Source organism: Triticum aestivum, chromosome 5B, assembly GCF_018294505.1.
Source record: "Triticum aestivum cultivar Chinese Spring chromosome 5B, IWGSC CS RefSeq v2.1, whole genome shotgun sequence".
In the NCBI taxonomy this organism is placed as follows: Eukaryota; Viridiplantae; Streptophyta; class Magnoliopsida; order Poales; family Poaceae; genus Triticum; species Triticum aestivum.
This window is the reverse complement of record NC_057807.1, coordinates 392,796,810-392,868,898: the sequence shown is the minus strand read 5'-3', so window position 1 is coordinate 392,868,898 and position 72,089 is coordinate 392,796,810.

Here is a 72,089-nt window from a genome sequence, read left to right as displayed (position 1 = left end):
CCGCGGAGTGCACCGAGCGAGAGAAACAGGAGGCGCGGCTGGCGGAGGTACAACAAGAGCTCCAGGCTCTCGTGGAAAAACATGAGAGTTTGGAGCGCGACTAGAAGACACGAGAGTCCGAGCTTACATCGGCTCTTGAGATTGCCAAAGCCGCTAAGGCCGAAGCCTACAAGGCCCTCTAGGAAATCGAGGCGGTGAAGAAAATAGCAGCGGGTAAGGCATTTTTCATGCAGAGTAAGCATGTGAGTGTGAATTACCTGCCGGCGACATCTTGAATTTCTTCGTCGTCCGCATCTCAACCGTCCTGACCGCAGTCCGGCCAGGGCTCTCCTGATAACAAGAGATACTTTAGCGAACTCAAGATGTCGCTGAAAGGTGAGTGTTGAAAGATGTCCACAGCGGTGAACTCCATGATCGGCGCCCAATCGGATTCCATTGGAGGGGGCGCGGGAGGTTCGGAGTCTGGCGAGGAGTCCGGCACCTCGGAGTCACAAGCTTCATGAGGGACAAGGTCAGTGTTCGGCTCTATCACCGTAGAGGTTGCAGCCCCCGAGGCGGTGTCTAGGCACCCGTCCTCGATCTACGCAGCCGGCTCCGAATTGAAGATCGGAGCGGACTCGTGTGCGGCCTCCAGGGTACTGTCCGGCTGCAGAGCTAAATCATGCCCGTCGTGACAGTGCGGCGCGCTCGGCTGTGGCTCGAATCTATCGAAGATCAAGTCCCCGCGGATGTCAGCCGTGAAGTTCAAACTTCCAAATCTGACCTGACGGCCAGGGGCGTAGCTTTCGATCTGCTCCAGATGGGCAAGCGAATTGGCCCGCAGTGCAAAGCCGCCGAATACGAAGATCTGTCCGGGGAGAAAGGTCTCACCCTGGACTGCGTCATTGTTGATGATCGAAGAAGCCATCGAGCTTATGGGTGACGACACAGAGGAACTCTCAATGAAAGCACCAATGTCGGTGTCAAAACTGGCGGATCTCGGGTAGGGGGTCCCGAATGTGCGTCTAGGCGGATGGTAACAGGAGACAAGGGACACAATGTTTTACCCAGGTTCGGGCCCTCTTGATGGAGGTGAAACCCTACGTCCTACTTGATTAATATTGATGATGTGGGTATTACAAGAGTAGATCTACCACGAGATCAAGGAGGCTAAACCCTAGAAGCTAGCCTATGGTATGATTGTTGTTCGTCCTATAGACTAAAGCCATCCGGTTTATATAGAAACCGGAGAGGGCTAGGGTTACACAGAGTCGGTTACAATGGTAGGAGATCTACATATCCGTATCGCCAAGCTTGCCTTCCACGCCAAGGAAAGTCCCATCCGGACATGGGACGAAGTCTTCCATCTTGTATCTTCATAGTCTTGGAGTCCGGCCGACGATGATAGTTCGGCTGTCCGGACACCCCCTAGTCCTTTTGATGGGGGCACGGACTGTGAGGGTGCCTGGTGGCCACCTTCCTGACACCGTCCTCTCTAGAGGCCGGCTGACTGGAGCCGGCTGCTCGTGGTGCCGTCTGTAGGTGGTCGGCTATCCTCTGGGGGCCGGCCGTTGGGCTAGACGGCTCCCGGAGGGCGGAGCTTTAGCTCGGGGCACTGAGGGCTGAAGCCGGACCAAGGTTTTGATATGCTCAGGGACTCGGGTGAGGCTACCCGTGTCCCATTACTCCGACACAACGACTTAAACCGGCAATTACCCTCCAATGTTACGATTGCCGTATCAGCATTGATGCGGTCCGACGAATGTAGGATTTCTGAAACCCGGCGCACCCAATGAGTTGTTGACTCGTTATCTCCTTGAACACAAGCAGCCAGATCCACAATGGACATGGGTAGTTTGCACGTATCCTTGAAGTTCTCTATAAACCGTGCCTTCAATTGGACCCATGACCCGATGGAGTTAGTGGGCAGGATCTTTAACCAAGTGCGAGTTGTTCCTTCCAACATCATGGTGAAGTATTTTGCACATGCCGCTTCATCCACTTCCAGCATCTCCATTGCCATCTCGTAGCTCTCAACCCATGACTCGGGGGTAAATCGGTGGTGTAGTTAGGCACCTTACGCAGGCCCTTGAAATCCTTGGGTAACCGCACATTGTGCAGAGCCGGGGTGAGACACGGCACTCCCCAGGAGCTGAAAGCAAGTCCTCGTTCTACTGACGCCACTGGTTGAATCGGGGCGGGTTGATGATGTCCTGCGTACTACGCTGCTAATGCGGCCTCCCTTCATGCTCTGCTGTTATCCACCACGTCCTGAGCATTTGCACCACCACACACTGGATTAGGCCCTCGAGGGGCGTCATGGTTCCACGCACTGCTTAATACAGCCGGTTCGTCCATGTGCCTGCTGTAGCTCTTGCTCGGGCGAGGGGTTGAGTGAATCCTATCTTGGCTGTATGAATTAGCCTGCTACTGCAACATGGCAGTCTGAAGAAGATCCCTGGCCTGCCGCATCTCAACCACTGCTGGTGACTCACCCTCCATTGGAATAGCTGCCAATCGAGATGCCGCAGCAATCATGTTGTCCAAAGGGGTGGAGAAGTGACCCGGCGGGGGTGTCGTGTACTGCAGCGGGTTCTCTGTTCGTCAAGGTGGACCCATCACCCGTGGCTGATTCGGCGTTCCAGTCATAGGCACTGCAGTCCAGTTTACCGCTGCTGGATTGCTGGTCTCAGCTCCTGGCGTACTGAAGAGATTCATCGCATTGTAATCCGTCGGTAGGCGAGACTGATGCCTCCTCCGCAATACGTCATTCGACGCGTTCTAATCCAGTAAGACTCGGTAATTCTCAGCCTGAATCCTCTGTGACTGGGCAAGTAAAGTGGCGCGTTCCTCAGCCATCCTGGTCTCCTCAGCTGCCAAATCCTCCTTGGCCTGAGTTATCTGATCCCGCAGCTTTGTGACCTCTGCATTATGCCGATCTTGAGTCTCAGGGGTAACTGTCGTGGTTAACAATTTCGTCCAGGCGTCCAACAAACCAGAAAGAACTTGAGCCGGCCGGCGCGCAGGGCCTCTTGCCCCGGCCGCCGATCCGGAATTCATCGCTGCTGCAGTGGAATTTTGCAATGTCGGCTGTTTACCGGCCGTGAAGATTGCAACCCGGTTAGGCGGTTCAAAGGATTCCGGAATACTGCTGCCAATGGAATAACCCCCAAACAGGCCACCCTCAACTTGATACAACGACTCAGTCTCTCTGGTAGATGATCCGCTGTCAGAGTAGATAGCCGTCTCACCATCAGATACCTGTTCAGATTTGGTACCGTGGATGCATCCTACGAACGCCCGCTTCATGGCAGGCTGAACCCGGGCAGGGCTGGCACGCTGAGCCATCTTGACGAGGTCAGTGCAGATGTCCGGCTTAGGGCCCGGTTCGCCGATCTTGCTGATGAAGACATGAATTCCTTCGAAGGGGACCCAGTACGCGTACTCAATTGAGCCGGCCTCGGGGCCCCAGCCTGCGTCCTCGGTGTAGATCTTGCTACGATGACTCTTGGTCATCCGGCCAACAACATATCCTTTGAGTCCCTCGAAGTTGCCCTTCAAGAACTCGAAACCATCGTGCGATAACCCCACGGTGGGCGCCAATTGTCGTGGAAATATCATGTCAGATGTCCTAATGAAAGGACTTAGTCGTGGAGCCATCGCGACAAGATTAGCTTGAAGGGGTTAAACCGGAACAAAGGACACGGGGAGTTTATACTGGTTCGGCCCCTTGCGGTGAAGGTAAAAGCCTATGATCCAGTTGTTGTGGGATTGATTGATCTCGATGAGCAGGGAGCGAATCCGCTTTACCTATCTCTCGAGCTGTTGTTTCTTGTCCCTGAACCGCTGCCGGGTCGTCCCTATATATACATAGGTTGACACCCGACCGGTCTACAGAATCCCGAGGCCGGCTCATACAAGTCTCCGGCTCGGTTTCTTCCTTTCCCTAACTTGCAATACAAGTTATTACATGTATGGTGGTTTAGTACTATGGGCCCTAATCCGCCATTGGGCTCTGGGCCTCTAAGCCTCCATAGTTAAAGCGCCATGTACTTCGTCTTCATGGGTTCTTTATGCAGGACTCCTTGTGAGTGTAATCCGGCCCCTCCTGGGTGGTTTAACTCAGTAGTCATATCCCCAACAGTACTCTTTCATGTTCTTTGTGTTGGATTGAGTATTATGAATATGAAATTATTTGGTGTTATTGTAATACAAACTCTAGGGATGTTTGTGACACTTATAGGGATGGCTCAATAAATTGATCACAAAGATAATTTTGAGGTTGTTCGCTACCTACAACAATTTCATCTTATGTTCTTCGCTATGAGAAGAACTTTGGAGTGATTCTTTGTCGCGCATTGAGGGATTGTTATATGATTCAATTATGTTAGCACTGTTGAGAGATTGCACTAGTGAAAGAATTAACCCTAGGCCTTGCTTCCAAGCATTGCAATACCGTTTGTGCTCACTTTTGTTACTTTCTACCTTGCTCTTTCTATATTTCATATTACAAAAACCTATATCTACTATCCATACTGCACTTGTATCACCATCTCTTTGCTGAACAAGTGCACCTATACAATTTACCATTGTATTGGGTGTGTTGGGGATACAAGAGATTTTTTGGGTGAGTAAAGTTACTATGATGGTCAAATTGTTGATAATAGGACAACAGTGAAAATGACGTTGAGTATTGATGATATGTGATACGTCCCCAATGTATCTATGATTTATGAAGTATTCATGCCATGTTTTCAACAATTTTATATAGTTTTGGTGTACTTCTATATGATTTTCCATGAACTAACCTACTAACCTTGTGCCCGGTGCCAGTTGTTGTTTTCTGCATGTTTTTGGTTTTCCAGGAAATCTACCCCAAACGATGTCCAAAGGCAACAAAATTGTACGGTGATTTCTTCAAGATAAAAAGAGACCAATGGGGACCTCGAGAGAGAGCCATAAAATTACCAAGGGCCAAAAGCCTGGGTGGCACCCCTGCTAGGGCGCGCCACCTGAGCTTGTGGGACCCTCGGGCACCCCCTGACGTGAATCAAAGGTTGAAAACCCTATAAATATAAAAACCTCTAAAAGTGGACCTCGATAAGTTTTTCCGCCGCCGCAAGACTCTGTCTATCCCGAAGCAATCTCAATTGGAGCCTTGTTCCGGCACCCTGCCGGAGGGGAAGTGATCACCGGAGGCCATCTTCATCATCCCGGCGGTTTCCATGACGAGAATGGAGTAGTTCACCCTCGGGGCCGAGGGTATGTACCAGTAGCTATGTGTTTGATCTCTCTCTCTCTCTCGTGTTCTCGAGTTAGCATGATCTTGATGTACCATGAGATTTGTTAGTATAGTTGGATGTGGTGTTATTCCCTCTCTATCTTGTTGTGATGAATTGTGTCTTGCTCTTTGCAGTTTCGTTACGTTCGATTGAATATTGGATTTGAGATCACTTCATGTATGTCTCGCATGTGGATACCCATGGTGACAATGGGGTATTCTATTGAGTCACTTGATATACATTTTGGTAATCAACTTGCGGATTGCCAATGTGACATTGGGGTAATCTAGGTATAGGGGTTGATACACTTTTTTGTCCTAATTTCTCTGATGGGAACGTTGGAGTGATTCTTTGTCACACATTGAGGGATTGTTATATGATTCAATTTTTTTAGCACTGTGAGAGATTGCACTAGTGAAATTATGAACCCCAAGCCTTGTTCCCAAGCATTGCAATACCATTTGTTCTCACTTTTATTACTTGCTACCTTGTTGTTTTTATTATTTTGAATTACAAAAACCTATATTTACTATCCATACTACACTTGTAGAACCATCTCTTTGCTGAACTAGTGCGCCTATACAATTTACCATTGTATTGGGTGTGTTGGGGACACAAGAGATTTCTTGTATTTGAGTGCCAGTTTTTTTAGAGATACCATCTTCATCCTACATCTCCCACTGATTGATAAACCTTAGGTCATCCACTTGAGGGAAATTTGCTGCTGTCCTACATAACTCTATGCTTGAGGCACAAGAGAGTGTAAAAGAATAAAAGTTGCATAGTAGAGATCAAGCTAATTTGTGGAGCCGTTACCCGGGGAGGTGAGTGCTTGAAGATATATCTTTAGATCTTGCAATTAAATCTTTTAGTATTTTGTTTATTCACCAGTTTGATTTTATAAAATAAAACTCCAAAAAAATATGGAAAAAAACTTGTGTCAAGTTGATCATCTTTATAATGTCTTTCTTCAAATGATGGATCAGAAAACTGTGCCAAAGTGTTAGAAGAAGAATTCAATAAAATATTTGGCATAAAATCTTTGAATGACAAGCATGATTGCAATGATATTAGTATGAATTCTTGGAATATCCATGATGCTAATGATATGCAAAGCCATACGTTCGGGGATGCTATGTTTGATGAAGATGATCTTTTTACTCCCCCTACTTTTGATGAGAAAATCTATTATGATGATTGCATGCCTCCTATTTATGATGATTACAATGATGAAAGTGGGTTTGGAAGAGTGTCAACTCTATGTAATAATGATCCCACTATTTTGGAGGGTGTTGAATCTTATTGTAGTAATTATGAAAGTGGATTTGGAGAGGTCACAACTTTATTTAATGATGACTGCACTATTTTGGAAGCGATTTCAATTTATTATGACAACTAAGTTGATATCTATGATGATTATTGTGATGACACTTATGATACAAAGAATAATAATAACCATGAAACCGGTCATCGTGATTTTAATTTTCAATTGTATTATGCCAATCAAGTATCACATGATAGTTATTTTGTTGAGTTTATTCCCACTATTATGAATGAGAAGAAATTTGCTTGTGCGAAGAGTAATAAGAAAATTATGTTTGTGGATCATGAAAAGAATGCTTTATGTGATAGTTATATTGTTGAATTCATTCATGATTCCACTGAAAATTATATTGAGAGAGGAACATATGCTTGTATGTATCTCAATAATATGATGTTTCCTCTATCTATGTTGAAATTTTGAAGTCATGCTTGTTTTCCCTTCCTATGGTAGTTGATTCTTGCTCCCATAAATTGTTTTCTCATAAAATACCTTTGGATAGGAAAAGTGTAGGCTTAAATGTGCTTTCCACATGATTCATGATGCGCTCTTGCATGTTGCAATTACTATTCTTATGTGAGCATCATTAAAGTCATCATGCCTAGCTAAATAGGCATTAAAGAAAAGCGCTTGTTCGGGGAGAACCAATACTTATACCTATTGTTCCTGTGTGTTCACATGATTAAGTTATTGTAGTAATCATGTTTATAGATTTTGTTTCAATAATGTGCCAAGTAAAGCCTTTGGGATGATTTGGATGATAGTTGAATTGATTCTGTGCAAAAACACAAAGTTTTGATATAAAATTCGCTGGAAAGTGCTTTTGATCTAAAAAATTTAGAAATCGCCGGTGGAAGGCTTCAAGTCTAGGGGGCTCGAGGGGTTCCCCGGGGATGTCGAATTTGTCGGGTCCAAGGATTCTATCTTCCTTGGACTTCGGATAGTAGTCACCGTCCTCGGGGTCATTGTCGTCCCTGTTGAATATGGCGTCATTGATATTTCCAGCATCAGCATTATCGTCGACGTTCTTGTCAGATTTGGGGTTCCGGCAGACCCTATAGATTCGAACACTCGGGTGCGCGCGGAGATTTGGCCTTCTGCCTACCTACACTTCGCTGCCTTGCTAGGTCTAAGCTACGAAAGGGAACAACGCAAGAGACACAGGGTTTATACTAGTTCGGGCCACCATTGTGGTGTAATACCCTACTCTAGTTTGTGGTGTGGTGGATTGCCTCTTGGGCTGATGATGAACAGTACAAGGAAGAACAGCCTCGCGAGGGTCTGTTCTTGGCTGGTGTGATGAACTGCTAGGGGAGTTCAGTCGCTCTCTCTTTTGATGCCTCTACCCTGGGGGTGGCTAGTCCTATTTATAGGCAAAGGCCCTAGGCCTCTTCCCAAATATTGAGCGGGAAGGGCGCCAACAATTGGCCATTTTGAAGGGGAACATCTAGTACGCTTATCCTGACTAAAGTTGGTCCTCGCCTGTCGAAGGCTCTGGTGGTGACGCCAGCTTGGGCTCCACGATGACCTCCATCCTGCCGTTGCGACGGTCTTGGTCTCGTTGCACCGAAATGGATGCCTTTGCTTGATGCTCTTGCCTGCGCTTGGTCCCTTTGCACCAAAGAGGAAAGAAGGACACTGTGCGGGCTGGCACCCACCTGGTGCCCTTGGTCGTCATGGCCTGCGTCATGGGCACCTCGCGAGGTACCCCGCCTTGATCTCTCTGCCTCCTCGCGAGCCAGCCTGACGAGGCCGTGCCTGAGAAAGCCTCCTGTCGTCCGCCCTGTGAGGCTTGGCCCCTCGCGAGGGTCTTGAGCTCGTGTTGACAAAGATGGGCCATGCTGGGCCGCCCCTTGAGCCATGCCGCAGGCCGCAGGCAGGCAAGTCTGGGGACCCCCGTTCCCAGAACGCCGATAGTAGCCCCCGGGCACAAGGCGCGCCCGGACTTGGCTGAGCAGAGAGGCGAAGGGGCAAGCACGAAGCGTCGCGGGCCCTAAGAGCCTGCGGCCTCGGGCGCCGCGTGGCGGTTGGTTGGATGTGGGTGCCTCAGCAATCCGCGTGCATCAAAAGAGCGGTGTCTGCCTAGGCTTTGCTTCCCTTGCTTCCTCCGGTCATTGCCCAGATCCCCTTTCTTGTGTCCTTCCCTTCTGCCTCCGAGATCTTCAGATCTACTTTGACCGCGCACCTTAGCAAGCCATGGCGCCTCACCAGACTCCGGCCAAATCTTGGTATTCGCCCGCCTTGGACTCGCCGAACGTGTCGGAGGCGAGCCTTGCCCGGATGCGCCGGATGGTGGTGGCGCAAGGCATCGACGGGGCGCACGTGTTCAAGGCCGGCTCCGCCCCTCCTGAGGCCCAAGGGAGCACCTTCTACCCGCTCTTTGTAAGCGCCATTGCTTCCAGTCTGGTACCTCCTTTCTTTGAGTTCTTCTTCTCTATCCTCTGCCATTACGACCTGCAAGCTCTGCACCTCCACCCCAACTCTGTCCTTCTTCTGCCAATCTTCGCATATTATTACGAGGCTCATGTCGGGGTGCAGCCTTCGGTGGCCTTGTTGCGCCACTACTTCTCCCTCCGGATCTCTCGCAGTCCTCTCTCCGTGTGCGCAAGCTTCGTCGCGTATGGCGGTTCCAATGCCATCTCAAAGCCCGGGAAGAGGATTGAGGGCTACAGGAGCAAGTGGGTCATGGTGGATGCTAGGCGCATCCGCCCTTGGCTGATTCTGCCCACGGAGAAGCCCACGAGCTCCGATGATTGGTCTCGCGCGGAACTCATGGACCCCCGCGCGAAGCCAGTGTTGGAGAAGATGGACGCGGATCTGAGGCCTGGGAACATGGCGACGGCGAAGCTGACTGGCGCGTCACTCCTGAGGGAGTTCCTGGAGCATCAGGTGGCCCCTCTTCGCAAGTACTCGCTCCCACTGTGGAGGCCCCGCCTGAGCTTCGACGTTTTGGCCGACGAAGATCTGGTCGCGGTCCTCCAATCTTTGGTCGGAGGGGACGTGGCGAGGCTGGAGGGCGCCCCCGTACCCCTGTTTCTCCGAGATGATTGGGAGAAGGTGGTTGACTCCATGCCCGTCTTTAATGGGGACGGGCCCGTTCCCGCGGTGGCTCCCGAGGACCCGGCGGCCCAGGCGACGGTGAACGTGTCCTCCGGCGACTCTAGCGAAGAGGAAGAAGAAGAGGAGCGGGAAGGGGGGCCTAACTCTGAGGCTACCGATGGGGAGTCGAGAGCGCCTCTCCCCCGGCGCAGGCCCCACGCTCTCCGCCTGCCGCCGAGCAACAACGAGGATGATGACGAGCGGGACGGCAGGAGCTTGCCCCCGATCTCGAAGAAGGCCAAGTCTAGGCTGATCCCCCTCGGGTCTTCCCCGGCTCCGAGGCGATCTGCAGACGTGCCTCCTTCTTCCGAACCTCGCGAGGCTGATCCCAGCAGCCGGCTCTCGGGCTTCAAGTACAGCCGGAGGTTGCTCGAGGTCACGAGCAGCGACGAGTAAGTACTCGATCCTTGTGTTATTCCTTGCTTTGTCGTTGAGGCTTGATGTCTGTATCTCTTGGCTAGGCTGGCGCCCGCAGTGAAGAAACTGAAGGGGGCTCCTGAGGCTCCGACTGGGCCAGCACCTCTGCCCATGAAGGGAGGTGACTGCAAGGCACGGGCCTCTCCTGCCCGATCGTCCTTGCGAGGCCTGGTGGAGCTGGCTGGGGCGAGCTCAGCCCCCATGGCCCAAGCGACTCCTGAGGTATCCCTGCCTGACGCTGTCGCCACAGCTGTTGGGGCGCAGCAGGCCCTGCCTCAGGGTCCTATGGTTACGCTGCCGTCCTCTCCTCCTACTCCACCAACTGGTGTCTCTCCGACCCCTTCCACCATCTTGGATCACGCTGCTGCCGAACTGGACCAGCTAGGGCAAGATCTTTTGGGCGCCGACCCTCGCTTGGTGGCCGGGCGCTTGGAGCTGGCTTCCGGCTGGATTCGCTCTGACGCTTCGATTCGAGCTGCACTGGTTCAGGCCTCGACGGCCTGTGACAAGGAGAAGCAGGTCGTCCTCAAGGTGAAGGCCGCTCGCGATGCTGCCTTGGGGGAGGCTGCCGATGCCCAAGGCTGTTGCAAGGCGCTGGAGAGCAAACTGCAGGGCCTGCAGGACCAGCTTGCCGAGGAGGTCCGCATCCGCCAGGAGAAGGAAGAAGGCCTGAAGGCTCGCGAGGCGGCCATCAAAGATCGAGACACCAAGCTCAAAAAGCGCCGCGACCGCCTGGGCGCACTGCAGCAGGAGTTGGAGGCGTGGAAGGTCGAGCTAGAAGGCAAGGCGCGGGTCCTTGCTGAAGACCGCGAGGCCTTCATGGAGACGGAGGTGAAGGTTCGCGGCTTGCTGAAGTCGCTCTACGACAGTGGCCTGGAAATCCCGCTGGCCGGCGCCGAGGACGGCCCCGCCAAGCTGCTCCCCTTCATGGTCCGTGCTCTTGAAGATGTCACCCTTTGCCTTGGCCCTACGGCTGAGGCCGAGGCGCGCATCTTGTCGTCTGCAGCGCTGATGCGGGTCCTTACCCATGTCTACCTTCACGACCCCAACGTCGACCTCGACAGCCTGCTGCAGCCAGCGAGCGGCAATCTTGCCGCTGCCGCTACTGAGGCCATGAAGGGTCACGCGGAGGCTCTGTTGTCGAAGTTCCGGGCCTTCAGCACCAAGCCAAAGCGAGGCGCTGCCGGTCCTGCGGCCCCACAAGGCGAACCCGCTCCGCGCAGCTCCGCCGCCAACGAATGACTCCGTTGTGGCTCCTGTTTTGCTTTCAGTTCCTGCAACATGCACCATGCCTCGGGGAGGCGTTTAAACTTGCGTTTGGTGTCGTGATAACAGTTATGGACTGTAATATTTGCTTTTGAATTCCTTGAAATTTGCGCTCCTCCTACTTGCTTATGTTCTACGCCGGCAGAGCCCGGCCCCGCGCATACCTCAGCCGCTGTTAGCCCCGACCGAAAACCAGGACGGGGCCAAGGAGTGAGGGGCTACGTGACAAGTTAGGCTCCTGAGTCGCGATGCTCAGGAGTCCCCCTTGGCGCACGAACAGCAAGTAGGGAGGTGAGATGTGTGGGTGAGTCTACCATTCTACGTCTGCAGAGCCCGGCCCCGCGCATACCTCAACCGCCGTTAGCCTTTCGGAACTAAGGAGTGATGGGCTACGTGACCAGTTAGGCTCCTGAGTCGCGATGCTCAGGACTCCCCCTTGACGCTCAAACGGCCTTCGTACCTTGGCTCTGCTCGGGGAGAGACGCGCGACGAACCAGGCCCGAAGGGCCTGGCTGGGTGGCGTACGCCTGGGCGTGACCCGGGCGCAGCCCCCGTGCCCAAATGTAGGATTTGGGGTTCCGGCAGACCCTATAGATTCGAACACTGGGGTGCGCGCGGAGATTTGGCCTTCTGCCTACCTTCACTTCGCCGCCTTGCTAGGATCTAAGATACGAAAGGGAACAACACAACAGACACAGGGTTTATACTAGTTCGGGCCACCATTGTGGTGTAATACCCTACTCTAGTTTGTGGTGTGGTGGATTGCCTCTTGGGCTGATGATGAACATACAAGGAAAAACAACCTCGCGAGGGACTGTTCTTGGCTGGTGCGATGAACTACTAGGGGGAGTTCAGTTGCTCTATCTTTTGATGCCTCTAGCCTGGGGGTGGCTAGTTCCATTTATAGGCAAAGGCCCTGAGCCTCTTCCCAAATATTGAGCGAGAAGGGCGCCAACAATTGGACATTTTGAAGGGGAACCTCTAGTACACTTATCCTGACTAAAGTTGGTCCTCGCCTGTCGAAGGCTCTGGTGGTGACGCCGGGTTGGGCTCCACTATGACCTCCATCCTGCCGTTGCGACGGTCTTGGTCTTGTTGCACCGAAATGGATGCCTTTGCTTGATGCTCTTGCCTGCGCTTGCTCCCTTTGCACCAAAGAGGAAAGAAGGACCCCGTGCCGGCCGGCCCCCGCCTGGCGCCCTTGGTCGTCATGGCTTGCATCATGGGTATCTCGCGAGGTACCCCGCCTTGATCTCTCCGCCTCCTTGCGAGACAGCCTGACGAGGCCATGCCTGAGGAAGCCTCCGGTCGTCCGCCCCGCGAGGCTTGGCCCCTCGCGAGGGTCTTGAGCTCGTGTTGACGAAGATGGGCCATGCTGGGCCGCCCCTTGAGCCACACCGCAGGCCGCAGGCTGGCAAGTCTGGGGACCCCCGTTCCCAGAACGCCGATAGTATCCCCCGGGCCCAACGCGTGCCCGGACTTGGCTGAGCAGAGAGGCGAAGGGGCAAGCACGAAGCATCGTGGGCCCTAATAGCCTACGGCCTCGGGCGCCGCGTGGCGGTTGGTTGGACGTGGGTGCCTCAACAATCTGCATGCATCAAAAGAGCAGCGTCTGCCTAGGCTTTGCTTCCCTTGCTTCCTCTGGCTATAAGTACGGAACGGCGCGGGACATTCCAGTTCATCTTCCTCGGCTGCTCCTCCTCCTCTCCTCCATTTTCACCACTGCTTCGCCTTGCCGCAATGGCTCTGATTCGCCGGTTCTCTGCGGAAGAGAAGGGAAAGGCCCCCCGAGAGGGTCCTGACCCGCTTCCGCCAAAGAAGCGGTTGGTCCTCTGCCGCCGAGATGAGGGCGTGCGGCAAGAGGTGTCGAGGCCTTGGTGCGAGCGACCGCTGCCAGGGTTCCCGCTGCCTTTGTACGCCCACCTTGAGGGCCCTGCAGGAGCTGATGCCGAGCGCCATGGACGACACCGCCGTCGGTGCCGGCGGGTCACGGCGGTGCGCGTTGTCCCTCCTGGAGTCCACGCCGAGGGCTCCTCCCGAGAGTTTGTGCTCCACGCCGCCATGCCTCCTCGATCTTGGATTCACCTTCCTCCCTCCTTCGCCTTCGAGATTCCGCCGAGGGGGCCTTTCAGGATCTGGCTGTAGCACGCCGATTGCCAGGCTCCCGCGACCGATGCGGATGTCGAGGTCGTCACTCCAGGTAAGGTCTTCATGACCCATGGCTGGGGCGAGATCGCCCGGGTTTGCGGGACGAGGGGTGCCCTCGTGATCCACTTGGATTTTGACGGCGCTTCCATGATGCTCTTCAAGGTCTTCGACGAAGATGGGCGCCGGCTGGAGTGCTGCCCCAGAGGCAGCGGCTGGAGCTCCGGAGCGACGAGGACTAGGCCTACCGCTCGCCCTTCCAGCAGCTCCTCCGGTGGCAGCGGACGCCTCGAAGGATCCAGCGACTCCGTCGAGCCCTTCGCGACTCCGGAGACGAGCGACGACAGCTACGAGCCCCCGAGCCTGCGCCGCTCTCGGAGTAGGACGGGCTTGTTAGACCGCCGCCGCCTCTGATCTGGATGTGGCTGGCGTCGGGCCTCACGTGGCCCACTGTTGATGATGGCGTCTGCCATCGTAGTTCCTGTAGTCAGGGTTCTTTAGGATTCGTGTCTTCTGTCTGTGCGAGGAGCCAAGAACACACCCCGTGGGGGCTTGTAAGGTGTCTGTAGTCCCTTTTGTTAATATGATCCTTATCGTGAAGCAGTGCGAGATGTTGATTCCGTTTTAGCTTAGTTTCTTCCTTTTGAACCTCACGAGGGCTTGGTGCTCTGCGCCGACAGGTCCCAGTCCCAAGGCGGCTTCAGCCTTCGCTGGTATGCCAGGTCGCGATGCCGTGGTCAAGGCCAGGAGTTGAGCGGCCCGAGGTCTAGTAAGATCCCCTGAGTCGCGATGCTCAGGAGGTCCCCTTTGGCGCTCAAGCAGCTATCGTTTGGTGAGAAAGGAATGCGACGTTGCTAACACGGGATCGCATTGGATGCGGTGATGGTGCAGCGATGGCTAGTGTTTTCGGAGGGTGACTTATCTTGAGAGGCAGGAAACGCTTCCTGGTGCGGTGCCAAGCTTGCGCATTGGCCAGCGAGGGGTTGCCTGGCGAGGTCCCCGCATGCCTCCTCCCTATTGCCTCTTCTCCCCTTTCTGCTCTACGTCCTCGGGTCCCGGCCCTCGAGCGGGTCTCAGCCGTCGCTGGTTTGCCAGGTCGCGATGCCGTGGACAAAGCCAGATGGTGAGGGTTGGAGAGCCAGTAGGGGCCCTGAGTAGTGATGCTCAGGTACCCCCCCCCTTTAACGCGCAAGCTTGGTTAGATGTCGATGATTTACGTCCTCGGGTCCCGGCCCTCGAGCGAGTCTCAGCCGTCGCTGGTTTGCCGGGGCGCGATGCCATGGACAAATCCAGAGGGTGAGGGCTGGAGAGCCGGTAGGAGCCCTGAGTCGCGATGCTCAGGTACCCCACCCCCCCTTTAACGCGCAAGCTTGGTTCGATGTTGACGCTGTACGTCCTCGGGTCCCGGCCCTCGAGCGAGTCTCAGCCGTCGCTGTCTTGCCAGCGCGCGATGCTGTGGACAAAGCTAGAGGGTGAGGGCTGGAGAGCCAGTAGGAGCCCTGAGTCGTGATGCTTAGGTACCCCCCCCCTTTAACGCGCAAGCTTGGTTCGACACGAAGGAAGAAGGGATGCCACGGACAGGCACCAAATAACAAGCATGATGGGTCGAATGCATAAACAGAGAATGACCGCAAGAGGGATACATGCCGTCGGGTCTGACCCGAGCGACTTGGGGATGATGCAGCCCGAGGGGCGCCCCCAACAAGGTAAGTTAAAAACATAAACAAAAGGGATACACGCCGCAGCGACGGACCCACGCGACCTGGGAATGATGCAGCCCTGGGGGCGCTGTAACGCCCCGGATACAACTTTCCATAATTGAAACTCCAACTCTTGCCATTTCCGGCTTTGTGATATATTATGTTTCTCCGTGGTTGGGTTTTTGTCTTTTGTTTTGCATTTTGTTCATGTCATGCTTTCATCCAATAGCATCATGCGCATTGCATTTGCATGTTTTCATAAAAACTCGTAGACGTTCGCAGCTGCCCTTTCTCTCTTTGCCTCCGTTGTTATTTTGTCAGGTCCTTGTCCTCGTTGACCTCTCTCAGACCCCCTCTTGGCGTGTCCAAAAACTCCCCCGGACCCGACCCGGACAGTCGTTACCCATGGGTTCGGATCATCCCCAAACATCTATAAAACATCTTCATTTTATTCATTTGAACTCCCCTAGTCTGTTTTACCCGTCCGTCCGATTTAAATCGGATGTCCCAAAATTCCCCTCATTTCACTATAAATAGACCCCTAAACCCTAAATTTTAGGGATCCTGTCCCATTCACCCTCTCCCGAGCGCCGCCACTCTTCTTGTCCCTTCCTCATCGGGATCCTCCCCGATCCAAAAATCCAGCCATCCACCTGCGCCTCCCTCCTTCCTCGTTTTCCCTAGCCGGCCAACCCCCACCGAGATCCAGATCCTCAAGCCACCATCCTCGGTTCCTGAGGCCCAGCCTCCTCTCACTCTCGTGCGCGAGCACGCGCCCGAGGAGCTCGAGCAGGGGAGCCCCGATCCCGCAGCAGTAGCGCTGCCTTGCTCCTTCTCCCCTGCATCTCCTCCCGTGCGCCTCGTTGGACCGGCCGCTGCCGGCGTCCCAAGACCAGGCGCCATCAGAAGACCGCCTCGCCTGCCCGAGACCCCGAGCAAGAGCGCTCGGTTTCGTCTCCTCCGCCCGCTGGCCGCACCTCATCTCCTCCCGTGCGCCTCCATCTCGCGCAGCCCCGCCGGCGAGGAGCAGCAGCACCTGCAGGAGCTCCGCCTCCTCTCGCGAGCGCCCAGGCCCGTGCTCCTCCTCCCTCTTCCTTCCCCTCCCTTGCTTTCTTATCCTTCTCTGATCTCCCTCTCTCGCCGGATGCTCCCTCCCTGTTTTTCTTCACGGGGAATTGACGCAGCCGCTGCCTCGTTTGACCCCGCCGGATCGGGTCGCTTTCGCCCCGTCCACGCCATGGCCGCCCGAAGCTTCCCGTCCGCGCCGCTGGAGCTCCATCCCCGCTCCGCCCGGAGACCTGCGTGTCTCGACGCCCCTCGCTCGGATCTCGCCGTCTCCGGCCGCCAGATCTTCCAGCGCCGGTGCCCTGCTGCTTCCCTGCTTCGCCCTGCTCCTTCTGCTGGAACGAGACGACGAACGAGCGCCCGCGTTGACCACTCCTCTGCTTCCGCTCGACCCCAGCGCGAGGTCCAGATCCAGCACCCTGGCCCAGCTCGAGTGCCCGCGTGGGCCACAGGCAGGCCGGCCTAGCGCCTCCCCGGCCCAGCACACGCCTCCTCCACCGAACTGGGCCAAGCCCATGGATGTGAGCAGCCACCCACCCCTCTCCTGAGCACTGCTGGGCCAGACAGTTTCGGCCTGATGTATTTTTTTCCCTGCCTGCGATTTTAGACATTATCCAGTGATTTACAGAATTGCAGAACCCCCCCCCCCCCAAGCAACATGCATATAATATCTAACAAATGGTGCATCATATGTAAAAACTTCATATATGAAAAATGCTTAGATTTCTGTCTAGTTTCAGAATATGCCACTTTCATCGATGTTAAAAATGTTTAAAATGCTGTTTGTATTAATTTGCTTATATGCCATGCTAAAATGATTTATTTCATAACTAAATAACCGTAGCTCCGAATCTAATAAACTTTTTATGTAAATGGGGTGGAAAAATGCCTAGTTTAACATGGTCCACTTTATTTTCCTGTTTAACAACAATAAAATTGTGTTTAGGGAAGAACAGTACCGAATCCATAATTTGCATATGGGGATTTTCCGGAATTGTTGTTTGTTATTTCCAGCCTCATTTAAATTTGTCTAGATAGGTAGTTTTCATATGTTTCACCTCTTGCCATGTTTAACAACATTTAATATTGTTGGGTACATAACCGAGATCAAACTAAATAATTGCATGTGGTGTTTTGTCAATATGCAACTCGTTGCATATTGAGCTCCACTTAATTTGTAGTATTGTGTGTTGCAGTTTGCCATGCCATGCCTCATTAAACCGGACATGCATCATACTTGATTGTGCATCTTGCCATGATTATGCTTGTGTGTTTACCAGGTTGTTTGTTTCTTTCCGGTGTTGCTTCTTAGTTCCGGTAATGTTGCGATTGTGAGGATTTGTTCGACTACGCCCGTTCATCTCCTTCATGGACTCGTTCTTCTTCCTTGCGGGATTTCAGGCAAGATGACCGCTACCCTGGATCTCATTACTATCATTGCTATGCTAGTTGCTTCGTTCTATCGTTATGCTGCGTTGCCTATCTTTGCTCATCAAGCCTCCCCAAATTGCCATGAACCTCTAACCTTTGACACCTTTCCTATGCAAACCGTTGTTTGGCTATGTTACCGCTTTGCTCAGCCCCTCTTATAGCGTTGCTAGTTGCAGGTGAAGTTGAAGATTGCTCCATGGTGGACAGGATTTTGGTTGGGATATCACAATATCTCTTATATTATTAATGCATCTATATACTTGGTAAAGGGTGGAAGACTTGGCCTTTTGCCTAGTGTTTTGTTCCACTCTTGCCGCCCTAGTTTCCGTCATACCGGTGATATGTTCCCGGATTTTGCGTTCCTTACGCGGTCGGGTGATTTATGGGACCCCCTTGACAATTCGCTTTGAATAAAACTCCTCCAGCAAGGCCCAACATTGGTTTTACCATTTGCCTCTCCTAGCCCTTTTTCCCTTGGGAGTCGCGCATCCCGAGGGTCATCTTTATTTTACCCCCCCCCCCCCCCCGGGCCAGTGCTTGTCTAAGTGTTGGTCCAAACCGAGCGATATCCGGCGCCCCCTGGGCAACCAGGGTCTATGCCAACCCGACGTCTGGCTCATCCGGTGTGCCCTGAGAACGAGATATGTGCAGCTCCTATCGGGATTTGTCGGCACAGCGGGAGGCTTTGCTGGTCTTGTTTTACCATTGTCAAAATGTCTTGTAAACCGGGATTCCGAGTCTGATCGGGTCATCCTGGGAGAAGGTCTATTCCTTCGTTGATCGCGAGAGCTTGTCATGGGCTATGTTGGGACACCCCTGCAGGGTATAATCTTTCGAAAGCCGTGCCTGCAGTTATAGGCAGATGGGAATTTGTTAATGTCCGGTTGTAGATAACTTGACACCAGATCCGAATTAAAACGCATCAACCGTGTGTGTAGCCGTGATGGTCTCTTCTCGGCGGAGTCCGGGAAGTGAACACGGTCTTTGGGTTATGCTTGACGTAAGTAGGAGTTCAGAATCACTTCTTGATCATTACTAGTTGACGACCGTTCTGCTTGCTCTCTTCTCGCTCTTATTTGCGTTATGTTAGCCACCATATATGCTTAGTCGCTGCTGCAGCCTCACCACTTTACTCTTGCCTTTCCCTTTAAGCTTTGCTAGTCTTGATACCCATGGTAATGGGATTGCTGAGTCCTCGTGGCTCACAGATTACTACAACAACAGTTGCAGGTACAGGTTTATGCGATGATCATGACACAAGAACGATGCTTGCTTGCGTTGAGTTCTTCTTCTGCTTCTTCGATCAGGGGATAGGTTCCAGGTCGGCAGCTTGGGCTAGCAGGGTGGATGTCGTTTGAGTTTCTATTTATGTTTCATCCGTAGTCGGATGTTGCTCTTATGTATTGTGATGATGTATTCGTGTGGCATTGTATGCCTTATGTATGTATCCCCATCTATTATGTAATGTTGATGTAATGATATCCACCTTGCAAAAGCGTTTCAATATGCGGGTCTATCCTTGGTGGGACCTTCGAGTTCCTTTTGGATATGGTCGCATATTGGGCGTGACAAGTTGGTATCAGAGCCTCGACCGACCCTAGGAGCCCCTTGATTGTTGGCCGTTGTTGAGTCTAGAAGAAAACTATTTTGAGTCTTAGGATTATATATATCGGAGAGTAGGATTCTTTTTACTCCTCAGCCCCTTCGTCGCTCTGGTGAGGACTCTTGACGTAGATGTTTTGACTTTCCGCTCCTCAAATTTCACTCAAATTCTTTTAGGATCATGCGGGTATCTTGGAATCGTTTCGATGGTTTTGTGACGAGAAAATTGTTCTTGGTGCCTCCTGTCTATTTATGTGGCTTTGACCCGGGGAGTTGAGCTCCGAGGTGTTGTCGTCACAATTTTATCGTTGCAGTTCTGGAATACCTGAGTTTTGCCGACATCGAAAATCTCTTTTATGCAGTTGTTGGTGAGATAACCTTGATAACCCAATACTGGGGCGAGCTCGGGAGTATTGCCATAACTCGTATAATGGATGCTTTTCGAAGGTTGAGGTACACGATTTCCGAAGGTTTCTTGGTTATGTGTTGACCGATGGATACAACTTGGATGTAGGTATTGTTAGTTTGGGTGAGATATATTGCTTCCCCTGTATCCCCAACACCAGATTGCATAACCATAAAGTTTCGGGAGTTTTGTAGGTGGGAATTCAAGTAGCTCCTAGAATATCTTTTCGACAGATGCATGATATGAGATTGGGGTTTGACGTCTAGTGGTCCGCCTTTCCACGGTCGTTTTTACAGTGGTCTCGTTGTGTCTTAAAGAACCCTTGGCTATGCTAGTTCAGGGACACTTCGTATGTCATGTGCACTGCCTTGTACATGATGGTGCTGTACACTCGAGCCCGTGTGGGCCCCACCACGAAAACTTCGGACAAAATCTCTATCATATGTTTGTTCCGGCTTATTCTACAAGCCAAATCCTTTGTTTTGTTTTATTTGTGGTATTCGAGTTGCTTCGAAGTCAAATGTTGAATCCATACCTTTCCTAAATGGTGTTCTCATATTTCTATGGGAGTGCTAATCCTTCTTGATCATTGAGGTTGTCATGTTAATTCTTTTCCAACCGGCGTGCTTCTTTTCAAGTGGATCCAATCATTTCAATATTTGCGAGATCAATTCTAAGTTTTCTCAACGGTGTTTCTTCCATTCATCCCAAGTTGCCTTTATTTTCCCCGCCCTCCCACCCTTTTTCTTCAAGGACCCAGATTTCTTAATCAAGTATCCATTTATTCATGTGAAGTCTCTTCACTCTTTTCAATCATTGTTTTGATCCGGTGATTCCTCGTGAAGATGCTCACGAGCTTCAAGTTCATCAATCTTCATTCTCGTATTCCTCTCAGGTGGTTTTAATTCAAGCTTTCGGTGTTGATCATATCCCTTTCCTCGTTTCAAATGTTTTTCCACGTCAGTGCACCTCTTAATCATTCACTTCTTCCTATTCATTTGTCCTGGAGTGCTGAAGATATTTCACAAGACTCGTGTTTCCATTCTCAATCCGTTCAAGATATTTCGAGATTATTATCTCATTCAAGTCATTTAATTCAACCGGTGCAATCCCCCCTTTCAATCAATTGTCCAACGGTGTATCTTTTAGTGGGCCCTAACCCACAGGTCTTTTTCCAGGATCTTACCTGACTCTTGGAATTATCAGGAGCGATTCTCAAATTCATTTCCAAGTTTGACATAAGAATGAATTTCATCAGTCAGATCTTTTCCAAGATCAATTACAAATCATTTTTCATTGTTTGCTCAACCTCTTCGTTTGTCATTCTTCCGGAGTATCTCAACAATTCATGGAGGTGTTTCTCGTCGTCATTCTCGAATTTTGTAGTCCGAAGAAGATTTCCTCTTAAATCCTTACCCATTCTTCAAAAGATGCATAGTTAAAGCTTCATGCTATCCTCATAATTGTTTTGATTGTGATAATTCTTTTCTTATCATCCGGAGCATTTCATGAGTTGTTTTCATTTCTTTCCTCCGAAAGCCATCATGTCATAATTCTTCATCCTCACTTTTCAGCTCTCGTTATCCAAATCTTACCAGTGCATTGCTCAAGTATTCTCTAATCAGCTCGTGAACTCTTTGTTCTCTTGTATCAAATTCCCTCAAGTATCTTCATTTGTTCTCTAATTCTTACCGGTGATTCACCCCTTTACTTCGTTCGTTTTCAATGCTTACGGTGGTTCCTTCAAGATTTATCTTCCTTCGTTATCATTTTAATCCATTCATTCCTTTAATTCCACCGGTGGTTTGTTGAATACCTTCTCAAGTTTGCGCTATATCTCTCTTAATCCATCCTTTCTACGAGAATAAGTAGTATGCCAAATCCGTTTGTCATCAATTTAAATTGGTGAAGGATAGGCATGACATAATTCTTATTCTTGTTTCATCCAAGTGATTAATTCCTTCTTCCGGAGATTGTTAATGATGAAGTAATTCTCGGTTCTAGTGTTTCATCTTTTCTTTTCTGGAGTTCCAAGTTTTTCCGCTTTATCTCGTCGCAAAGCTCCATCGAAATCATCGCAAGGCTTCACCTTGTATTTTCAACTTCTCTTTCTTTCTATCATCCTTTCATTACCGGAGTTATTCATGGAATCTCTATAGGGTGGTTCGTCAAGGATTCTATTCATTTTCAATTGTTCTTCAAGATTTCTCTCGAAGTTATGATCTGCTAAGCTTTACTCTAAATTAAACATGGTGCTCAACACATGTTTTGTTTTGAGGAGTTCAAGTATTCTTCTTCTTGCATTCCGAAGTGCAATTCCTTCTACCTTATCTTCGAGATGGCGTTATATCATTCTTGACAATTTCCATTCATGTTTCATGAGTCACATGTTGTCAAGAATGAGGTACTCTAAATCCATCAATCTCTTCTTTGGAGTTATCTTGGTATAGATTTCACCTAAAGCGTTCCCTAAGGAATGTAGCTATTTGTGGTGCTTATCAATGATCCAATTTTCTCCTTCTCATCTCGGTGAAGAAGTTTTTCATCTCTTCGGTGCTCTCAATCAAATCAATGTTTTCCATTACTGGCCGGTTGTCACCTCACAGTCTTGAGATGTTTTCCATAAGCCCACTACAAGCTTATTCGTTTCTTTGTTGGTTTTCCAACAATTCCGTTCTAACCTTCTTGGAAGGGTGCTTTCCAAGATAATTTGTGGCAGAAGTTGGCATTTTCTTCTCCATTCTTTTATTCCAATGATCTATCTTCTATTCTTTCTTCCGGAGGCATGGTGATGTTGCTCTCTTCACTCATCATCTCAAATTGTGAGGACCGTGTTCTTTTCATGCTTATCCATTTAACCGCAGTGTTGTGTCATCTCTTCAAGTTCTTTTCATCTTATCAAGTTTTCCTTCCATGTTCAACCGGAGTGCTGCCCGAATTCTTCCTCTCTCATCTTGTTTTAACCGGAGTGGTTTCGAATTCTATGTTGCCCATTAAAGGCTTGATTCATGTCTTTGCAACCTTCAAGTTATCGTAATGTTCCTCGTTCCTCTTTTCTACCGGATTGTTTGCAATCTCGTTCATCTCTGTTGTACTCTTTCTTTTAAATTGCTCAACCTCTCAAAGTTCGTGGTTTCACTCGTTCGTCAAAGAAGCAACTTAGTTTTACCTCTTCTTTTCCTCTTCCGTTTCTCTCCGGTGCCATCCTAGATCTCGGGACGAGATCCTCTCGTAGTGGTGGAGTGTTGTAATGCCCCGGATACAACTTTCCATAATTGAAACTCCAACTCTTGCCATTTCCGGCTTTGTGATATATTATTTTTCTCCGTGGTTGGGTTTTTGTCTTTTGTTTTGCATTTTCTTCATTCATGCTTTCATCTCATAGCATCATGCGCATTGCATTTGCATGTTTTCATAAAAACTCGTAGACGTTCGCAGTTGCCCTTTCTCTCTTTGCCTCTGTTGTTATTTTGTCAGGTCCTTGTCCTTGTTGACCTCTCTCAGACCCCCTCTTGGCATGTCCGAAAACTCCCCCGGACCCGACCCGGACAGTCGTTACCCATGGGTCCGGATCATCTCCAAACATCTATAAAACATCTTCGTTTTATTCATTTGAACTCCCCTAGTCTGTTTTACCCGTCTGTCCGATTTAAATCAGATGTCCCAAAATTCCCCTCATTTCACTATAAATAGACCCCTAAACCCTAAATTTTAGGGATCCTGTCCCATCCACCCTCTCCCGAGCGCCGCCACTCTTCTTGTCCCTTCCTCATCTGGATCCTCCCCGATCCAAAAATCCAGCCATCCACCTGCGCCTCCCTCCTTCCTCGTTTTCCCTAGCCGGCCAACCCCCACCGAGATCCAGATCCTCAAGCCACAACCTCCATGGTTCCCGAGGCCCAGCCTCCTCTCGCTCCCGTGCACGAGCACGCGCCCGAGGAGCTTGAGCAGGGGAGCCCCGATCCCGCAGCAGCAGCGCTGCCTTGCTCCTTCTCCCATGCATCTCCTCCCATTCGCCTCGTCGGACTGGCCGCTGCCGGCGGCCCAAGACCAGGCGCCATCAGAAGACCGCCTCGCCTACCCGAGACCCCGAGCAAGAGCGCTCGGTTTCGTCTCCTCCGCCCGCTGGCCGCACCTCATCTCCTCCCGTGCGCCTCCATCTCGCGCAACCCCGCCGGCGACGAGCAGCAGCACCTGCAGGAGCTCCGCCTCCTCTCGCGAGCGCCCAGGCCCGTGCTCCTCCTCCCTCTTCCTTCCCCTCGCTTGCTTTCTTATCCTTCTCTGATCTCCCTCTCTCGCCGGATGCTCCCTCCCTGTTTTTCTTCACGGGGAATTGACGCAGCCGCTGCCTCGTTTGACCCCGCCGGATCGGGTCGCTTTCGCCCCGTCCACGCCATGGCCGCCCGAAGCTTCACGTCCGCGCCGCTGGAGCTCCATCCCCGCTCCGCCCGGAGACCTGCGTGTCTCGACGCCCCTCGCTCGGATCTCGCCGTCTCCGGCCGCCAGATCATCCAGCGCCGGTGCCCTGCTGCTTCCCTGCTTCGCCCTGCTCCTTCTCCTGGAACGAGACAACGAACGAGCGCCCGCGTTGACCACTCCTCTGCTTCCGCTCGACCCCAGCGCGAGGTCCAGATCCAGCACCCTGGCCCAGCTCGAGCGCCCGCGTGGGACACAGGCAGGCCGGCCTAGCGCCTCCCCGGCCCAGCGCACGCCTCCTCCACCGAACCGGGCCAAGCCCATGGATGTGAGCAGCCACCCACCCCTCTCCTGAGCACTGCTGGGCCAGACAGTTTCGGCCTGATGTATTTTTTTCCCCTGCCTGCGATTTTAGACATTATCCAGTGATTTACAGAATTGCAGAACCCCCCCCCCCCCAAGCAACATGCATATAATATCTAACAAATGGTGCATCATATGTAAAAACTTCATATATGAAAAATGCTTAGATTTCTGTCTAGTTTCATAATATGCCACTTTCATCGATGTTAAAAATGTTTAAAATGCTATTTGTATTAATTTGCTTATATGCCATGCTAAAATGATTTATTTCATAACTAAATAACCGTAGCTCCGAATTTAATAAACTTTATATGTAAATGGGGTGGAAAAATGCCTAGTTTAACATGGTCCACTTTATTTTCTTGTTTAACAACAATAAAATTGTGTTTAGGGCAGAACAGTACCGAATCCATAATTTGCATATGGGGATTTTCCGGAATTGTTGTTTGTTATTTCCGGCCTCATTTAAATTTGTCTAGATAGGTAGTTTTCATATATTTCACCTCTTTCCATGTTTAACAACATTTAATATTGTAGGGTACATAACCGAGATCAAACTAAATAATTGCATGTGGTGTTTTGTCAATATGCAACTCGTTGCATATTGAGCTCCACTTAATTTGAAGTATTGTGTGGTGCAGTTTGCCATGCCATGCCTCATTAAACCAGACATGCATCATACTTGATTGTGCATCTTGCCATGATTGTGTTTGTGTGTTTACCAGGTTGTTTGTTTCTTTCCGGTGTTGCTTCTTAGTTCCGGTAATCTTGCGATTGTGAGGATTTGTTCGACTACGCCTGTTCATCTCCTTCATGGACTCGTTCTTCTTCCTTGCGGGATTTCCGGCAAGATGACCGCTACCCTGGATCTCATTACTATCATTGCTACGCTAGTTGCTTCGTTCTATCGCTATGCTGCGTTGCCTATCTTTGCTCATCAAGCCTCCCCAAATTGCCATGAACCTCTAACCTTTGACACCTTTCCTATGCAAACCGTTGTTTGGCTATGTTACCGCTTTGCTCAGCCCCTCTTATAGCGTTGCTAGTTGCAGGTGAAGTTGAAGATTGCTCCATGGTGGACAGGATTTTGGTTGGGATATCACAATATCTCTTATATTATTAATGCATCTATATACTTGGTAAAGGTTGGAAGACTTGGCCTTTTGCCTAGTGTTTTGTTCCACTCTTGCCGCCCTAGTTTCCGTCATACCGGTGTTATGTTCCCGGATTTTGCGTTCCTTACGCGGTCGGGTGATTTATGGGACCCCCTTGATAGTTCGCTTTGAATAAAACTCCTCCAGCAAGGCCCAACATTGGTTTTACCATTTGCCTCTCCTAGCCCTTTTTCCCTTGGGAGTCGCGCATCCCGAGGGTCATCTTTATTTTACCCCCCCCCCCCCGGGCCAGTGCTTGTCTAAGTGTTGGTCCAAACCGAGCGATGTCCGGCGCCCCCTGGGCAACCAGGGTCTATGCCAACCCGACGTCTGGCTCATCCGGTGTGCCCTGAGAACGAGATATGTGCAGCTCCTATCGGGATTTGTCGGCACAGCGGGAGGCTTTGCTGGTCTTGTTTTACCATTGTCGAAATGTCTTGTAAACCGGGATTCCGAGTCTGATCGGGTCTTCCTGGGAGAAGGTCTATTCCTTCGTTGATCGCGAGAGCTTGTCATGGGCTAAGTTGGGACACCCCTGCAGGGTATAATCTTTCGAAAGCCGTGCCTGCGGTTATAGGCAGATGGGAATTTGTTAATGTCCGGTTGTAGATAACTTGACACCAGATCTGAATTAAAACGCATCAACCGTGTGTGTAGCCATGATGGTCTCTTCTCGGCGGAGTCCAGGAAGTGAACACGGTCTTTGGGTTATGCTTGATGTAAGTAGGAGTTCAGGATCACTTCTTGATCATTACTAGTTGACGACCGTTCTGCTTGCTCTCTTCTCGCTCTTATTTGCGTTATGTTAGCCACCATATGTGCTTAGTCGCTGCTGCAGCCTCACCACTTTACCCCTTCCTTTCCCTTTAAGCTTTGCTAGTCTTGATACCCATGGTAATGGGATTGCTGAGTCCTCGTGGCTCACAGATTACTACAACAACAGTTGCAGGTACAGGTTTATGCGATGATCATGACGCGAGAGCGATGCTTGCTTGCGTTGAGTTCTTCTTCTGCTTCTTCGATCAGGGGATAGGTTCCAGGTCGGCAGCCTGGGCTAGCAGGGTGGATGTCATTTGAGTTTCTGTTTATGTTTCATCCGTAGTCGGATGTTGCTCTTATGTATTGTGATGATGTATTCGTGTGGCATTGTATGCCTTATGTATGTATCCCCATCTATTATGTAATGTTGATGTAATGATATCCACCTTGCAAAAGCGTTTCAATATGCGGGTCTATCCTTGATGGGACCTTCGAGTTCCTTTTGGATAGGGTCGCATATTGGGCGTGACAGGCGCTCCCAGCTGGAAATGAAACTTGAAAGGTGTCACCTGAGAGTGTTGACGATGAAGGGGTGTTGAAGTAGCAGACATAGCGGGATGTGGGAGCCGATCTTCACGAGCCCCCAGGCCCAGGAGCCTCGGGGGGCTCCGGAGGCGCTGGTGGCTCCTCGCGAACCATCTCCATCTCCGCCAGGACTGCAGAACGCCTGGCCTCTTGAGCCTCCAGGATGCCCCTCATGAGGCGCTGGCGCATCGCAGCCGCGTTCGGCAAGCCGTAGGGCATGCGAACGTAGCTGTGGGGTGGGCCTTCACAGCGCCCCACGCGTGAGGGCCAGAACCGTTCCTGAGAGGCGGCTCGGTTGAGCCCTAGGATGTCGATGCAGACGTGCAGCCCACCATCCTCACCTGGATGGGGAGCTGCGGCTGGTAAGCGGCGGCTGCCACTCATGACTCTTGACTCCTGCAATTCCTGTGTGACCTGACTGACGAACTCCTGAGGGTTTGGCCCTCCTCGCTTTGCTCCTTCCTGAAGGAAACATGCTCTGAAACACGCCTCCAAGTGGTGCCCAAACGCCTCCCTCATGACCTTAGCAAGGTCGGTGGCCCTCCAGGTGGGAGCCCCCGAGCCCTGCTTGAGGAGGGCGCCGGGTGCGCCTCCCTATGCGATAGAAGGAGGTGCCCCCTGAGCTGGCGCAGACCCTGAAGGGCCTGCCTCCTGAGGGGTCGGGCCTGGCGATGTCTTCTTCTTCTTGGGAGCGGCTTCGGGGAGCATCCCGCTCCCACGATATGGGTCTTCAAGTGATGCAGCCTGGAAAGCTCGTTCCAGGGAGCACACTGCGTCTCTTTCTTCATAGGGGACCATGATGACTCCACCGCTTCCTGGCATCTTGAGGACGTTGTAGCCATGATGAGTCACGACCATGAACTTGGCGAGAGCTGGGTAGCCGAGGATGGCGTTGTATGGCAGGAGGATGTGGGCGACGTCGAAGTCAATGAGCTTGGTGCGGTAGTTGTTGCGGGCCCCGAAGGTGACAGGGAGGCGGACCTGCCTGATTGGGACTGTGGAGCCGTCGGTGACTCTGGAGAAAGGCTTGGTTGGCTGAAGCTAATCGTAAGGCACTTGGAGATTGTTGAATGTCTCTACCGACAGGACGTTGAGCCCTGCCCCACCGTCGATGAGGGTCCTGGTGACTTGCGCGTTACTGATGACTGGGGAGCAAAGCATTGGGAGGACTCCGGCTGTGGCCGCGCACTTGAGCTGATCCGCTGAGCTGAACGTGATGGCGCACGCCGACCACCTGAGGGGGCGCGTGGCTTCAAGCTTGGGGAGGGCCGCATTCACTTCGCGGGTGAACTTCTTGAAGATGCGTTGAGAGGCTGGGGCCTGAGCTCCGCCCAGGATGCAGGCGATCGCGCATGGCTCCTGGAAGCCCCCAGCCCCCTCGTCCTGATGATATTCCTCGTTCCTCCTTGGCTGCGGAGGCAACGGAGGGAGGCCTGCATTTCCTTGCGGGCGATCTTCACGACGCTGATACCTCCAGTCTCCCTCGCGAGGCGGATCCTGCCAGCGATCCTTGCGAGGTCGGTCGCGCCACCCTCGGCTATAGCCACGATCATTGCGGTCGGGGCGCCGGCCGACCCTTCCTTCTCGCACGGCTCGGAGCTCTTGGCATTCATTGGTGTTGTGGGTGTGGAGGTCGTGGTACACACAGTACCGGCTGCCCTTGAAAGACTTGGGTTGATCTCTGCCCCGCTTGGTGTCTGGTTCTGCCGCGAGCATGGCAGCCCCCTTGCGCTTCACGTCCTTGGCCTTGGATTTCTTCTCTTCCGGGTATGCGGCCGGCAGCTCGAGGAGGGAAAGGCGCCCTTCCTCAGGACTGGCGCACTTGGTTGCCAGGTTGAACAGCTCCAGGGAAGTGCACAGATCTTCATGCATCGCCAGCTCCTCCTTCATCTTGACGTCACGCACGTCGCCGGAGAAGGCTGAGATGATGGCCTCCTCGGTCACCCTGGGAATCTTGAATCGTGCGCTGTTGAAGCGCTGGATGTACTTCTGCAGGGTCTCCCCTAGTTGCTGCTTGACGCGGCACATGTCGCTCACGGCAGGCAGCCGATCGCGAGTACCTTGGAAGTTGGCGATGAAACAGGTGCGCATCTTGTCCCAGGAGGAGATCGTGCCTGGGGCCAGGTTTAGGAGCCAGGTGCGGGCCCCGTCCTTGAGTGCCATGGGAAACCAGTTCGCCATGACCTTCTCATCCCCGTTGGCAGCTTCGATGCCCAGCTCGTAGAGCTGGAGGAACTCCGCAGGGTCGGTCGTGCCATCGTAGCGAGGGGGCAGGTCTGGCTTGAACTTGTAGGTCCACGCGACGCTGCGCAACTCGGTGGTGAAGGCGCGGCAGCCTGCTATGTCCACGGGAGGCCTCTGGTGACGAGGAGCTTGGTCTTGCGGGGCCCCATGCGCTGCAGCTGGGAGCAGCGCGGGGTCTTGGTGCGCTGGAGCAGGAGCGTGGTTGCGACGGACCAGAGCAGGGAGCACTCGGGCAGCTTCTTGAGGACGAGGAACCTCTTGGCAGCTCCGCTCTTGCTGCGGTGGCGCCGGACGGGGTGGGTTCCGTCCAGGGGCCACGCGCCTTGGGGCCAGGGCGCCTTCTTGAGGGGGAGGCGGCTGAGGCGCCCCCAGAGCTTCGTTGCCCGGGCAGAGCAGGGCGGGGTGCAGCGAGAAGGACGGCGCGGGGGAACCCCCTGCGGCACGGACGAGATCGGCAACGCGGTCGAGCCATTCTTCATAGACGTCGTCGACCAGGCGGTAGCGCAGGAGCTCGTTTGCCGCGATGAGTGCAGCCCGAGCATCCATGGCCGCGCGGGGCGCGCGGGACGAAGAGCCGGCCGGGGCGAGCGAGGGAGTGGCAGTGCGGCCGTCTCGCCTCATGGATGGATGCTGCGATGATGCCTGCTGCTCGTTCCCCGCCGGCCCGGTGGCGGTGCTGACAGCGGGCGACGGGGAACGGCGGTGGTGGCCGCCGACGGGGGCCGTCTGGGTGACGCGGGAAGTGAGAGCGGCTCGGCGCTCGGCGCGGGCCCGGCGAGCGTCCGGCATGGACATGATGGTCGGTGAAGAACAGGGCGGTGGAAGACAAATTCCGGCGCACCCCTACCTGGCGCGCCAAATGTCGGATTTGGGGTTCCGGCAGACCCTATAGATTCGAACACTGGGGTGCGCACGGAGATTTGGCCTTCTGCCTACCTGCACTTCTCCGCCTTGCTAGGATCTAAGCTACGAAAGGGAACAACACAAGAGACACAGGGTTTATACTAGTTCGGGCCACCATTGTGGTGTAATACCCTACTCTAGTTTGTGGTGTGGTGGATTGCCTCTTGGGCTGATGATGAACAGTACAAGGAAGAACAGCCTCGCGAGGGTCTGTTCTTGGCTGGTGCGATGAACTGCTAGGGGGAGTTCAGTCGCTCTCCCTTTTGATGCCTCTACCCAGGGGGTGGCTAGTCCTATTTATAGGCAAAGGCCCTGAGCGTCTTCCCAAATACTGAGCGGGAAGGGCGCCAACAATTGGCCATTTTGAAGGGGAACATCTAGTACACTTATCCTGACTAAAGTTGGTCCTCGCCTGTCGAAGGCTCTGGTGGTGACGCCAGCTTGGGCTCCACGATGACCTCCATCCTGCCGTTGCGACGATCTTGCTCTTGTTGCACCGAAATGGATCCCTTTGCTTGATGCTCTTACCTGCGCTTGCTCCCTTTGCACCAAAGAGGAAAGAAGGACATTGTGCGGGCTGGCGCCCGCCTGGCGCCCTTGGTCGTCATGGCTTGCGTCATGGGCAGCTCGCGAGGTACCCCTCCTTGATCTCTCCGCCTCCTCGCGAGCCAGCCTGACGAGTCCGTTCCTAAGGAAGCCTCCTGTTATCCGCCCCGCGAGGCTTGGCCCCTCGCGAGGGTCTTGAGCTCGTGTTGACGAAGATGGGCCATGTTGGGCCGCCCCTTGAGCCATGCCGCGGGCCACAGGCAGGCAAATCTGGGGGCCCCGTTCCCAGAACACCGACAATTCTGGTCAGAGTAGTGACATTGCCGGTGGTGTGGCCATTCTCGGTGGCACTGTTGCTAGCGTTGTTGCTGCATATGTTTTTGCTGATGCATCCTCTGCGTCGGCATTTGGGGGGGGGGGGGGGGGTATTTTCCTCCTTCATTGTCCTTGGGGGTATCTACCACGTAGACATCATAGGTGGAGGTGGCCGCCCACTTGCCGGCATCAAACATGGCTAAGGGTGATTCGGTGTATGATGTGTCGTCGGCATATTCATCCATGTCGACTACCTCCTTGGAGGCATACTCCAATACATTGGTTAAATCCTTGGCTATAGCGACTAGGTGGGTGGAGGGTGGGACGCGAATTTCGGCTCCTCCGGGTTTGTCTCTGATCCGATTCTAGATCAAGGTTTTCAATCTGATCTAGCATCTTATTCAGGAGCATGAGGTCGGCCGCACCCATATCTTGATAGTAGACGGGGCTCACCTAAAGTTTGCCCGAGCTACCACCTGACGTGGCCTCAGAACATTCACTATTCGGGTTTGACGCCTGATCTGGCAGCACAATGTTCGGATCCCAGCTCAAATCCTGATCCATGATGCAAATTGTTTAGCGGTCCTACTCTGAGATCGAATCTACTGCTAAGACGGCGGTGTTGGTAAGATCTTCGGGCTTGTATGACACCCAACCCAAAAAGGCAAGTTCACCATGGGTGTCCGCGACATACTTGAGATTCCCAAACCTGATGGTTTGGCCTGGGGAGGGGTTCTCGACCTGGCCGAGGAGGCCGGTTGAGTTGGCGTGAAGCACGATGCTGCCTGATGTTTGCTTGAACTACATCGGTATTTCCCCAAAGAGGAAGGAATGATGCACACGGCAACGTTAGGTATTAATTTCCCTAAGTGATGAGACCAAGGTTATCGAACCAGTAGGAGAACCACGCAACACCATGTAAACAGCTCTTGCACACAAAAAACAAATACTTGCAACCGACGTAAGAGAGAGGTTGCCACTCCCTCACGGGTAAAAAGATAGATAAAATTGCAGTAGATTGGATAAATAGATCTCGCGGGAGCACGAGATAAAATAAATTACTAAAAATTGTAGCAAGGTATTTTTTATTTTTGGTTTAATAAATCTAAAAATAAAAGCAAATAAAAATAGATCACAAATGCAATTATATTAAAGAAGAGACCAGGGAGTCGTACGTTTCACTAGTGGCTTCTCCCGAGAAAAATAGCAAATGGTGGAATATCAAATTACTGTTGGGCAATTGATGGAACTTCAAATAATCATGACGATATCCAGGCAATGATCATTATATAAGCATCACGTCCAAGATTTGTAGACCGACTCCTGCCTGCATCTACTACTATTACTCCACACATCGACCGCCATCCAGGGGGTCGTACGTTTCACTAGTGTATCAAGTTCATGGGAAAAAGGAGTAATGCAATAAGAACGATGACATGATGTAGACAAGATCTATTTATGTAGAAATAGACACCATCTTGTTATCCTTAATAGAAACGATGCATACGTGTCGGTTCCCCTTCTGTCACTGGGATCAAGCACCGTAAGATCGAACCCATCACAAAGCACATCTTCCCATTGCAAGATAAATAGATCAAGTTGGCCAAACAAAACCCAAATATTGGAAAATAAATACGAGGCTATAAGAGATCAAAGAAGACTCATATAACTTTCATGGATCAAAAATAGATCTGATCATAAACTCAAAGTTCATCAGATCCCAACAAACACACCACAAAAAGAGTTACATCATATGGATCTTCGAGAGACCATTGTATTGAGAATCAAACGAGAGACAAGAAGCCATCTAGCTACTAACTACGGATCTGTAGGTCTACAATGAACTACTCACGCATCATCGGAGAGGCACCAATGGACATGATGAACCCCTCTGTGATGGTGTTTAGATTGGATCTGGTGGTTCTGGAACTTGCGACGGCTGGAATTGATTTTCGTCGACTCCCCTAGGGTTTCTGGAATATTGGGGTATTTATAGAGGAAAGAGGTGGTGCGGGAGGCCACCGAGGTGGGCATAACCTACCTGGGCATGCCTGGTGTCGGTGTCAAAACCGGCGGATCTTGGGTAGGGGGTCCCAAACTGTGCGTCTAAGGCTAATGGTAACAGGAGGCGGGGGACACAATGTTTACCCACGTTCGGGCCCTCTCGATGGAGGTAATACCCTACTTCCTGATTGATTGATCTTGATGATATGAGTATTACAAGAGTTGATCTACCACGAGATCGTAGAGGCTAAACCCTAGAAGCTAGCCTATGATTATGATTGTTGTTGTCCTATGGACTAAACCCTCCGGTTTATATAGACATCGGAGGGGGCTAGGGTTACACAGAGTCGGTTACAGAGATGGAGATGTACGTATCTGGATTGCCAAGCTTGCCTTCCACGCAAAGGAGAGTCCCACCCGAACACGGGGCGAAGTCTTCAATCTGGTATCTTCATAGTCCAACAGTCCGGCGTAAGTACATAGTCCAGCTGTCCGAGGACCCCCTAATCCAGGACTCCCTCAGTAGCCCCTGAACCAGGATTCAATGACGATGAGTCCGGCATGAAGATTGTCTTCGACATTGCAAGGCGGGTTCCTTCTCCGAATACTCCATAGAAGATCTTGAACATAAGGATCGTGTCCGGCTCTGCAAAACAAATTCCACATACGACCGTAGAGAGTACAATATTCCACAAATCTAATCTACTGACAACTTTTCATAGCGTGACATCACTCTGCGGCCCGGTCATTTATGCGAACCATTTTTCTCAACCTACCACCGCACATATCGCGAGGCAGTTTTATTGGAACGTCTTGTCGAAGCAGAGATCGTGTCCCCTTATCTCGGGACTCTCATTAATACGGGCAACCACGCCATCAATGCGGCGCTTGGGGAATAAGCGAGTTTACTGGGCAAGTGGGGAGGCGCAGGATCCCTGCTACCTTTATAAGGAGATAAGGACTCCCATTTTTCTCCCACGCCTTCTTCTTCCTCTGCTCATCCATTCCCCCTCGCTCGAGCTCCAGCGCCCAAGCGTTCGTCTTCTCCGCCCACAAAGGTCTTCTGAAAATGTCCGGATCTGGAGCAGGAGGCAAGTGGATGGCCTCTACCGTCCAGGAGAAGGATATCAAAAAGCTTCGGGAGGCCGGGAATCTGGCCAAGAAAATCATCCAACGTCTTCCAATGGCGGGACAGATCGGCCCTACTCCAGAACCCCACGAGAGGGTTGTATTCCTCCCTCATTTTGTCTTCAGTCTAGGGTTTCCCCTCCATCCATTCGTTTGCGGCATCATGTATTATTATGGGATCAATTTTCATGATCTATCCCCCAATTCCTTCCTCAACATCTTGACACTCATCGTCATGTGCGAGGCCTTTCTCTGCATCTCGCCACACTTCGGCTTATGGCTGAAGATCTTTAATGTGATGCCCAAGGTAGTGAGCGGCGAGAACGCCGAGTGCGGAGGTGCCATGGTGAGCAAGATGCCCAACGTCACATGGCCGACAGGTACTTTTAATGATTCCGTCAAAGAGTGGCAGCAGCAGTGGTATTACATCACTGAGCCGCGTGGCACGGAATGGGCCGCTGCTCCCGAATTCCTATCTTGAGCCCCCCTGCAGCTTACGTCCTTGCCCAAGAAGGCCCTGAATTGGTCCTCGTCCGATGAACTGTCCGTGCTCCAGACGCGCGTCAACGATATGGAAGACAAGAATATCAAACTTGTTAATGTAGTCCAGGTGATGTTAGTTCGCCGGACTCTGCCTTGTCAACACAGGGCCTGCAATTTATGGGAATTCGACCCGGCCAAGCACCAGACCCGGCTAGAGCTCTTTGGCTCTTCGCACAAGGAAATTTGGAAGGTGCTCTTTAAGTCCAGCAAGTCGTGGCCGGACTCTGCCGAGGACCGCGGGTACCAACTGTCCCGCCCTGCAAGTTCGGTAAGTCATTGTATGTTGGCAATTCATACGTTTTATTCGCATAACCCGAGGGAAATGCTTGATAAGGTGGGGCAGATGAAGAAGGTGGGGCAGATCTACTGTCCTGCCCCACTGCTCGAAGAACCGGCCGGCCCACTTCTGACGAAGATGCTGGTCCCAGCGCCTTACAAGGTGCCGAAGAAAAAGGCCGAGAAGGAGGCCAAAAATACCAGGGGAGGACTCCGTCGCCGTGGCACTTCGAACACAATATCCAAAGACTCAGATGCCCGCTCTTCCCCCGGAGAGGTCGAGGAAGAGGAGGAAGACCAATCCCCAGTGAGGGGAAGAAAGAAAGGGACAGCCTCCACATCTTTGGAGGCCGAGTCGCCTAAGAAGGGAAAAACTCCCCTTCCAGAGGAGTCCACCGCCGCCACCGACGGCAGCCCGGAGTGGGATCCCAGGGCCCAGCCCCTGGTGAACTTGTCGGAGTAAGGGGCCACGGGTAGGCTAACCCAAGCCCCAGGACATTTCAAGACATCGGGGCAGGCCACGCCCCTCAGGCCGAGTCCCAGGAGCGACTCCAAAATATGCCGAGTCCCAGATGGCGACTCCAACATAAACCGACTCCAGGCTGGCGACCTCCAGAAGGGCCGACTATGGAGAGTCGGCCCATGACTCATCCTTCGTCCCGAAGTATGACGTGGGGTACGGTCACAGTGTGGCCGTTCCCCCCCCCCCCTTGCTTATGAAGGGTCGGCATGGCTACAGTGAGTCGTACCACTGGAAGATCTCCGGCGAGGGGCGGCACTGTTGCCATGCCTGCCCTGTCCTTAGCTATAGTGCGCCATGTACTGTGCCCACGACGCCGGCCTGTACGGCCCGAAGACGGCGGGGCCGCCTGTCAGTGGGTGGGACAAAGGCGGCCTGGGCGCCCCGAAGACGGACCTGTGGGAGTCACCCCCCCAGGAGTCGGCCGACTCCTCCCTAGGGCGCCATGAGCCATTAACCTGATAGGATGGGGAATGGCGACAGTGATCGCCCGATAGACGGTGGCACTGTTGCCACGACCCAATGACCAAGCCTGCGTCATCAAGGGTGCCGCTATAGTATCAAGCCTGTCCACGGGACCCGCCAGTCGGTGGGACCCAGAAGCCGGCAGGGAAGACGGCGACCTGAGAGACAGACGGCTGGGACCCGCGCCCAGCCGGATTACTATTGTACCCCCGGGGGGTAGGCCTATATAAACCCCCCGGGGCACCCATGCAAAGGGTTCGGACCTAGATAGAGATAGACCAGATAGCACAGGGAGGAGAGAGCTAGCCTTGCCCTCTCCTGCCTCCCAAAACAGCTCCAGGAGCACGATTGTAGCCACTTTGCTTTAGTGATCATGCGGAGACCCCGCAGAGCAGCAGTAGGGGTGTTATCTCCTAGGAGAGCCCTGAAGCTGGGTAAGTTCCGCCGGCGTGCATGTCTTCGCCTCATCCCGCTTCCAGGCACCGGCGACGTTCTACTCGCTCCCACCATGATAAGCCATCCTTTGGCATATGTCGTACCCAACCCCCGACATTTGGCGCCCACCGTGGGGCGAGGTGCACCGTCGTCCGGAGATCTGCTCTGGACGGGAACCCTGTTCCTCCCCGGCGAGCACAGCCAGCCCGGCACGCCGGATGGCGTCTGTGCTGACGCGCTGCACGGCGCTGAGATCGCCTGTGCGGCCAGCTGCCTCGCCGATCTTATCGGCGAGGTTCACCTCTCTGATGAGCCTGCGTCCGATGCAGGCACGAGTGTTCCCGAGAGCCTCCTCGCGGGCCTCCTCGACCAACTCCACGTCGCCGGCGAGCCTGCCGCGGACCGGGAGTCCATAGGACCCATCGACCCGATGTTGGTCGACTCCGACACCGCGTCGCTCGACGCGTTCCCCACCAACATGGTGGTCTACGGGCGCGGGGAGCGGCGGAAGCACCATCATTGAGGTCCTCGTCCTCGAGCACGGCGAGCGCTCCGGCGAAAGAGCGCACGACCCGCTTGACGCTGCCCTGCGAGGCCTTGCAGCGCCGATTCCGGAAGACGCCGACGCCGAGACGCTGGAGGCGCTCCGCCTTCATCTCGTCGAAGGCGCGAAGGAGCTGGCAAGAATGAGGCACTTGTCAGAAGCTTACCAACGCGAGATGGATCGCGCTGTAGGCGGCTCGCCGGCTCCGACCGGGCCTAGCCGCCTAGGCGCGGTCCGACAGCGCGGCGCGGTAATCGCCAACCTCTTCGGGGCTGATCGCCCTGTGTATGCCACGCCCAGAGAGAATATCTGCACCGGCCAGGCGGCGGTAGACGAGCTCGACGACTTCGAAGGCGAAGAGCGCCGCGTAATGACAGAGCGAGTTCAGCAGCTCGTCAACGCGGCCGCCGCGCAGAATGATGCTGGTTGCCGTACCGAGGCGCCGCAGCGCCAAAACGATGACCCACCGCCTCACCGAGACCAAGGTGCGACGTCTTGGACGCCGACTGGCGGGGCCCGTGGGAAGAAGGACAAGGAGCCGGCTCTCTGCCACAGTCGGACTCACATCACCATCTAGCGCGACCAAGATGGCCGCCCCAAAGCGGTGGAACGGCGGGACGACTACCTGCCTCCTCCCTCGCAGAGAAAGGCGAGTCTCCCCGCCGCCCGTGGAACATCCGACTCTCGACGACCGCCTTGGCCGCCGAGAGGGAGTCAGAGAGAACGACGCCCGCCACCGGATCGACCGACTCCACCGATCCCTGGCGCTGGAAGAAGAAGACGAGTTGGGTCCCCCCTGCTTTGGACCCCGCATCCGAGATGAGCCCTTCCCCAAAGGGTTCACGCTCCCCCGAGACACGCCCAAATATACCGGCACCGTGAAGCCGGAAGATTGGCTGATTGACTACTCCACCGCCGTCAACATAGCGAACAGCAACAAGCGTGTTGCCGTAAGATACGTCCCGCTCATGCTCCAGGGCTCGGCCCGGACGTGGTTGAATAGTCTGAAGCCTCGCAGCATCAACAGCTGGGTCGACTTCACCGAGGCTTTCTTCCGCAACTTCACCAGCACGTACAAGCGACCTCCCAAGCCACACCAACTTTCCTTGTGCGTGCAAGGCCCTGACGAGTCTACTCGCGACTACCTCACGCGCTGGGGTGAACTCCGGAACTCCTGCGAGGGCGTGCACGAGGTGCAGGCCATCGAGTATTTTACTGCCGGGTGCAAAGAAGGCACCCTCCTCGAGCACAAGCTCCTCTGCGACGAGCCGGAGACCCTCGATGAGCTGCTGATCACAGCGGACAAATATGCCACGGCCGACTCCTCCATGAAGGCGGAGATACGGATCAGCACGACTGGCAAAGTTGCCCCTCAGGCTCCAAGAACTCTGGCTGGAGACACCAGTCGGCGGCAACAGCAGAATGACCCAAAGCACAAAGCCCCACAGCCGACTTCCAACAGTCGGCAAGTGGCAACAGCAGAAGACCAGCAGTTGGAGGGATCGCCCCCGGCAAAGCGACAGAAGGGCGGCAAGTCCAACTGGCTACCGGCCTTCTCCTATGAGCAGACTCTAGACGGTCCCTGCAAGTTCCACAACAGCGTGAAGCCGTCAAACCACACCACCAGGAAATGCCACTGGCTGACCAGAATCGCCAAGGGGGACGGCCTGCTTCCTCCCCCTCCTGCTGGGCCGCCTCCTCCACAGCCGCCCCAGCAGCCGGCCGTCAGGCCAGTCGGCGCAATACAAGACGAGTTCCCGGATGAGCACGGAGCCTATGTGGTGTTCACCAGTGTAGCAGATGACCGACACGGCAGGCGCCAGCAGCAGCAAGAAGTGAATGCGGTTGCATCAAGTCCCCTAGAGTTGATGCATCTGTCCGAAAAGCCTATCAGTTGGAGCAGAGCTGATCACCCGGAGGTGATGCCGAGTCCAGGCTCCTATGCCTTGGTCTTAGGCGCCACGCTCACCACAGATAGGCGGGCCGCTCGCTTCTCGCGAGTACTGATAGATGGAGGAAGCAGTATGAACATCCTGTACAAGGATACAATGGAGAAATTAGGAATCAAGCGAAGACAGCTTCAGAGCAGCCGAACTGTGTTCCACGGAATCGTTCCTGGCCTTTCCTGCTCGCCAATCTGCAAGATCCTGATAGATGTCCTCTTCGGAGACAAGGATCATTTCTGCCGAGAGCCAATTTGGTTTGAGGTGGTGGACCTTGAAAGCCCATACCATGCATTGCTTGGCCGACCCGCCTAGGCCAAGTTCATGGCGGTCCCACACTACGCCTACCTCAAGATGAAGATGCCTAGCTCCAAGGGAATCCTAACCGTGTCCGGCGACTAAAGGAAGTCGTCCGCTTGCGCGGCCGGAAGCAGTCGGCTGGCCGAGTCCTTGGTGATCGCAGCTGAGAAACGACTTCCTGATCGGGTCGTGGCGATGGCCGGCAAGCAGCCCGAGTTATCGCCTGACCCCAAGGAGTCGGAAGCAGAAGGATCATTCAAGCCGGCCAGAGAAACAAAGAAGATACCGTTGGACCCGGAGCACCCGGAGAGGTACGCTGTCATGGGCACAGGCCTTGACAGCAAATAGGAAGGCGAGCTCATCGATTTCCTCCGTGAGAATCGCGACATCTTCGCATGGTCCCCCAAGGACATGCCTGGTGTCCCGACGGAATTCGCCGAGCACAAATTACACGTCCGGTCTGATATGATGCCCATCAGGCAGCCCTTGCGCCGCCTCTCAAAAGAAAAAAGAAGAGTTGTTGGAGAAGAGATAGCCCGACTCTTCGCAGCCGGCTTCATCATGGAAGTGTTTTTTCCAGAGTGGCTGGCAAACCCAGTACTGGTGCTGAAGAAAAACAAGCAGTGGCGGATGTGCATTGATTACACGAGCCTCAACAAAGCTTGCCCCAAGGACCCATTTGCTCTGCCAAGAATCGATCAGGTGATAAACTCCACAGCCGGATGCGAGCTGTTGAGTTTCCTAGACGCATATTCAGGATATCACCAGATCAAGCTGAACCCGGCCGACAGACTAAAGACCGCCTTCATCACGCCGTTTGGAGCCTTCTGCTACCTAACCATGGCGTTTGGCTTGAGAAATGCCGGCACCACCTTTCAGCGTTGCATGCAGAAATGCCTCCTGAGGCAACTCGGCAGAAATGCCCACATCTATGTGGATGACGTAGTGGTGAAGACGGAGATGCGTGGAACCTTGCTGGAGGACGTCAAGGAAACATTTGAGAATCTGCATCGATTCCAGATCAAGCTCAACCCAGAGAAGTGCGTTTTTGGAGTACCAGCCGGCCAGCTCCTCGGATTCCTGGTCTCCGAACGCGGCATAGAGTGCAATCCTGTGAAGATCAAGGCCATCGAGAGGATGGAAGCACCCAGACGACTGTTAGATGCGCAGAAATTCACCGGCTGTTTGGCATCCATCAGCCGATTCATCAGTCGGCTGGGCGAGAAGGCTCTCCCCTTGTATCAGCTCATGAAGAAGACGACCTTCTTTGAGTGGACTCCCAAGGCAGACGAGGATTTTCTCCAGCTAAAGAAAATGTTGACTACTCCCCCTGTGCCGGCGGCTCCGACTCCCAAAGAGCCCATGCTCCTCTACATTGCCGCCACCAGCCGAGTAGTCAGCACAGTCATTGTAGTCGAGCGCAAGGAGGAAGGCAAGGCGCTACCTTTCTAGAGACTGGTATATTACTTGAGCGAGGTGCTGTCGGCTTCCAAGTAGAACTACCCCCATTACCAGAAGATGTGCTACGGCGTGCATTTCGCCGCCAAGAAATTGAAGCCCTACTTCCAGGAGCATCCAATCACTATGGTCTGCACAGCTCCACTGGTCGAGATCATCGGAAGCCGAGACGCTTCTGGCCGGGTGGCCAAATGGGCCATCGACCTGGCCCCCTACACCATCTACTACGAGCCCCGCACCGCCATCAAGTCGCAAGCACTGGCCGACTTCCTCGTTGACTGGGCCGAGACCCAGTATCTGCCGCCAGCGCCCGACTCCACCCATTGGCGGATGCACTTTGACGGCTCCAAGATGCGCAGCGGCTTGGGAGCCGGCGTCGTCCTCACTTCCCCCAAGGGCGACAAGCTCAAATATGCGCTGCAGATCCACTTCGCCGCCTCCAACAACGTGGCCGAGTACGAGGCGCTCATCCACGGGCTCCGGCTTGCCAAAGAACTCGGCATTCGCCGGATCCTGTGTTATGGCGACTCTGACTTGGTGATCCAACAATCATCTAGCGATTGGGACGCCAAGGATGCAAATATGGCGAGCTATCGTTTCCTCGTCCAGCAACTCAGCGGATATTTCGAGGGGTGCGAGTTCCTCCACGTGCCATGGAACGACAACGACCAAGCAGATGCCTTGGCACGAGTCGGCTCCACCCGCCAGGCAATACCATCTGGTGTCGCCCTCCGGCGCCTCCTCAAGCCTTCTATCAAGCCATCACCAGAATCAGATTCAATCTCTGTGCCGGCTCCGCCTGAGGAAGACGGATCCGACTCCAAAAAACACACAGTCGAAGCCGGCCCGGGGACTTCAGAACCCGGCCCGGGGACTGCAGTGGCGAGATCGAAGACTCCAGAGCTCGGCCCGGGGACTGCTCCAGTCGGCCCCGAGACTTTGTCAAATCAGCAAGCGGCTGCGGACTCCAACCCGCCGCCTCCCAGCCCGGCCGCCCTTATCCAAGTCGCACTAGTGGTAGTTGAAGAAATAGCAGCACCTTCATGGGCCCAGCCCATCCTCAGGTTCCTAGTAAACAGAGAACTGCCAACGGATGAAATCTTGGCTCGACAAGTGCAACGCCAAGCAACAGCCTACACCATAGTCAACAGAGAGCTGGTCAGGCGCAGCGTTACCGGCGTCTTCCAACGCTGCGTCGAGGCAGAACAAGGTCAAGCAATCCTCAGAGACATCCACGAAGGCGAGTGCAGTCACCACGCGGCCTCCAGGGCACTCGTCGCCAAATCCTTCCGACACGGTTTCTTCTGGCCAACCGCCCTGGAAGAGGCCAAAGAGTTAGTCGAAAAGTGCAAGGGGTGCCAGATTTTCCGTTCCAGGGCACCCCTTGCACTTTTGGACTAACTCTTTGGCCTCTTCCAGGGCGGTTGGCCAGAAGAAACCGTGCCAGAAGGCTTTGGCGACGAGTGCCCTGGAGGCCGCGTGGTGACCGCACTCACCTTCGTGGATGTCTCTGAGGATTGCTTGACCTTGTTCTGCCTCGACACAGCGTTGGAAGACGCCGGTAACGCTGCGCCTGACCAGCTCTCTGTTCCAAGCCACTTCAGCCAGCTTCCGCACTCAAGACTATCCCCATCGCCTGGCCCTTTGCAGTCTGGGGCCTGGACATGGTGGGACCATTCAATACGGCACGAGGTGGCTTGACTCACCTACTTGTCGCAGTAGACAAGTTCACCAAGTGGGTGGAGGTGAAACCCATCAAGAAGTTGAATGGCCCGACTGCAGTGACCTTCATCGCTGACATCACAACTCGGTACGGCATCCCACACAGCATCATCGCCGACAATGGCACGAATTTCGCCAAAGGCGCCTTGGCCCATTTCTGCGCGACATAGGGCATCCGACTGGACTTAGCGTCCGTTGCCCATCCGCAGTCAAACGGCCAGGTGGAGCGAGCAAACAGCCTCATCTTATCCGGCATCAAGCCTCGACTCGTCGTACCACTGGAGCGATCTGCCGGCGGTTGGCTTCAGGAGCTGCCAGCCGTCCTCTGGAGTCTACGCACGACCCCAAACAAGTCAATCGGCTTCACACCCTTCTTCCTCGTCTATGGCGCCGAAGCAGTCATCCCAACAGACATAGAGTTCGACTCTCCGCGAGTCACCATGTACACTGAGGAAGAAGCAGAAGAAGCACGTCAAGACGGCGTCGATCTGCTGGACGAAGGCCGGCTGTTGGCACTTAGCTGGTCCAGCATCTACTAGCAGAGTCTGCGTCCATACTACAACAGGAAGGTCAGGCCGAGATCTTTCCAAGAAGGCGACCTTGTGCTCCGGCTAATCCAGCGAACAGCCGGCCAGCACAAGCTGTCGGCACCTTGGGAAGGCCCCTTTATCATTAGAAAGGTGCTAGGGAATGACACCTACTATCTGATCGACGCTCAGAAGCCCCGAGCGCGCAAGAGGGACGACTCCGGCAAAGAGACAGAGCGCCCGTGGAATGCAAATCTTCTTCGAATATTTTACAGTTGATGTTGTATGTATCACACTACCCCTTTGTATTAAAGTACTAAGACTTTGGGCCCCTCGAGACGAGCTCGGGGACTGCCCTTTTTGCTATCTGTATGATAAGAATTATGCCTCCGAGTACATTACTTTCATTGCAAGCCGCTTGGCACCGGGCTAGACTAGTCGGCCCGGGGACTCGCCGCCTTGCGCTATGAGAGCTTCCCGCAGTCAGAAAAGTAGTGTGCGGTGCCCAATCCGCCTCCCGGCAGAGCCGCAGTTCGCAGAGCGTCTGTGAGGCGGGCAGGAACGAGGAAGAACGGGCGCCCACACGAAAAATGGCTAAGGACCTAAAGCACGAACATAGCGTAAGACGGCCTCCAGCATTTCTGAAGCGGAAAGCCGACTCATGGGTAGCCGGCTCGCCGTCTTTATTAGCCTCTATTAAGAACGGACGACTCTTGGGTAGTCGGCCTGTCGCTTTCTATCCGACTTGCTAAAGAAACTCTAAACAGCCAAGTACTTTCCTTCCCGAAGTAGCCAACCACTTGACCCAGCGACAGTCCGCAGAGCGGCTGCCCGACTGGCAAGGCAGCGACTAAAGGAAGGCGGCAAAAGGAAAAGCCTAAAGAGCACTAAGCAAGGAAAGACGGAAATCGGATAAATATTTACATAGGCCCTGGGACGAATCTTCGAATAGAAGTTCAAGATACAACCCGCGGGTTGAATTGTTCAAATCTAACAAAGTTCTCAAAAGATTACTTAAGACAGACAAGCAGAGGCGGAAACAGCAGCCTAGGAGGCGGCATCTGGGATTGGAGGATCGGAGGAGACGGCGGTGTCAGGCGCCGGGGCAGTCGGCTGGGCGGTCTCGGTTTGATCGCCTCCGGCGGCAGTCGCCTTCTCTCGACGCGGCTCGTTGCTGGAGGCGCGGTCGAGCTGAGGCTGGCCGCCTGCTCCGTCTTCTGGCACCTCCGCCTCGCCTTCGGCCTCCGCCTCGTCCTCCTCCTCGGTGCTGGAGTCGATCACCTCCGCCGAGTCCTCGCCATACTCCGGGTTCATCCCGAACCACTCTGCCGGCACTTCCTCGCCGCCTTCAGCCCGCTCGGGCACGAAGACACTGGTGTCCGTGTACTCGGCGATGGCCGCCGCACGCTCGATAAGGGCGCCCTCCACGGCCTCCAGCTCGGCCTGGGCTTCTGACCGGAACGCGGCCAGACGGTCCAGGTCCAGCCCTGGATACCACGCCTTGACGAACTCCAAGGCCCGGCGCGCTCCGGCCCGGGCCGAGGAGCCCTTCCAGGCCTCAAGACGGCCGGCAGCGACTTCCAGCCAGTCGGCGGTCCGACTGGCGGTGCGCAGAGCCGGCATGTCCGGCCACAAAGCGGCAACCGCCTGGGCGCCGGCACGCTGAAGCCGGCGCATCTGCCGGTGGGCCGGACGAAGACGGGCTTCAATGCTCAGGAGCTGTTCATCGACGGTTCGGGGGGCATTGGCGGCGATCTCCTCACCATTTGCCCTTCGCGCCTCACGAGCAGCCTCGATGGCCAGAGGGACCGCCTGCGAGTGACCAGGGAAGAAGTCTGCCAAGACAAAAAAGAAGCAAGCCGAAAAATCAGAAGTCGGCCTGGCACATAGTCGGAAGCCCGAAGAAACGAAAGAAACGTACCATCAACAATATCCTCGATCTCGTGGAAGCCGGAGGTCAGCATCGCCTCCCTGTCAGTCCAGGAGGAGCGCTCGCTCTCGAACTCGGCCAGGAGAGCGGCTTCCTTCTTCTCGGCCTCGTCCTGCGCCTTCTTGAGCAGCTCCTTCTGCTCGGCCAGCTGCGCCGCCAGCAGGTCGCGCTCCGTGGCGAGCTTGCCACACTCCTCCTCCTTGGCACGACGGGCGGTATTGGCCTCGCCCAGCTGCTCCTGAAGAACGGCGTTGGCTTCTGAGAAGCGAAAGAGGAGACAAATAAGTCGTCAGCAAAGAAGATCGCCGGGAAGATCCGGCCCGACTGCTCAGCAGTCGGCCCGAATCTCGGGGACTACAGCCCGCGGGTGCGCCAGCGCGCCCCCGCGAAGAAGAAGAACTCACTCCGGCTTTCCAACAAGTCGGCAGCCCGCTTGCTCAACTCCTCAACATTGCGGTTGAAGGCAGTGGCGCGGAGGTTGTGATACTCCTGCAATAAGTCATTGAAGACAAAGTTAGTATTTGGAACTCGCCAGAGGGAGTTCCGAACCGCCTGCTCAGCAGCCAGCCCGGAACTCGGGGATTACACCCAGTGGGTGCGCTGGCGCGCCCCCACGGAGAAAAACAAGAATCAAAAAGAAAGAGGGAAACGTACTCGGACGGCCGTCCGCGCTGCCAGATGCGCCCTGGTGCAAGTTTGAAGGGCGTCGCCTTCAGTGCGCAGCTTCGCCTGAACGTCCAGAAGCGCTTGATTCAGCGGACCGGTGCCGCCTCCGCGCACCCACCCGATGGGTGCGGCGCTTGTGGCCTCGGCGTCTAAGGTTGCCGAGCTGGCGGCGCCGGTCTCCCGAGGCCGCGGCGCCGAGGTCGCCCTCTCAAGATGGCGGCGCACCGGCGAGGCGACTTGGAGAAGCAGCCGCGCCTCGGCTTCGTCCGTGACCGGCGGCTCCGACGGACCCACCGGCTGTTTGCCGTGCGGTCTCCCAGACGGCGGTGGAGGCGGCGGTGGCGGCACGAGAGTGTCCGACATAGAGGCCTCGCCACTCTCCTTCTCCATGACGGGGTTCTCGGTGCCGACCTCCCCGGACTGCCCTGTGAATTCCGGAGGCGGCGGTGCAGACGACAGTGGGGGGACGAGCATCGCCGATCGGCGACGCGCGGCCTCCTCGGCACGCCGTCTCGCCGCAAGGGCGGCTTCGGCTTCCTCCAGCTTCTTCTGGGCGGAGGCGGCCGCCTTGTCGGCCTCCGCCTTTTCCAGGCGTTCGGCCTCCTCCTCCTCGCGCTTCTCCCGCGCATTTCGCTCCGTCGCCTCCCGGAGGTCGGCGGCGGGGTCGGCCCATCGAGTATTTGCGGACATCTCTGCCGGCCCCATGACAGAGGGGACGGCGACTCTCTCAAGGGAGAGAGGGGCCCTGAGGAAGAATGGAGGGAGTATATAACAAAAAGACTCGGACAAGTTTCAACAAGGGAAAAATAAAAAGCATAAAGACTCACGCAGAGACTAGCGGCGGCTTTCTCACTTCCCTTCGGAAGCGGTTGGCCTTCGCGGTCGCCTCCTCCCGTCTGGTCGCGGCGGCCGCCCCCTTGAACTTCTTCAATTTGCCGCCGGGCGCACTCGGCCCGGCGTGATGCCTCTTCGCACCGCCTTGGCTGGCCAGGCCGGCGGAGGGGCCGGCGCCCGGCGGGCCGATCCTCAGCTGGTGGCGCGGAGCGACTTCGCCTTCGGGGTCGTCCTCAGGCCAGTCGGCGAAGGTGGCCGAGGGCCTGAAGTCGCCTTCTGCTCCTCCTCCCCCGCCTTCGGCGTCGGCTTCCATCGCCGCCGCCCCCAAGTCGGGGTCGTCGACGTCGCTCTCCGCGCGGTCGGGGACATACTCGTGGGGCTGTCTCATGGCGCCGGCGGCAAGCTGCATAAGAGGATTCTAGCTCAGAAGAAACCGACAAGAGTCAGAAGCCGGAGTCGGCTGCAAAGAAAACAGAGCGATAACGGGACACAACTTACCACTGGTGGAGGGTTGTCGCGCGAGTACGGCTCCTTGTCGAACTTCCAGTCCTCCTCGTACTCGCATTGCATGATGTAATTCACCATGTTTGACACCTCCTTGCGGGGCATCTCCTTGGTGCTCATCCGACTTGGGTCTCGGAGGCCGCTCATCTGACAGATCAGGTGAGTCCGGCCTTGGAGCAGGAGAACTCGGCGCGCCATGAAGGCGGCCAGCAAGTCGGCCCTGACCAGTCCCTCCGACTACGTCAAGACTCGGAGTCGCACTGCGGCGGCGGCTCCGGCGGGAGTCAGCGTCTTGACTCGGTGGGACCAGCTGGGGAGCCTCCCAGTCAGGGGAGCGGCGTTGTAAGGCGGCAAGTTGACCCAGTCGCCGTCGGAGGCGAGGTTCTTCACGTAGAAGTACGAGTGCTGCCACATCTTCACCGACTTGATCAGCGTGATGGGAGGAAAGGGGTTGTCGGCCGTCGAGCGCCGTATCATGATGAAGGCGCCGCACTGAGCCGGCACGCCGGGGATGTGCGTGCCGAGCTTAGAAGAGAAGAATTCTCCCCACAGCTCGATGGTGGGGAGAACGCCGAGGAAACCTTCGCACAGTGTGGCGAAGGCGGAGAGCAACACCACCGTGTTCGGAGTGAGGTGGTGCGGCTGAAGACTGTGGAACTCCAAGAACGAGCGAAAGAAGCCGCTCGCCGGCAGCCCCAGGCCGCGCATGAGGTGCGAGCGGACGATGACCCGCTTGCCCTCTTCCGGCGCCGGCCGGATTTCCCCCTCCGGCGCGGCCCGGGCGCGCACGAGGTCCGCGCTGGGGAGATGGCGTGTCTGGCGGAGGAACTCGATGTGTTCTTCTTCTACCTCCGAGCCGTCCCATACGCCAGAGCGCACGGCGGGGGCCGCGGCGGAGGAAGAGCTCATCGCCGCGGTATGGTGTGCTTTTGCTCAACGGCGGTAGCAGGAGGGAGAGAAGGCAAGATGAGGCGGGGGAGCGGGGAAGAAGGGCGCGCGTGCTGTGCCGCTCCGCTTCCCCCCGCCTACTTATAGCCCTGCAGGCTGAGAAGCCGAGGGGGCGGGCATGGGATTAACTGCGCACGATGCCCCACGCCGCCCCACGATTTATCCCACAAAGTTACTGCACGCAGTAACGACGTGGGAAAACCAACCGTCCACGGCCGCAACATATCCGTTCGTATGCCGAGGCATGGTAGTGGTGGGCCCCACCTGACGGCCCGTCCTGTCGCGCGCGCTGGCAGGCAGACTGTTCTTCCCACGTGGCGCCACGCGATAGGACCGCCCTGATGGCTGCGGGGAAGCGTATCAGGCACGCCGCCTGGTTTCCCGCCACGACTTTCAAGCTTCGGCTCTCCACTAAACCTCCGACCTTCGACAGTCGGCCCAAGGGAAGCCGGCGGCCGAGTTCCAGAGTCTGCTCCTTGAAGGTTGAAACTATTGAAGCCCCACAAAGCAGCATCTGCAGGACTTCACCAGCTTCGGGGACTACTGTCGGAGTAATGGGCCACGGGTAGGCTAACCCCGAGCCCCAGGACATTTCAAGACATCGGGGCAGGCCGCACCCCTCAGGCCGAGTCCCAGGAGCGACTCCAAAATATGTCGAGTCCCAGACGGCGACTCCAACATAAGCCGACTCCAGGCTGGCGACCTCCAGAAGGGCCGACTATGGAGAGTCGGCCCATGACTCCTCCCTTGTCCTGAAGTACGACGTGGGGTACGGTCACGGTGTGGCCGTTCCCCCCTTTGCTTATGAAGGGCCGGCATGGCTACAGTGAGCCGTACCGCTGGAAGATCTCCGCCGAGGGGCGGCACTGTTGCCATGCCTGCCCTGACCTCAGCTACAGTGCGCCACGTACTATGCCCACGACGCCGGCCTGTACGGCCCGAAGACGGCGGGGCCGCCTGTCAGTGGGTGGGTCGAAGGCGGCCTGGGCGCCCCGAAGATGGACCTGTGGGAGTCGGCCCCACAGGAGTCGGCCGAGTCCTCCCCAGGGCCCCACGAGCCATTAACCAGATAGGATGGGGAATGGCGACAGTGATCGCCCGATAGACGGCGGCACTGTTGCCACGACCCAATGACCAAGCCTGCGTCATCAAGGGTGCCGCTATAGTATCAAGCCTGTCCGCGGGACCCGCCAGTCGGTGGGCCCCAGAAGCCGGCAGGGAAGACGGCGGCCTGAGAGACAGACGGCTGGGACCCGCGCCCAGCCGGATTACTATTGTACCCCCGGGGGTAGGCCTATATAAACCCCTCGGGGCACCCATGCAAAGGGTTCGGACCTAGATAGAGATAGACCAGATAGCACAGGGAGGAGAGAGCTAGCCTTGCCCTCTCCTGCCTCCCGAAACAGCTCCAGGAGCACCATTGTAGCCACTTTGCTTTAGTGATCATGCAGAGACCCCGCAGAGCAGCAGTAGGGGTGTTATCTCCTAGGAGAGCCCTGAAGCTGGGTAAGTTCCGCCGGCGTGCATGTCTTCGCCTCATCCCGCTTCCAGGCACCGGTGACATTCTACTCGCTCCCACCATGATAAGCCATCCTTTGGCATATGTCGTACCCAACCCCCGAAGAACTCGTGAGCATATAAAATCCAAACACGTTTTCTAGTCTGGCGAGGTCCCGCACCGAGCAATCCTCATCGGAGGATTTAATGGGCTCAGATGCTATGGACAGCGGGAAACCCCCGAGAGCCCCCTCCCCAAAGCATGTGAACGACACCGAGGTATCGTCCCAGAGGGACCCAGGACAAGAAGGGGGGAAATATCGTCATGGCGGCGCCAGAAGGTCAAACTTCAGGGGCCGGACACACGAGAGAAAAGGCTCCCATGGATGTCGACACCGGGGGCTATTTTGAATTCGTCCCCCAACAGGACACAATTCCGGAGACCGATACGGCTCCAGAATCAGGAAGGCAGCCCCCCTCAGTTGGAGGGGGTGCGCCTATTCCACCGGCTGTTGGAAATATGCCCTAGAGGCAATAATAAAAGGGTTATTATTATATTTCCTTGTTCATGATAATTGTCTTTTATTCATGCTATAACTGTATTATCCGGAAATCGTAATACACGTGTGAATACATAGACCATAACATGTCCCTAGTGAGCCTCTAGTTGACTAGCTCGTTGGTCGACAGATAGTCATGGTTTCTGACTATCGACATTAGATGTCATTGACAACGGGATCACATCATTAGGAGAATGATGTGATGGACGAGACCCAATCCTAAGCATAGAACAAGATCGTGTAGTTCGTTTTGCTAGAGCTTTTCCAATGTCAAGTATCTCTTCCTCAGACCATGAGATCGTGTAACTCCCGGATACCGTAAGAGTGCTTTGGGTGTACCAAACGTCACAACGTAACTGGGTGACTATAAAGGTGCTCTACAGGTATCTCCGAAAGTGTCTGTTGGGTTGACACGGATCGAGACTGGGATTTGTCACTCCGTATAACGGAGAGGTATCTCTGGGCCCACTCGGTAATGCATCATCACAATGAGCTCAAAGTGACCAAGTGTTTGGTCACGGGATCATGCATTACAGTACGAGTAAAGTGACTTGCCGGTAACGAGACTGAACGAGGTATTGGGATACCGACGATTGAGTCTCGGGCATGTAACGTACCGAATGACAAAGGGAATTGTATACGGGGTTGTTCTAATCCTCGACATCATGGCGCACGACATTCCTTGGGGGGCACTCCTCCCCCCTTGGCCGCCGCCCCCTTGGGAGATTGAATCTCCCAGGGCCGGCGCCCCCCCTGGGGGCCTATATAAAGGGAGGGGGGAGAGGGGCAGCCGCACCCTGAAGTCCTGGCGCCCCCTCCCCCTGCTACACCTCTTCCTCCTCCGTAACGTGCTTGGCGAAGCCCTACCGGAGTGCTGCTGTTCCACCACCACCACGCCGTTGTGCTGCTGCTGGAGCCATCATCATCAACCTCTCCTTCCCCCTTTCTGGATCAAGAAGGAGGATACGTCACACGCACCGTACGTGTGTTGAACGCGGAGGTGCCGTCCGTTCGGCGCTAGGATCTCCGGTGATCTAAATCACGGCGAGTACGACTCCATCATCACCGCTCCCTCTAACGCTTCCGTACGCGATCTACAAGTGGTATGTAGTTGCAAACTCACTCCCTTGACTCGTTGCTTAGATGAACTCATAGATGGATCTTGGTGAAACCGTAGGAAACATTTTAATTTTCTACAACGTTCCCCAACAGTGGCATCATGAGCTAGGTCTATGCGTAGTTCTCTATTGCACGAGTAGAACACAATTTTGTTGTGGGCGTAGATCTTGTCAACTTGCTTGCCGCTACTAGTCTTATCTTGCTTCAGCGGTATTCTGGGATGAAGCGGCCCGGACCAACCTTACACGTACGCTTACGTGAGACCGGTTCCACCGAGTAACATGCACTAGTTGCATAAGGTGGCTGGCGGGTGTCTGTCTCTCCCACTTTAGTTGGAGCGGATTCGATGAAAAGGGTCCTTATGAAGGGTAAATAGAAGTTGACAAAATCACGTTGTGGTTATTCGTAGGTAAGAAAACGTTCTTGCTAGAACCCAATTGCAGCCACGTAAAAGATGCAATAACAATTAGAGGACGTCTAACTTGTTTTTGCAGCAATTGTCATGTGATGTGATATGGCCAGAAGTTGTGATGAATGATGAATGATATATTGTGATGTATGAGATCATGTTCTTGTAATAGGAATCACAACTTGCATGTCGATGAGTATGACAACCGGCAGGAGCCATAGGAGTTGTCTTTATTTTTTGTATGACCTGCGTGTCATTGAAGAACGCCATGTAAACTACTTTACTTTAGTACTAAACGCGTTAGTCATAGAAGTAGAAGTAGTCATTGGCGTGACAACTTCATGAAGACACGATGATGGAGATCATGATGATGGAGATCATGGTGTCATGCCGGTGACAAGATGATCATGGAGCCCCGAAGATGAAGATCAAAGGAGCTATATGATATTGGCCATATCATATCACTACTTTATATAATTGCATGTGATGTTTATTATGTTTTATGCATCTTGTTTACTTAGAATGACGGTAGTAAATAAGATGATCCCTTACAACAATTTCAAGAAGTGTTCTCCCCTAACTGTGCACCGTTGCTAAAGTTCGTCATTTCGAAGCACCACGTGATGATCGGGTGTGATAGATCCTTACGTTCACATACAACGGGTGTAAGACGGTTTTACACATGCAAAACACTTAGGGTTAACTTGACAAGCCTAGCATGTACAGACATGGCCTAGGAACACGGAGACCGAAAGGTCGAACACGAGTCGTATGGAAGATACGATCAACATGAGAATGTTCACCGACAATGACTAGTCCGTCCCACGTGATGATCGGACACGGCCTAGTCGACTCGGATCGTGTAACACTTAGATGACTAAGGGGATGTCAAATCTGAGTGGGAGTTCATTAAATAATTTGATTGGATGAACTTAATTATCATGAACTTAGTCTAAAATCTTTGCAAAATATGTCTGGTAGATAAAATGGCCAACGCTCATGTCAACATGAACTTCAACGCGTTCCTAGAGAAAACCAAGCTGAAAGATGATGGCAGCAACTATACGGACTGGGTCTGGAACCTTAGGATCATCCTCATAGCTGCCAAGAAAGCATATGTCCTTGAAGCACCGTTAGGTGACCCACCTGCTCTCCCAGCACTGCAAGACGATTTGAACGTTTGGCAGACACGTGCTGATGATTACTCCCTCGTTCAGTGCGGCATGCTTTACAGCTTAGAACCAGGGCTCCAAAAGCGTTTTGAGCAATACGGAGCATATGAGATGTTCGAGGAGCTGAAACTAGTTTTCCAAGCTCATGCCCGGGTCGAGAGATATGAAGTCTCCGACAAGTTCTATAGTTGTAAGATGGAGGAAAACAGTTCTGTCAGTGAGCATATACTCAAAATGTCTGGGTTGCACAGCCGCCTGTCCCAGTTGGACATTAACCTCTCGGATGAGGCGGTCATTGACAGAATCCTTCAGTCGCTCCCACCAAGCTACAAGAGCTTTGTGATGAACTATAATATGCAGGGGATGGTGAAGACCATTCCTGAAGTATTTTCAATGCTGAAGTCGGCAGAGGTTGAAATCAAGAAAGAACATCAAGTGTTGATGGTCAATAAGACCACTAAGTTCAAGAAGGGCAAGGGTAAGAAGAACTTCAAGAAGGACGGCAAAGATGTTGCCGCGCCCGGTAAGCCAGTTGCCGGGAAGAAGTCAAAGAATGGACCCAAGCCTGAGACTAAGTGCTTTTATTGCAAGGGGAAGGGTCACTGGAAGCGGAACTGCCCCAAATACTTAGCGGATAAGAAGGCCGGCAACACTAAAGGTATATTTGATATACATGTAATTGATGTGTACCTTACCAGTACTCGTAGTAACTCCTGGGTATTTGATACCGGTGCCGTTGCTCATATTTGTAACTCACAGCAGGAGCTGGGGAATAAGCGGAGACTGGCGAAGGACGAGGTGACGATGCGCGTCAGGAATGGTTCCAAGGTCGATGTGATCGCCGTCGGCACGCTACCTCTACATTTACCTACGGGATTAGTTATAAACCTTAATAATTGTTATTTGGTGCCAAGTTTGAGCATGAACATTGTATCTGGATCTTGTTTGATACGAGATGGCTACTCATTTAAGTCCGAGAATAATGGTTGTTCTATTTATATGAGAGATATGTTTTATGGTCATGCCCCTATGGTCAATGGTTTATTCTTAATGAATCTCGAGCGTAATGTTACACATATTCATAGCGTGAATACCAAAAGATGTAAAGTTGATAACGATAGTCCCACATACTTGTGGCACTGCCGCCTTGGTCACATTGGTGTCAGGCGCATGAAGAAGCTCCATGCTGATGGACTTTTGGAGTCTCTCGATTATGAATCATTTGACACATGCGAACCATGCCTCATGGGCAAGATGACCAAGACTCCGTTCTCCGAAACAATGGAGCAAGCAACCAACTTGTTGGAAATCATACATACTGATGTGTGCGGTCCAATGAGCGTTGAGGCTCGCGGAGGATATCGTTATGTTCTCACTCTCACTGATGACTTGAGTAGATATGGGTATGTCTACTTGATGAAACACAAGTCTGAGACCTTTGAAAAGTTCAAGGAATTTCAGAATGAGGTAGAGAATCAACGTGACCGAAAGATAAAATTCTTACGATCGGATCGTGGAGGAGAATATTTAAGAAACGAATTTGGTACACACTTAAGAAAATGTGGAATCGTTTCACAACTCACGCCGCCTGGAACACCTCAGCGAAACGGTGTGTCCGAACGTCGTAATCGCACTCTATTGGATATGGTGCGGTCTATGATGTCTCTTACCAATTTACCGCTATCATTTTGGGGATACGCTCTAGAGACAGCTACATTCACTTTAAATAGGGAACCGTCTAAATCCGTTGAGACGACACCGTATGAATTATGGTTTGGGAAGAAACCTAAGCTGTCGTTTCTAAAAGTTTGGGGATGCGATGCTTATGTCAAGAAACTTCAACCTGAAAAGCTCGAACCCAAGTCGGAAAAATGTGTCTTCATAGGATACCCTAAAGAAACCATTGGGTATACCTTCTACTTAAGATCCGAGGGCAAGATCTTTGTTGCCAAGAACGGATCCTTTCTGGAAAAAGAGCTTCTCTCAAAAGAACTAAGTGGGAGGAAAGTAGAACTCGATGAAGTACTACCTCTTGAACAGGATAGCAGTGCAGCTCAGGAAAATGTTCCTATGATGCCTACACCAACTGAAGAGGAAATTAATGATGATGATCAAGGTACTTCGGATCAAGTTGCTACTGAACTTCGTAGGTCCACAAGGACACGTTCCGCACCAGAATGGTACGGCAACCCTGTCCTGGAAATCATGTTGTTAGACAACGGTGAACCTTCGAACTATGAAGAAGCAATGGCGGGCCCAGATTCCAACAAATGGCTAGAAGCCATGAAATCCAAGATAGAATCCATGTATGAAAACAAAGTATGGACTTTGACTGACTTGCCCGATGATCGGCGAGCGATAGAAAACAAATGGATCTTTATGAAGAAGACGGACGCGGATGGTAATGTCACCATCTATAAAGCTCGACTTGTCGCTAAGGGTTATCGGCAAGTTCAAGGGATTGACTACGATGAGACTTTCTCTCCCGTAGCGAAGCTTAAGTCCGTCCGAATCATGTTAGCAATTGTCGCATACTATGATTATGAGATATGGCAGATGGACGTCAAAACGGCATTCCTTAACGGTTATCTTAAGGAAGAGTTGTATATGATGCAGCCGGAAGGTTTTGTCGATCCTAAGAACGCTAACAAAGTATGCAAGCTCCAGCGATCCATTTATGGGCTGGTGCAAGCATCTCGGGGTTGGAACATTCGCTTTGATGAGATGATCAAAGCGTTTGGGTTTATGCAGACTTATGGAGAAGCCTGCGTTTACAAGAAAGTGAGTGGGAGCTCTGTAGCATTTCTCATATTATATGTAGATGACATACTTTTGATGGGAAATGATATAGAATTCTTGGACAGCATTAAGGCCTACTTGAATAAGTGTTTTTCAATGAAGGACCTTGGAGAAGCTGCTTACATATTAGGCATCAAGATCTATAGGGATAGATCGAGACGCCTCATAGGTCTTTCACAAAGCACATACCTTGATACTATTTTGAAAAAGTTCAAAATGGATCAGTCCAAGAAAGGGTTCTTGCCTGTATTGCAAGGTGTGAGATTGAGCTCGGCTCAATGCCCGACCACGGCAAAAGATAAAGAAGAGATGAGCGTCATCCCCTATGCCTCAGGCATAGGATCTATTATGTATGCCATGCTGTGTACTAGACCTGATGTAAACCTTGACGTAAGTTTGGTAGGAAGGTACCAAAGTAATCCCGGCAAGGAACACTGGACAGCGGTCAAGAATATCCTGAAGTACCTGAAAAGGACAAAGGACATGTTTCTCGTTTATGGAAGTGACGAAGAGCTCATCGTAAAGGGTTACGTCAACGCTAGCTTCGACACAGATCTGGATGACTCTAAGTCACAAACCGGATACGTGTATACGTTGAATGGTGGAGCAGTAAGCTGGTGCAGCTGCAAGCAAAGCGTCGTGGCGGGATCTACATGTGAAGCGGAGTACATGGCAGCCTCGGAGGCAGCACATGAAGCTATTTGGGTGAAGGAGTTCATCACCGACCTAGGAGTCATACCCAATGCGTCGGGGCCGATCAAACTCTTCTGTGATAACACTGGAGCTATTGCCCTTGCCAAGGAGCCCAGGTTTCACAAGAAGACCAGGCACATCAAGCGTCGTTTCAACTCCATCCGTGGAAATGTTCAAGATGGAGACATAGATATTTGCAAAGTACATACGGATCTGAATGTCGCAGATCCGTTGACTAAACCTCTCTCGCGAGCAAAACATGATCAACACCAGAACTCTATGGGTGTTCGATTCATCACAATGTAACTAGATTATTGACTCTAGTGCAAGTGGGAGACTGTTGGAAATATGCCCTAGAGGCAATAATAAAAGGGTTATTATTATATTTCCTTGTTCATTATAATTGTCTTTTATTCATGCTATAACTGTATTATCTGGAAATCGTAATACACGTGTGAATACATAGACCATAACATGTCCCTAGTGAGCCTCTAGTTGACTAGCTCGTTGGTCGACAGATAGTCATGGTTTCTGACTATGGACATTAGATGTCATTGACAACGGGATCACATCATTAGGAGAATGATGTGATGGACGAGACCCAATCCTAAGCATAGCACAAGATCGTGTAGTTCGTTTTTCTAGAGCTTTTCCAATGTCAAGTATCTCTTCCTCAGACCATGAGATCGTGTAACTCCCAGATACCGTAAGGGTGCTTTGGGTGTACCAAACGTCACAACGTAACTGGGTGACTATAAAGGTGCTCTACAGGTATCTCCGAAAGTGTCTGTTGGGTTGACACGGATCGAGACTGGGATTTGTCACTCCGTATAACGGAGAGGTATCTCTGGGCCCACTCGGTAATGCATCATCACAATGAGCTCAAAGTGACCAAGTGTTTGGTCACGGGATCATGCATTACAGTACGAGTAAAGTGACTTGCCGGTAACGAGACTGAACGAGGTATTGGGATACCGACGATTGAGTCTCGGGCATGTAACGTACCGAATGACAAAGGGAATTGTATACGGGGTTGTTCTAATCCTCGACATCGTGGTTCATCTGATGATATCATCGAGGAGCATGTGGGAGCCAACATGGGTATCCAGATCCCACTGTTGGTTATTGCCCGAGAGCCGTCTCGGTCATGACTACGTGTCTCCCGAACCCATAGGGTCTACACACTTAAGGTTCGGTGACGCTAGGGTTGTATGAATATGAGTATGCAGTATACCGAATGTTGTTTAGAGTCCCGGATGAGATCCCGGACGTCACGAGGAGTTTTGGAATGGTCCGGAGGTAAAGAATTATATATAGGAAGTGGTATTTCGGCCATCTGGAAAGTTTCGGGGTCACCCGGCATTGTACCGGGACCACCGGAAGGGTCCCGGGGGTCCACCGGGTGGGGCCACCCATATCGGAGGGCCCCATGGGCTGAAGTGGGAGGGGATCCAGCCCATAGTGGGTTGGTGCGCCCCCCTAGGCCCACCCTCTGCGCCTAGGGTTGAAACCCTAGGGTGGGGGGGCGCACCACATGCCTTGGGGGGCACTCCTCCCCCCTTGGCCGCCGCCCCCTTGGGAGATTGAATCTCCCAGGGCCGGCGACCCCCCCTGGGGGCCTATATAAAGGGAGGAGGGAGAGGGGCAGCCGCACCCTGAAGTCCTGGCGCCCCCTCCCCCTGCTACACCTGTTCCTCCTCCGTCACGTGCTTGGCGAAGCCCTGCCGGAGTGCTGCTGTTCCACCACCACCACGCCGTTGTGCTACTGCTGGAGCCATCATCATCAACCTCTCCTTCCCCCTTGCTGGATCAAGAAGGAGGAGACGTCACATGCACCGTACGTGTGTTGAACACGGAGGTGCCCTCCGTTCGGCGCTAGGATCTCCGGTGATCTGAATCACGGCGAGTACGACTCCATCATCACCGCTCCCTCTAACGCTTCCGTATGCGATCTACAAGTGGTATGTAGATGCAAACTCACTCCCTTGACTCGTTTCTTAGATGAACTCATAGATGGATCTTAGTGAAACCGTAGGAAAAATTTTAATTTTCTGCAACATTCCCCAACACCGGCAACCTCTGTCCGACCAGAAATGCCGGATACTTTACTGGCGGCGCTGAAGAGCACCTCCATTCTCGACAAAAACCGTGCCCTTATGGGTGCGATGATTGAGAAGATTCAGTCCACCGAGAGTGGACTGAATGAAGCCTGCATCAGCCTTATAACGGGCTTTGAGGTATGTTTTGTGAGGTTTCGAAGAGTGTCATAGTATAGGTTGTAGCCCCTGATACACTATTCGTTGAAAAAGGAGCCAGACAGAGGATCAAAAATGTATGTTCGTAGGAGACTTACTTTATGGCATCTCTCCCTCTTTTTATTTTGCAAGCAGGCATCTGTGGTGACTGCCGCCTCTCATACTGTGGAAGTCTCCAGACTGAAGCAGAATCTGGAGCGGGCCGAGGAAGAACTCGGCCGAGTGAAGAAACAGTTGGAGGATAACCAAGGTATGCAAAAACCTTATACGCATTACCGTGAACAAATAAGCTAATATGACGAAAATATTTTTATGATATGCTCCAGGGGTGACGGCCGAAATTGAGGCTCTTAAAAAGGTTGTTCCTGAAGCCGAGAAGAAGGCAGCCGCAGAGCAGGCACTTCGTGAGAAGCACGAGGCCAAGGTAATTGAAGTTGAGCAAGAGCTTCAAGAGGCTGTAAAGAGATGCGAGACCTTGGAGCATAGTTTAACGGAGAAAGAGTCTGAACTCACCCAAGCTCACCAAGCCGCACGCGATGCCCGGGGGGATGCCCAAGGTGCCCTGCAGGAAATACAGAAGGCGAGGAAGATCGTGGCGGGTGAGGCCTTTTCTATGTAAAGCAGGTATTTGAAGGGAGAAAATCATGTTTACTAATTTGAATTCGGATTTCTCGAGGGGTATTTGCGGAGCTGCCACGCAGCATATTTGATGCCACCCGATTCTACCGAGCCGAATAAAAGAGTACTGCGGAGAAGCTCTTCTGGTCGCAGTATTTGGCGCCGAATTATATGGTACCATTTGTCAATCAGTTGAAGCAGCTGATCGAACTGCATAAGGCGGCCGAACTAGCCATGAAGGATTTAATTATCCGGCTATGGCCCGCCGAGCCAATTCCAAGCAGCCACTTCGGGGTAGTGAAGCGGCTTGTGAGTGCCTGCCCTCGACTCGAAGTCATCAAGAGGTTGGTCTATATGGAGGGTGCGTGAATGGCCTTTGCCCACGCAAAGGTGCACTGGGGGAAGATGGATGTGGAAAATCTGATGACCGAGGGACCGCCGGAGGGGAAGGAGCACCATAAGCCCGAATTATATTATGATAGTGTCCTAAAAGGATCCCGCCTTGCGGCGGAGCAATGCACCAAGGACATTATATTTCCATGAATACAGTCATGTTGTCCTTTCTAATGTTGAACAACGTCATTTCTATTATTTTTTGCCTGTTATTTTAAAGTTTTTCCTCCTGTGTGGCCATTTTATATTTTAATCCTAAGAGTTGGCCAGTCGTCGGCTTCTGCCCCCCACGTAGGAAGTACGGGGGTGTTCGGGATAAACCTGAGCACTCGTTATCCCAGTTTTGGGTCCTTGAAGGAGGGGTTCAGCACAACGAACCAGGCAATCAGACTATAGGTCTTTATCACTCTCACTTAGCCATAGGAGTTTGACAAAAGGAAGGTAGGCAAGCCCCTAGTGTTCGGAAGACCACACGAGGGGTTCTACAAGCACATGATCGGAAGAAAAGCCGATCCGTCGCATGCTGTATTAGTTATCGCATAATGCGGAAGAAATCCTTCAAGATTTTACAACCTCTCGAATAGCTGACCAGCTCTCGCTGTATCATGACAGTCAGTTTTCGGCTTTCTCTACTGAGATGCTCATCCGGAAGAACCGGGACACAATCGCAGTAGTTCTCACTGTGTCTCCTTAGCCGATATAGCGGAATGTAAGGCAGCAAAACATGGGAGCCGGGGAAACCCAACTATTGACCCAAGACATGATTTGGAGCTGATGCATATAATGCTATAAGTTCAGGGTGCCGAACGACCGTGAAGGTCTTCGGACCTTATTGTCGTTATTATGGGTACAATGAACCCCTGGCATATTAAGGCATATTGCGGTGTACGGATGCCATTTGACAAAGAGTATCAATAAGAAACAACAACAGATAAGCGTCATATAAAGCCACATGTTGTAATTGAATAACACGTCAATGCGTACGAATACAAGTAGTGTGATAGAAAAAGAAATACAACTTCGGAACCTGCAGAGATCAAGTGGGAGGAGGTTGTGTGCGGATCCGGAGTGTAACTGGATGGTCATCAAGGGGCATCTCTAAGGATTCCCTTACGCATTTGAGCTGTTTCCATGTCGCCAGTCCTAGCCTATGCAAAAGTGGACCTACAAAGAAAGTGCAAGAAGATTTTTATGTGGCACGGAGCGGTTAAGCCGCCCTGTGTGGCCTATCCTAGATGTTCCTCCGTTTACTGCCAGAGTGTTTTAATTGAGTTCCGAATGAGCCGGGCTATCCTGTCGCGAAGTAGTTCGGACTCCCTTGACGGTGTCCAGGAGCTTGGCCGTCGACTCGAGGTTCGATTGAAGGATGCCACTCGTTGCTTCTGCCCTTAAGGCGGCGGTATGCTCTTCGGCACAGAGGGGGAGTTCAGAGTTGCCATTAACTGTTATGATGCCGCACGGACCGGGCATCTTGAGCTTTCGATAGGCATAATGTGGCACCACGTTGAATCGAGCAAACGCGATTCGTCCAAGCAGTGCATGATAATTACCGCGGAAAGGGACGATGTCAAAGGTTAACTCTTCGGTATGATAATTGTTCGGTGATCCGAAGACTACCTCCAGAGTGATGGAGCTTGTACAACGGGCTTCCACACCTGGTATAACACCTTTAAAGGTGGTTTTAGTGGGATTGATCATAGAATGATCGATACCCATCTTGCGCACTGTGTCTTGATACAGTAGGTTTAGACTACTGCCTCCGTCCATAAGGACTCGTGTGAGGTGGAATCCGTCAATTATTGGGTCAAGGACGAGTGCGGCTGAATTGCCCTGCTTGGTATTGGCCGGACGATCCGTAAAATCGAAAGTGATCGGCCATAGTTTATATTGTCGGGCGACTGGCTCCGTTAAGTCGACACCCCTAAGAGTGCACGTCCATTCCCGTCTGGGGATGTGGATGGCGTTTATCATATTCACCATTTTGATTTGCGGGGGAAATTTCTTTTGCCCTCCTTTGTTTGGTGATCGGGGCTCCTCGTCGTCGCCATCGCTTTGAGACCCTTTCTCCTTGTTTGCGGCACCTGACCTGCCGGCGTGTTTGAAGACCCAGCATTCTCTGTTGGTATGATTGGCTAGTGTTCCTGGGGTGCCATGAATTTGGCATGGACGATCGAGTATGCAGTCCAGACGGACGAGCCCGAATTGTTATTTTGGAATGGCTTTTTCCGCTGACCAGACTTAGAGCCACTGAATCCGGCATTGACTGACGTGTCTTCGGCATTATCACCATTTTTGCGACGTTGTGTTTGTTGCGTCGGGGCTTGCCATTGCTATCTCTCGCCTCTGATGTGCCAGGATTGCTTGTTGTGTTGTTGCTACGAGCCAACCAGCTATCCTCGCCCGCACAAAAGCGGGTCATGAGTGTTGTGAGGGCTTCCATGGACTTCGGTTTTTCTTGTCCGAGATATCGGGCAAGCCACTCGTCACGGATATTATGCTTAAAGGCCGCTAGGGCTTCGGCATCCGGACAGTCGACAATTTGGTTCTTTTTAGTTAGGAACTGAGTCCAGAATTTCCTGGCTGACTCTCCGGGCTGTTGGGTTATGTGACTTAAATCGTCAGCATCCGGTGGTCGCACATACGTGCCCTGGAAGTTATCCAGGAATGCATCTGCCAGGTTCTCCCAACTTCCGATGGAGTTTGCCGACAAGCTATTGAGCCAATGCCGAGCCGGTCCCTTAAGTTTTAGTGGGAGGTACTTGATGGCGTGTAGATCATCCTCGCGGGCCATGCGAATGTGGAGAAAGAAATCTTCTATCCATACTGCGGGGTCTGTAGTCCCGTCGTAAGGATCGATATTTACGGGCTTAAACCCTTCTAGGAATTCATGATCCATTACTTTGTCCGTGAAGCATAAGGGGTGTGTGGCGCCTCTATGCCGGGCTACATCATGACGCAGTTCAAATGAGTCTAGTCTGTTGTATTCGGCCCGGCCGGATTTGTTTTTAGTATATCCGGCGTGACAGTCATCGTCATGGATTGGGGCACGCCCCCGTGATCCATAGATTGATCTTGACTGTCCTGCTTTGTTTTCAAATTTATCTTGCAGGTCATGCGTGTAGCCCCGGTCCTTCGTGTTTTTGCTTGTTTGGCCACGAGGTGCGGGCTGGACTTCGGGCTGATACGCCACTTTGTCTTGCCCACGAGGTGGCCGGTCAACCGCATCCTGCGCTGGTAGTGTAGGCTTTAATGCCTCCTCCTTGAGTTGAGGTAGCAACCTGCGCTTTAGGTAACTTTTGGTTGGGCGCTCGAGTCCGTATTCCTCGGCTGCCAGGACCTCAGTCCATCGATCAGTTAGCAGATCTTGGTCAGCTTGAAGCTGCTGCTGCTTTTTCTTCAGGCTTTTTGCAGTGGTTATAAGCCGGTGCTTGAAGCGCTTCTGCTCGACGGGATCCTCAGGCACGATGAATTCTTCGTCGCCGGGGCTCACCTCATCTTCGGAGAGGGGCATGTAATTATCATCCTCCGAGTCTCCAACCATTGCCTGCTTATCAGGGTTAACTTGCCCATCCTCCTGTCCAGCTTGCTCGAAGCTTGGCTGGGCGGGATTGTTTTCATATTCGGCACCATCTGGAGTGCCATTATCTCCTGTGTTGGTATCGCTATTTTTGCTCTGACGAGGCTTAGAGCGGCGCCAATGACGTTGGTTCTTAGATTGCTTCTCAAGGGGATTATTCTCCATTGCCTCATTGCCATCGCTTTCTTTGAGGGTGTCCACCATGTATATATCATACGATGAGGTGGCTGTCCAGTGCCCTGTGGGTGGTGGTTCCTATTCTTTTCCTGCATTGTCGTCCACACCATCGATGTTTTCAGAGTCGAAATCAAGCATGTCGGTTAAGTCGTCGATAGTGGCTATTAAGTGGGTGGTGGGTGGGGAACGAATTTCTTCGTCGTCCGCTTCCCACTCGAGCCGGACATAGTTCGGCCAAGAGTCTCCTAATAGGGAGAGAGACTTTAATGACTTTAGTACATCGCCCAAAGGTGAGTGCTGAAAGATATCATCGGAGGTAAACTCCATGATCGGTGCCCAATCAGAGTTGATAGGCATGGATGCGCGTGGTTCAGAACCTATGACCGGAGATGAGTCCGAGGGTCCGATGACACAGATCTCTTTGGAGGTGAAGTCTGTGTTCGGCTCTAGCACCGATGAGTGTGCGGCCTCCATGGCGGGGTCTATCCACCCGTCCTCGGATGGCGCGACCTGCTCCGGATCTAAGGCCAGGGCAGCTGCAGGTGCGTTCTCCTAAACACCGTCTGATGGCAGATCTAAGTCATGCTCATCATGATTGTACGGCGCACCTGTCATGGGTTCGAATCCATCGAAGATCAAGTCTCCGCGGATGTCGGCAGGGTAGTTCAAGCTTCCAAACCTGACCTGATGGCCAGGGGCGTAGCTATCGATCTGCTCTAGATGGCCAAGCGAGTTGGCCCGAAGTACGAAGCCGCCGAATACGAAGATCTGTTCAGGGAGGAAAACCTCGCCCGGGATCGCATCGTTGCAGATGATTGAAGGAGCCATCAAGCCTTATCGTGACGGCATAGTGGAACTCTCAATGAAAGCACCAATGTCGGTGTCAAAACCGGCGGATCTCGGGTAGGGGGTCCCGAACTGTGCGTCTAAAGCTAATGGTAACAGGAGGCGGGGACATAATGTTTACCTAGGTTTGGGCCCTCTCGATGGAGGTAATACTCTACTTCCTGCTTGATTGATCTTGATGATATGAGTATTACAAGAGTTGATCTACCACAAGATCGTAGAGGCTAAACCCTAGAAGCTAGCCTATGATTATGATTGTTGTTGTCCTATGGACTAAACCCTCCGGTTTATATAGACACCGGAGGTGGCTAGGGTTATACAGAGTCGGTTACAAAGAAGGAAATCTACATATCTAGATTGCCAAGCTTGCCTTCCACACAAAGGAGAGTCCCACCCAAACATGGGACGAAGTCTTCAATCTTGTATCTTCATAGTCCAACAGTGCGGCGTAAGTACATAGTCCGGCTGTCCGAGGACCCCCTAATCCAGGACTCCCTCACCTAGGCCCCCAGGCGCACCCTAGTGGGTTGTGACCCCCTTGGGGCACCCCTCCGGTACTTCTTCGGCCCATCTTGTGTCTTCTGGTCCAGAAAAAATCCACAAAAAGTTTCGCTATGTTTGGACTCTGTTTGGTTTTGATTTCTTGCTATGTAAAAAACAAGCAGAAAACAGCAACTGGCACTAGGCACTACGTCAATAGGTTAGTACCAAAAAATGATATAAAATGATTATAAAATTATTGTAAAACATCCAAGAATGATAATATAACAGCATGGAAGAATAAAAAATTATAGATACGTTAGAGACATGTCAGCACCCCCAAGCTTAATTCCTGCTCATCCTCGAGTAGGTAAATGATATAAACAGAATTTTTTATGTGGAATGCCGCCTAACATGTTCATCACATATTCTTTTCTTTGTAGCATGGACATTTGGACTTTTATATGGTTCAAAGAAATAGTCTAATTTTGACATGAGGACTTTAATACTCAAGCATATCAACAAGCAGCCATGTCTTTCAAAATATCAACACTAAAGCAAGTTATCCCTAGCCCATTATGCTCAACCATTGATCCATTCATGAAACACACTCGAGTACTAGCTATACCCAGTGCTCAAGTATGATCATAGTGCCCCATAGTTGGTGCTTTATAAGAGAAGATGGAGACTCAAATAAAAATAAAAATTTCATAAAGTAAAAGAAAGGCCCTTTGCAGAGGGAAGTAGGGTTTTGTAGAGGTGGTACAGCTCAAAGCAAAAATTGAGATATAAAAACATTTTGGGAGGCATACTTTTCCCACTAACGAAAATGACTTAGAGTTCCCAACACTTACCATGCTAGATATATCATAGGCGCTTCCCAAACAGAAAATAAAGTTTATTCCTTTTTCCACCATACTTTCACTTTCCATGGCTAGACGTATCCACGGGTGCCCTCCATACCAACACTTGCCAAGGAATTTATTATTTGACAACATAATTTAAATTCATTTTTCATTTCGGACTGGGCATCCCTAATACCTTTGTCGTACTCTCATGCAATGACAAGTGAATAAACACTCATCGTGAGAATAACACATCCAGCATGGAAAATATCGGCCACCCCTCACCGCCTCACGAGCGGTACGAGCACACAAAAGAGAAATTTATTTTGAAAATTAGAGATGGCACATACAAATTTGCTAAGAACGGCATGGAAATACCACATATAGGTAGGTATAGTGGACTCATATGGCAAAACTGGTTTAAACGGTTTTGGATGCACAAGTAGTGATCATACTTAGTGCAAATGAAGGCTAGCAAAAAGATTGAGAAGCATCCAACCAGGAAAGGAAAAATCTCGTAAGCGAGCATTAAGCATAACTAACACCGAATAATGCACCACAAGTAGGATGTAATTTTCATTTGCATAACTATTGAATTGCGTGCTTGCATAGGGAATCACAAACCTTAACACAAATATTCTTACTAAAGCATAATTACTCATCAACATGGCTCACATATCATATCGTCATATCTCAAAACCATACAAAGAACCAAGTTTATTTTATCCAATGATCTTCATGAAAGTTTTTATTATATGTTCCTTGGATATCTATCACTTTGGGACTATTTTCATATGTTGCTTTTAATAAGCTCAAACAAATTTAAGTGAAGAACATGAGCATGATATTTCTTTCTCTCAAAATAATCTATGTGAAGCAGGAGAGAATTTCTTAAAAAAATTACTAACTCCCAAATAAATATAAGTGAAGCATGATAGCATTTCTTCAAAATAACAAAGCAGGTCGTGCTCAAAAAGATATAAGTGAAGCACTAGAGCAATTCCATGGCTCTAAAAATTTAAGTGAAGCATAGGAGCAAGAATAACATAATTTTTGGCTCTCTAAAATAGGTGTCCAGCAAGGATTCAAGACTTAAACACAAAGCAAAACAAGCAAAGACTCATATCACACAAGACACTCCAAGATATAAGTGAAGGAATACTGATGGTTGTTGAAGAAAGAGGGGATGCCACTCGAGGGCATGCCCAAGCTTAGTTGCTTGGTACTTCTTGAATATTATCTTGGGGTGCCTCGGGCATCCCCAAGCTTAGCCTTTTGCTAATCCTTATTCCTTCATCCATCGTAATATCACCCAAAACTTGAAAACTTCAATCACACCAAACTCAACAAAACCTTCATGAGATCCGTTAGTATAAGAAAACAAACCACTACTATAAGTATTGTTCCAAACCCATTCATATTTTATTTTTTCATTATATCTACTGTATTCCATCTTTTCTATGGCGAAAACACTTTAAAGAAAACCATAGAATCATCAAAAGAAGCACACAATGCAAAGAAAACAGAATCAGTCAAAAATAGAACAGTCTATAGCAATATGGAAACTTCGAATACTTCTATAACTCCAAAAATTCTGAAAAATTAGGGCAACATGGAGAATTTGTCTGCCAATCCAGTGCAAAAAAGAATCAATTCAAAAGCATGTTCCAGTAATGTTTTGTGATTTTTCTACTAGACGCAAAAGTTTATGTTTTTTACTGGATCCAACCAACATGTCTCCCGCATCATCCCACAGGTCTTACTTGGCACAAATACTAATTTAAACCACAAAAACACATCTAATCAGAGGCATAATTGTGTATTTTTTTTGAAAACAGCATGAAAACAAAAAAGCAAAAAGATACAAGTTGGGTTGCCTCCCAACGAGCGCTATCGTTTTACGCCCCTAGCTAGGCATAATGCAACGGATCTAGGTGTTGTCATATTTGTCCTTGTTTCCCTTGGGGGTATTTTTGTCAGGGGGTTTCGCAAATAAAACATAAAACATATTATCCATGGAAACCTTAGCACTATCAAGTTGCTTATCATCATAGCCCCTTTGATTTCTGGCAGCAATCCAAGAATAGTGTTGATTAACGTCATTGAAAACTTGTTGGATCATGTCTAAAACAGGGACTTGCTTTTTAAGATTCTCATCAAAGATTTGATTACTCCCAAGAAAATGTCTCAAAGCATAGTCACTATTATAAAGAATTTCATTGATCACGGGTTTTATGATTCATACCATAAAAATCAAAGATTTCCCTAGCTTCCCGTATTATGCAGTCAAATTCATTCATGAGAACAAGAGTGGCTAACTTTTTAGCTTTATGATTCTTTATAACGGGTAACTCATAGAAAAATCTTTGCAAAATAGGACGAGTAGGAACAAATTTATATTCAAGTTTCAGAACTAGTGCTGAAATAGCTTCGGCATAAGATTTAGTCTTTTTAAGTATAGGAGCATCATCAAGACTTAAATTTCCAACACAATCGAAAAACTCTTGGATATGTTCTTTTCCCATAAAATTTCCTTCCCCCAAGACAAAAGTTTTGGCATCCAGATTACCCGTAAGCTCCATTTTAGGAGTCAGGCCATCATCTGTTTCCGCCATACCAAAATCACTCATGATTGCAAGCAAAAAGATAGATCTGACAAGAAAACGGTGAACGAAAAAGGGGGCGAATAAAACGACAATTTTTTTGTGAAGTGGGGGAGAGAAAAACGAGAGGCAAATGGCAAATAATGTAAATTGCAAGGAGATGATATTTGTGATTAGGAACTTGGTTGATGTTGATGATGTCTCCCCGACAACGGTGCCAGAAATTGGCACGTGGCCGGAAGAATATCTTGACTTGATCCTCCCCAGAACCGGCGCTAGAAATTCCTTTTGATGTTTGCTTGAACTACGTCGGTATTTCCCCAAGGAGGAAGGGATGATGCAGCACAACAATGGTAGGTATTTCCCTCAATGATGAGACCAAGGTTATCGAACTAGTAGGAGAACCATGCAACGCCACGTAAACAGCTCCTACACATAGAGAACAAATACTTGCAACCCTACGTAAGAGAGGGGTTGTCAATCCCTCACGGGTAAAAGAGATAGATAAAATTGTAGTAGATTCGATAAATAGATCTCGCGGGAACGCAAGATAAAGTAAATTACTAAAAATTGCAGCAAGGTATTTTTGTATTTTTGGTTTAATAGATCTGAAAATAAAAGAAAATAAAAATACATCGCGAAAGCAAATATATTAAAGAAGAGACCCGGGGGCCGTAGGTTTCACTAGTGGCTTCTCTCGAGAAAAATAGCAAACGGTGGAATAGCAAATTACTATTGGGAAATTGATGGAACTTCAAATACTCATGACGATATCTAGGCAATGATCATTATATAGGCATCACGTCCAAGATTAGTAGACTGCCCCTGCCTGCATCTACTACTATTACTCCACACATCGACCGTTATCCAGCATGCATCTAGTGTATTAAGTTCATGGAAAAACGGAGTAATGCAATAAGAACGATGACATGATGTAGACAAGATCTATTTATGTAGAAATAGACCCCATCTTGTTATCCTTAATAGCAATGATACACACGTGTTGGTTCCCCTTCTGTCACTGGGATCAAGCACCGTAAGATTGAATCCATCACAAAGTACCTCTTCCCATTGCAAGATAAATAGATCAAGTTGGCCAAACAAAACCCAAATATCGGAGAAGAAGTACGAGGCTATAAGCAATCATGCATATAAAAGATCAAAGAAGACTCAACTAACTTTCATCGATAAAAACATAGATCTGATCATAAACTCAAAGTTCATTGGATCCCAGGAAACACACCGCAAAAAGAGTTACATCATATGGATCTCTAAGAGACCATTGTATTGAGAATCAAACGAGAGAGAGGAAGCCATCTAGCTACTAACTACGGAACCTGGTACGTCTCGAACGTATCTATAATTTTTGATTGTTCCATGCTATTATATTATCTGTTTTGGATGTTTTATATTATTTTTGGGACTAACTTATTAACCTAGAGCCAAGTGCCAGTTTCTGTTTTTTTGCCTATTTTTGAGTTTCACAGAAAAGGAATACCAAATGGAGTCCAAAAGGAATAAAACTTTCACGATGATCTTTCTTGGACCAGAAGCAAACCGGGAGACTTGGAGATGAAGTCAGAGGAGCCACGAGGCGGCCACAAGGATGGAGGGCGCGCCTAGGGTGGTAGGGCATGCCCCCTATCTTGTGGGCCCCTCGTGGGTCTCAAGACCTAATTCTTTCACCTATATATACTCTTATACCCCACAACCATCAAGGGGAGCCACGAAAACACTTTTCCACCGCAGCAACCTTCTGTACCCGTGAGATCCCATCTGGGCCTTTTCTGGCGTCCTGCCGGAGGGCGATTCAATCACACATGTCTTCTACATCAACACCATTGCCCTTCCAATAAAGCGTGAGTAGTTTAACGCAGACCTACGGGTCCATAGCTAGTAGCTAGATGGCTTATTCTCTCTCTTTGATTCTCAATACCATGTTCTCCTCGATGTTCTTGGAGATCTATTCGATGAAATACTCTTTTGTGGTGTGTTTGCCGAGAACCGATGAATTGTGGATTTATGACCAGGTTATCTATGAATATTATTTGAATCTTCTCTGAATTCTTATATGCATGATTTGATATATTTGCAAGTCTCTTCGAAATTGGTTTAGTTTGGCCTACTAGATTGGTTTTTCTTGCAATGAGAGAAGTGCTTAGCTTTGGGTTCAATCTTGCGGTGTCTTTTCCCAATGACAGTAGGGGCAGAAGTCACGTATTGTATTGTTGCCAACGAGGATAAAAAGATGGGGTTTTCGTCATATTGCTTGAGTTAATTCCTCTACATCATGTCATCCTACTTAATGTGGTACTCCGTTCTTTATGAACTTAATACTCTAGACGCATCCTGGATAGCGGTCGATGTGTGGATTAATAGTAGTAGATGCAGGCAAGGGTCGGTCTACTTGACACAGACGTAATGCCTATGTTCATAATCATTACCTTAGATACCGTCATAATTATGTGCTCTTCTATCAATTGCTCGACAGTAATTTGTTCACCCACCGTATTATTTGCTATCTTGAGAAGATCCACTAGTGAAACCTATGGCCCCCAGGTCTCTTTTCCATCATATAAGTTCTCTTTTCCATCATATTAGTTTCCATTCTACTATTTTGCAATCTTTTACTTTCCGATCAATAAACCAAAAATACCAAAAATATTTAATTTACCTTTTATCTATCTCTATCAGATCTCACTTTTGCAAGTATCCGTGAAGGGATTGACAACCCCTTTATCGCGTTGGGTGCAAGTTTGTTTGATTGTTTGTGCAAGTATTCGGTGACTTGTGTGTTGTCTCCTACTGGATTGATACCTTGGTTCTCAAACTGAGGGGAAATACTTACTCTACTTTGCTGCATCACCCTTTCCTCTTCAAGGGAAAAACCAACACAAGCTCAAGAGGTAGCGGAATAATTTCTCGCACTGTTGCTGGGGAGATTTACGCCAAGTTAAGTCAAGATCTGTCTCCCGACAACCTGCCATTTTTTGGCGCCGTTTCCGGGGAGATCTACGTCAAGTCAAGCCATACGAAATATCCATCATAAAATCTCATCTCTTGCATTATATTATTCACCATGCGCCTCTCGTTTTCCTCTCCCCCACCTCTAAAACGATTTTTGAAAAGGTTCGCCCTTTTCTTTGCCCTGTTCTTTGCCCTTCTTCCGTTCGATCTTTTGTTCGCTTCTGTTACCATGTGCCTTCTTTTTGCTTGCATCTTTGCTTGCTAAAAGTTTATGGATCCTCATCCACTTGCTAATCTTTTTAAGAGATCCAATTATGATGAACCAATTGCTAGTGAGTTTTGTGCACTAGATTATTTTTATGAAGTTTTGCTTGAAATTCTTGAATCTGAAAATTGTGATGAAGAAATTTATGAAGAGATTCAAGATAGCTACTTGAATAAAAAGCATGATTGCAATGATTTTACTACAAAAAATTGCAATTGTGTTAATGATATGCAAAACCCTAAGCTTGGGGATGCTAGTTTTGCTATGTCTACTATTTGTTGCAATGATCATGATTGGGGTGATTCTTCTTATGATCTTGAAAATTGTATTTAAGCCCCATGATGAATATGAGTTTGATAATGTTTGCAATATTATTGAAAGTGGGTTTGGAATAGTGTCAACTTTAGATCCCACATATTTGGAGTATGTTCAATCTTATGAAATTTTTAATAAAAGTGGGTTTGGAGAGGTCATAACTTTAGTTAATGTTGATCCCACTATTTTGGCTTCGCATGCATGTGGATCATGTTGAGAATATGTTATGTGATTGCTATATTGTTTAATTTTCTTATGATCCTACATGTAATGATTATGAGAGAGGAAAATATGGTTGTAGAAATTTTCATGTTACTAAATTACCTCTCTTTAGGTTGAGATTGCTATCGTCTCTTTCTTCTTCCTTGCATATGCTAGTTTTTGCATGCCTTGATAATTTGTTTGCCTATAAAATGCCTATGCATAGGAAGTATGTTAGAATTAGATGTGTTTCTCACACGTTTTATGATGCTCTCTTTGTGCTTCAATTCTTGTCTTTCATGTGAGCATCATCGAAATCTCAATGCCTAGCCAAGGGCGTTAAACAATAGCGCTTGTTGGGAGGCAACCCAATTTTATTTTTGTTATTTGTTTTTTGTTCCTATTTATTAATAAATAATTCATCTAGACTCTGGTTAGATGTGGTTTTGTGTTTAATTAGTGTTTGTGCCAAGTTAAACCTTTAGGATAGCTTACGGTGATAGTTGTGTTGATCCTGCTGAAAAACAGAAACTTTTGCGCCCAGTAAATAATT